This window comes from Notothenia rossii (genome assembly GCF_949606895.1).
Source record: "Notothenia rossii genome assembly, chromosome: 3".
In the NCBI taxonomy this organism is placed as follows: domain Eukaryota; kingdom Metazoa; phylum Chordata; class Actinopteri; order Perciformes; family Nototheniidae; genus Notothenia; species Notothenia rossii.
This window is the reverse complement of record NC_136901.1, coordinates 50,986,682-51,058,770: the sequence shown is the minus strand read 5'-3', so window position 1 is coordinate 51,058,770 and position 72,089 is coordinate 50,986,682. Positions and strand designations below refer to the sequence as shown.

At 41.1% G+C, this 72,089-nt stretch overlaps 4 protein-coding genes across 9 annotated transcripts; 2 read left to right on the top strand and 2 right to left on the bottom strand.

Moving 5' to 3' along the window:
* Positions 1-25,309: 25,309 nt before the first annotated feature.
* Positions 25,310-34,087, bottom strand: LOC307032637 (uncharacterized protein). Of its 4 annotated transcripts, XM_079670750.1 has the most exons (7): positions 33,954-34,087; positions 31,482-31,533; positions 30,501-30,540; positions 28,253-28,277; positions 26,586-26,744; positions 26,316-26,387; positions 25,310-25,935 (listed from the first exon to the last, which is right to left on the bottom strand). In XM_079670750.1, exons 2-7 carry the CDS (start codon positions 31,498-31,500, stop codon positions 25,486-25,488), a joined length of 765 nt encoding a protein of 254 aa, XP_079526876.1. In that variant the 5' UTR covers positions 31,501-31,533; positions 33,954-34,087; the 3' UTR covers positions 25,310-25,485. The 4 variants fall into 4 exon arrangements, 1 of the variants encoding a protein (XP_079526876.1); XR_013806330.1 differs by lacking the exon at positions 28,253-28,277 and having other exon boundaries at positions 26,291-26,387; XR_013806331.1 differs by lacking the exon at positions 28,253-28,277.
* Positions 34,088-35,090: 1,003 nt separating this feature from the next.
* On the top strand, positions 35,091-38,424 carry LOC307031477 (uncharacterized protein). The gene is made up of 4 exons (XM_079668606.1): positions 35,091-35,823; positions 35,928-36,069; positions 36,175-36,247; positions 36,464-38,424. The coding sequence occupies exons 1-4, from the start codon at positions 35,445-35,447 to the stop codon at positions 37,361-37,363; spliced, it is 1,494 nt and encodes a 497-aa protein (XP_079524732.1). The 5' UTR covers positions 35,091-35,444; the 3' UTR covers positions 37,364-38,424.
* Positions 38,425-51,597: 13,173 nt separating this feature from the next.
* LOC307033526 (putative nuclease HARBI1) lies at positions 51,598-52,700 on the top strand. Its single transcript, XM_079672040.1, has 4 exons — positions 51,598-51,731; positions 51,813-51,884; positions 52,133-52,243; positions 52,328-52,700. The coding sequence occupies exons 1-4, from the start codon at positions 51,704-51,706 to the stop codon at positions 52,696-52,698; spliced, it is 582 nt and encodes a 193-aa protein (XP_079528166.1). The 5' UTR covers positions 51,598-51,703; the 3' UTR covers positions 52,699-52,700.
* Positions 52,701-63,154: 10,454 nt separating this feature from the next.
* Positions 63,155-70,544, bottom strand: LOC307033975 (uncharacterized protein). 3 transcript variants are annotated; one of them, XM_079672606.1, is made up of 7 exons: positions 70,401-70,544; positions 67,291-67,917; positions 66,551-66,764; positions 65,889-66,175; positions 65,649-65,714; positions 63,687-63,776; positions 63,155-63,338 (listed from the first exon to the last, which is right to left on the bottom strand). In XM_079672606.1, the coding sequence occupies exons 4-7, from the start codon at positions 66,105-66,107 to the stop codon at positions 63,162-63,164; spliced, it is 552 nt and encodes a 183-aa protein (XP_079528732.1). In that variant the 5' UTR covers positions 66,108-66,175; positions 66,551-66,764; positions 67,291-67,917; positions 70,401-70,544; the 3' UTR covers positions 63,155-63,161. The 3 variants fall into 3 exon arrangements, 2 of the variants coding, with proteins under 2 accessions (XP_079528732.1, XP_079528731.1); XR_013806737.1 differs by having other exon boundaries at positions 67,301-70,544; XM_079672605.1 differs by having other exon boundaries at positions 67,291-70,544.
* Positions 70,545-72,089: the final 1,545 nt, after the last annotated feature.

Here is a 72,089-nt window from a genome sequence, read left to right as displayed (position 1 = left end):
AGCGAGGACGGGACGTCGGAGAAACTGTGCCGCTCCGTTGTACACACACACACACACAAGCAGGTTTACCAGCCTTGACAGCCCCAGGAAGGCAGTGGCTGTAACAAAAGTCATCACACGAATGCATTGTAAGGTAATAAATGGTTCGGCTGCATTAAATACATTACACATCTGTCGTAGTTCTTTATTTCTCTTTATCTACAGATCGGGCTCAGAATAGACTGGAAACTATTCTTTTACCGTTCAGTTTGAATTTCACAATAAAGTTAGTAGTAATATTTCGATATTATTGTTTTTTATTAACTACTAGACCGCTGGGTCATGTTAAGACCATCTTTTCTGTGTTGCTGTGGGTTTTTTCCATTGCTTTTGTGTTACAAATATCAAAACAATGACTAAATATATCCGTCGTAAACTAAACCAGAAACTGAAGTGTATTTTATTTTGTTAACACTGTAAACTTGACAGCTTTTTAACCCAAACCACCTGCTGGTTAAAGCACGTTATTACACGTCTAGAGTAATGCAATGCAGGTAGATTGTGTTGCTTTTTAATGACTGTTTAAAATGTATTTTTCTTAATGTCTTTTATTATTATTAACTACTTGTTACTTGTTGCTAGGGACGCTGCTATCGATATTATTTCTGTTATGTTGTGTAACTGTTTAATGGTGTTATCTTTATTGCTACCCCCTTCCCCGTCAATGTATAGTGTTGGTCCACAGCGCAAACGTATTAGTTTAACAAAATCCGCATCTAAAATTGTGGCATACGTTATTTCCCCCTGTGCAATTCTCCATTTACTCAACAATAACACATAATTATCCTTGTGTTTATTTATTTTTTGATTAATAAACACAAGTTGGAGTCCGTCAGGACCGAGGGTCGGAGCAGCTCATTTGCTTTAGAGAATATTACACCCGGAAGTAAGTATTCTCTCTGCTTCGCTTGACAAACCCTGTGATAGTCCTCAAGCTCTGTGATTGGAGAGTGTGCTCCGAGGGTTACGCCGAGCATCAAACAGCACTTGAAATGGGATGGAACCACGGCAGACTGTCCAAAACTGGATTTGAACGCTGTTTTTTTCTGCTTCGAATAGTTCTCTCTTTTTTCACCATACCTGTGTTTGCATCACTGTTTATTGATCCCAAGTTGGAAACATTTGCGTTACATCAGCATGTGTAACAGTTGTAAATATGCAGTTGTGTTTATTTGTAAATCATTTAGTATAATCACACAAATTCTTTTGTTTTATATTTAATAACTCTGTGTTCTTTATTCATTGATTGTTCAATACCTGACAAGGCCGGAGATGAAATATCTACATACATCTTATAAGAGTATAATACATATGTATAATATCAATTAAAATAAGTGCTTCAACATAGTTAACATTGCTGGAGGTATGCACAACTATTGATAGATGTCTTGTCATGCACTATTGAGGACCTGCGACCCAAGTTTTTCATTCATTGCATAACTACACCGTTTGTGAATATGATATGTCAATAAACCTTAGAAAATCTTGAAATCTTGAAAGGGATGTGCAAAATAGTCATTATATACAGTCTTTAATTAACTATTAGTAGAGTTGTAGAATTAGTAGTTAGTATTAATATCTAAAAATAACAATAATGAAATTCAATAACATGCTTTAACCACTAGGTGTCCCTTTATATCAGCTGTGCACCTTTATGGTGTACATACAGCCTATCTACCAATTGGATCAAATATAAAAGTGAGCCGAATTAGTGTTGATACTGCAAAGAGACGTATTGTGTGAAAAGAAATGTAAGATGTTGTTTAATTGCTGACATATTTATGATCCACGTCACGTTTTCAGTGTTGGCGGCAGTTCCTCATGTTTGTCTAGAAGTCTTCTCATCAGGGCTCTATAAATAGAGAACTACGGCAGATATGTAATATTTAATACAGCCGAACCGTGTATTACAATGCCGTTATGTGATGAATTTCAAAGAGAAAAGCAAGCACACTCGGAATAAAGTATTTTATGTTTTAAAAATGTTTTCGGTCTGTTTCCGGTATTTGTTAATGACGATGTGATGTGAGATGTGAGACTGGAATTGCACAGGGGAATATAACATATCTATGCCACAATTTTAGATGCGGATTCTGTTAAACTAATACGTGTGCGCTGTGGAACAACACTATACATTGACGGGGAAGGGGTAGCAATAAAGATAACACCGGCATTAAACAGTTACACAACATAACAGAAATAATGTCGATAGTAGCATCCCTAGCAACCACCTTGGTAACAATGAAAACGTTCTATGGACGCAATTTCCTGAAATATTCTTCGTAATAACTATTAAACTAAAGATCATGTACATCCACTGCACACATAATCTGAAATAACAACTCATATTTCTCGCATCAAATGACATCAAAATGCATTTCAATGGCCAAACTAACTTTAAAATAGGCTTTTTCCACCGAGAATAAAACGAAGATTGGCCATGTTTTTTTTTTCTGCAGGGAGAAATTTGAAGATCACATGACATAGACGCCAGCCATTGGAATGAATGGTGAAAAAAAAACGGGGTTTGTCAAATAGAGCACATGGTTTAGTCCTAAACGATAGCTGGGGACTCTGGGTAGTGTAGTGTCTTCTCCCATCCTTTACTCCGAAAACATATTTGTTTCTCCGAATCGAAGGGGAAAAATACAAAAGCATTGCACGCAATTTAAACCAATCAATGTTGTGTAATTAACAAGGATAATCTGGTGTTTTTTAGTCGATGAGTAGTGCAGATATCACTGTAAAATCAATCGACAGTAAGGGGAATACTTACTTCCGGGTGTACAATTCTCCGTTATCCAATGGGAATGGACGCTCACATTGCCTTTAAGGGCAGCCGACACAAACGAATGCCGTGCTTCCATGAGCGTCAAATCCCGCCGCAGATGGGAATACATTGCAATCAGTTGAAAGCTATTTGCGTTCTATGAAGCTGAAGGAGCCTAGGATAGATAGAGCTTTATTGTCTCCCTTAGGAGAAATTTGTCTTGGGCATCGAGAAAATAAACATAAAACATTCAGGTCAATCAGTCATAGATACAGAACAGAGATCACATATCACATGGCAAAGAAACAAACAAGAAACATACAGGTACAGCACTTTCCCTATTGCACATACATAATCAAATATTGCACTTTTCCCTATTGTATTATACATAAATCAAATATTGCACGTTCCCTACTGTATTCATACACAATCAATATTGCACTTTCCCTATTGCACCTATGCATAGTGTCCGTCAAATTGCACATATCCCTATTGTGTCCATACCTATTTACACATAATGCACTTCCCCTATTTAACCTTCTCGATTGCACAAACTACACTGTAAACATTGCCCTCCCAACAACTCCTAACACAGCATAATCACAATTGTTTCTGACTGTTCAGCAGCTTGATTGACAGCGGAACAAAGGAAAACTTATACCTGTTCAATCTACAGTTTGGTAATCTATACCTTCTGCCCTAATAGCTTTCAACTGGCAGCAACTCAAACTCTCTATACAGGATGTATTTGGGGTCGTATGTGATTTTACGGCCTTGCTTTCTTACCATCTCCATAAATATCTCCTGAAGAGAGGATGGTGGAAGCATGCCAATTATTTTTCCAGCCCTTTTTATCAAGCTCTGGAGTTGTGATTTAGATTTAACTGAAAAGTTACCAAACCATGTTGTGATGCCATAATGAATAATAGACTCAATTGCTGCCCTGTAGAACATTAACATCACACATGTATCCACTCCATGAACCCTGAGCCTACGCAGAAAATGCAGGCGCTGGCTTATCTTTGAGCATACCTGATCCACCTGATGGGCCCAGCCTAACTGAGCATCAAAATAAATCCCCAAATATTTAAAACTTGTGACCTGCTCAACTCCCTCCCTGTTGATAAGGACGGGGCTGTGATCACCTACTGACTTGGGGTCAAAGATCATTTCCTTAGTTTTTTTAACATTTAACACCAGGTTGTGCGCCTCACACCACTTCACGACCTCTTCAATCTCAAGTTTATAAATAGAAATGTCTGAGTCTCTAGTCAGTAGACTAAGTATGGCTGTGTCATCAGAAAACTTTATAATGTGGTTGTGTGTGTGCTGACTCCTACACGTCATAACTGCACGCCACGGGACCCTGACCAAGCGTCGCTCCTGGACGTTTATGGAGTGAGAGTGTGTTGACCTCACCGACAGACATCAGTTTATCAACATCAACAACTGCACCTCCTCCACTGCTCCTCTGTCCCAAGGCGTCCCCCAGGGTTTGGTGCTTGGCCCCCTCCTCTTCATCCTCTACCTGCTCCCCCTTGGCAAAATAATTAGTCGCCACAACCTTCAATTTCACTGCTACGCCGATGACATCCAACTTTATATCTCAACAAAAACCATCACTCCCACAACACACTCCACTCTCACCAACTGTCTCTCAGAAATAAAAGCATGGATGCAAAGAAACTATCTCTAACTGAACAGTGCAAAATCAGAAATCATCATCATCGGCCCCCCATCCCGTATCAAAGACATCCAGAATGTCACCATTGACAGCCACACTCTATCCCCCCCCCCTCACATCCGCAACCTCGGAATCATCTTCGACAGTCAGCTCAAATTTAACCACCACATCAATCACATCACCAGGACCTCCTTTTTCCACCTCAAAAACATTGCCCGTCTCCGCCCATCACTCTCCTCCTCTGCTGCTGAAACCCTGATTCATCACTTCACGACTCGACTACTGCAATACCATCCTCTATGGCATACCATCCAACCTCCTCAATAAACTCCAACATATCCAGAACTCTGCTGCCCGCCTCCTCACCCACACCCGCTCCCGTCCTCCAGTACCTCCACTGGCTCCCCGTCCGTCAAAGAACCAACTTCAAATTCCTCCTCATTACTCATAAAGCCCTCAACAATCAGGCCCCCCCCTACCTCACAGACCTGCTGCACCACCACACCCCTTCCCGCTGCCTCCACTCATCAGAAGCCAACCTCCTATCCATCCCCACCCGCACCGATCACCGGACCTGGGGGGACAGAGCCTTCTCCGTCGCTGCCCCCTCCCTCTGGAACTCACTCCCACAACCCATCAGAGACTGCACTAACCTCACCAACTTCAAAAAACTCACAAAAACCCACCTCTTCAATCTGGCTTTTAATGTGTGATTGTTTTTGTATTAGGCTACTTGACTTTAACTTTAACTATATATGTGACCTGCTCTATCGAAATCAGTCGCATTGACCCAAAGACACATTTTGAGTTGTATTCACTGCTGGAAAGAGGATATTCCTAGCTTTCTAATGATTGTTTTTGTACTCCAAATATGAAGCAAAATATGTCACATTATGTAATGACAGTCACCGAGTCATCATTTTGAGAAAAAAGCCTTCAAAGTTTTATTTTCTCTGGAATCCACCGCGGTGAATTTGGTTTTAGGTTGGATATTCGACGGACATTCAAGGACCCGCCAGCAGCATCAGTTTCCCCGGGGAGATCTTCTCCGCGAAACGGAGGGGACCATCAACAAATGACTTTTCAATACAAAAGAACATTTTTCTTTTTAATAAATCGACAGCTTCCCGATCGAGTGAATGTGAAGCAAATCACTCAAAAATAAATGCTGGGTCAAAGAACTACACTGGCTGTATAGGATACTGTACACCTCTTTTTATTGCATTTTAACCCTCTATATATTTTATATTAATATTTTTGATTGAAAAATGAGCTTATTTCTTCAATACCTTCCAGGTCATGTGACCTAAACACTCAAAATTAATGTTGGGTCAAAGAACTACACTGGCTGAATAGGACACACCTCTTTTTATTGCATTTTAATACTTAAAATATTGTTATATTAATATTTTGATTGAAAAATTAGCTTATTTCTTCAATACCTTCCTGGTCATGTGACCGATTCACTCAAAATCAATGCTGGGTCAAAGAACTACACTGGCCGAATAGGACACACCTCTTTTTATTGCATTTTAATAGTTAAAATATTTTTATATTAATATTTTGATTCGAAAATGAGCTTATTTCTTCAATACCTTCCAGGTCATGTGACCGATTCACTCAAAATCAATGTTGGGTCAAAGAACTACACTGGCTGAATAGGACACACCTCTTTTTATTGCATTTTAATACTTTAAATATTTTTATATTAATACTTTGATGTGAAATTCAGCTTATGTATTCATTACCTTACAGGTCATATGACCGATTCACTCAAAATCAATGTTGGGTCAAAGAACTACACTGGCTGAATAGGACACACCTCATTTTATTGCATTTTAATACTTACATAATATTTATATTAATATTTTGATGGAAAAATGAGCTTATGTCTTCAATACCTTCCAGGTCATGTGACCGATTCACTCAAAATTAATGCTGGGTCAAAGAACTACACTGGCTGAATAGGACACACCTCTTTTTATTGCATTTTAATAGTTAAAATATTTTTATATTAATATTTTGATTCGAAAATGAGCTTATTTCTTCAATACCTTCCAGGTCATGTGATCGATTCACTCAAAATCAATGTTGGGTCAAAGAACTACACCGGCTGAATAGGACACACCTCTTTTTATTCCATTTTAACGCTCTAAATATTTTTATATTAATATGTTTATGGAAAATGTAGCTTATTTCTTCAATACCTTCAAGGTCATGTGACCTAATCACTCAAAATCAATGTTGGGTCAAAGAACTACACGGGCTGAATAGGACACACCTCTTTTTATTGCATTTTAACCCACTAAATATTTTATATAAATATTTTGATGCAAAAATTAGCTTATTTCTTCAATACCTTCGAGGTCATGTGACCGATTCACTCAAAATCAATTTTGGGTCAAAGAACTACACGGGCTGAATAGGACACACCTCTTTTTATTTCATTTTAATACTTAAAATATTTTTATATTAATATTTTGATTGAAAAATGAGCTTATTTCTTCAATACCTTCCAGGTCATGTGACCTAATCACTCAAAATCAATGTTGGGCCAAAGAACTACACTGGCTGAATAGGACACACCTCTTTTTATTGCATTTTAACGCTCTAAATATTTTATAATAATATTTTTGATGGAAAAATGAGCTTATTGCTTCAATGTGGGACCCTGTGACCTAAGATGTTCATCGTGATAACTACACTGTATGTTCGTACGAATAAAAACCTTGAACCTTGATTAATTTATTAAAGTGCTACTTGTTGTTTTGCCAGCTGACCGGCTGGTCCTGTGGCTCGTCTTCTTTTTTTTAACTATCAGATGCTCAATCTAAGTCTGTTCTTCAAAGTCACTGTCGGACTCAGAATTCTCAGAAATATGACCCTCACATTCTGATACACCTTCCTCTTCCTCTACATCATCATCAAATGGTTCTCTCTCTTCCAAAATCATTTGCAAGGCCCTCTGAGCAGAGAATAATTTGGTCATCTTGATCAGTTGTGATAAGACACACACACACACACACACACACACACACACACACACACACACACACACACACACACACACACACACACACACACACACACACCCCCCCCCCCCCCCCCCCCCACACACACACACACACACACACACACACACACACACACACACACACACACACACACACACACACACACACACACACACACACACACACACACACACACACACACACACACACAGACACACACAGACACACACACACACGCACAATTTCCACACTTGTGTTAGCCCCGAACATCCTGTATGTAATATAAATGTGTAGGGGGGGTGTACAGTGGGTGGTCATTGAAAATGTGTTCTGATATATGTTCTTCACAGAAAATTAGCCAACACCATTGAGTGTGAGTTTGAACAAATAATGTATTATATTATTTTTCTTTAGATAAATAATGAAACACTATACAAGGGTTAATATAAATTATTTTTTGTATGGAAAATTCTGTTTATTTTTTCAATAGCTTCTCTGTCATGTGACCGAATGTCACACTCAATTTTGTTTTAACAGCTTCTCTGTCATGTGACATAGAAGCCCAGGGACGTGTGTTTGGCTGGACAGGAAGGAAAGAACGAGGGCATATGGAGTGGAGACCATCACGTTTGCCAAAGCAAGCCCATTTAGCAGTGTTCCTCCATGGCTTTTCCCAGAAGCTAAAATAGATATGAGTATCATAGAAAGGAAAAAAGAGTGGCAAATAAATGAAGTGGGAATTAAAACAAGTATGTATCTGAATGAAAAGTACTACAATTACCTACAAATGTACACAGATGCATCTAAGAACAAAGAAGAGTGTGTTGGAGTTGGTATATACATCCCAGACTTTAAAATATCAATCTCAAAAAGAGCGTCTGATCAATTATCAGTATAGCAGAAATGCTTGCTGTAATAATAGGATTACAGTGGGTTGAAGAGGTCAGACCAGATAGGGTGGTGATATGCACAGATTCATTGTCCATATTAAAAAGCATACAGTCAACAACAACTGTCAGAGAAGATATTCTCATAGAACTGAACCATAGCCTGTTAAGACTGCACAGAGGCGGTATAGATCTGCGCTTCTGTTGGGTGCCTGCACATGAGGGGGGGAAAGGGAACGAGTGTGCTGATAAATGAGCAAAAAGTGCATTACAAAAGGAAATAACATTACAGTTCAACTTGGAGAAGGAAAAGCAGTAATTAAGAAAAAAGGGATGGAGATCTGGCTGAAAAGGTGGGAGGAAGACCAGAAAGGCAAAGAGTATCACAAAGTCCAAAAGACAATTACAATTAATATTTATAAAGAAAGAAACAGAAGGGAGGAAATCATGATAGACTCAGACTAAATCCCACAGCTTTGAATGGTACTCTGTATATCATGGGGAAAAGTGACAGTGACAAGTGTGGGAACTGTGGAGTTAAATAAAATGTAGAACATATTTTTATAAATACTTTTTTAAAATTTTATATTCAATGTTACAAAACAAAAATGATCACGTTCAAGTCTTAAATTCATCCTGAGGCCTTAGTTTTGGTTTTAAATTACACAACATCATGTCTGTGTTGCTTCTTTGGGGCTTGTTTTCATAGACCTATTTCTCTCAAATCTGGCAACAGAGTGGGCAGGGCGCAGTGTCTAATTGTAGCAGTAAGCTAACGAGTACTGATAAGCTTTATTTTGTTTTGATCCAATGCTGCACAACTGAACTGATCCAATGCTGCTGTGAAAAAAAGAAGCTATATCCATGTTGGATAGAATATCCAATTTAAATAAAAAAATAACCTTAAGGGACAACTTGAATGCTTTTTTTCTTTTTTTTCTCTTAATGCATTGCATAAAGATCGGATCGGGAAAAATCGGTATGGGCAAATTGTCAAAATCAAATGATCGGAATCGGTGCGGGAGCAAAAAAAGGTGATCGGGACATCCCTAATTGTGATATCTATAAAGCTGAAAGAGAAAAACTAAAGGATGAAGTTATTGAGGCAGAGAGGGAGAGGGGTTGGTATTCTGGGAACAGAAGGAGAAGGAGAGGGAGCTACCAGAAAGGCACTGTTTACCTTCCTGAGTGAAACTGGGGTAGGGCGAATTATTATTATTAATATTAGGTCAGGAAAGATCTAGGTTTTTTGTTTTTATTTTATTTATTTAATATTTTTTGTTGATTTATTTATCTGGCCCAACATTGATTTTGAGAGATTAGGTCACATGACCAGGAAGGTATTGAAGAAATAAGCTAATTTTTGCATCAAAATATTAATATACAAATTATTTAAGTATTAAAATGCAATAAAAAGATGTGTGTCCTATTCAGCCAGTGTAGTTCTTTGACCCAACATTGATTTTGAGTGATTAGGTCACATGACCTGGAAGGTATTGAAGAAATAAGCTCATTTTTCCATCCAAATATTAATTTAAAGATATTTACAGGGTTAAAATGCAATAAAAAGAGGTGTGTCCTATTCAGCCAGTGTAGTTCTTTGGCCCAACATTGATTTTGAGTGATTAGGTCACATGACCTGGAAGGTATTGAAGAAATAAGCTCATTTTTCAATCAAAATATTAATATAAAATATTTTAAGTATTAAAATGCAATAAAAAGAGGTGTGTCCTATTCAGCCAGTGTAGTTCTTTGACCCAACATTGATTTTGAGTGAATCGGTCACATGACCAGGAAGGTATTGAAGAAATAAGCTCAATTTCACATTAAAATATTAATATAAAAATATTTTAAGTATTAAAATGCAATAAAAAGAGGTGTGTCCTATTTAGCCAGTGTAGTTCTTTGACCCAACATTGATTTGGGTGAATCGTTCACATGACCTGGAAGGTATTGAAGAAATAAGCTAATGTTTCCATCAAAATATTAATATAAAATATTTAGAGGGTTAAAATGGAATAAAAAGAGGTGTGTCCTATTCAGCCGGTGTAGTTCTTTGACCCAACATCAATTTTGAGTGAATCGGTCACATGACCTGGAAGGTATTGAAGAAATAAGCTCATTTTTCCATCAAAATATTAATATAAAATATTTAGAGGGTTAAAATGGAATAAAAAGAGGTGTGTCCTATTCAGCCGGTGTAGTTCTTTGACCCAACATTGATTTTGAGTGAATCGGTCACATGACCTTGAAGTTATTGAAGAAATAAGCTCATTTTCCATCAAAATATTAATATAAAAATATTTAGAGGGTTAAAATGGAATAAAAAGAGGTGTGTCCTATTCAGCCGGTGTAGTTCTTTGACCCAACATTGATTTTGAGTGAATCGGTCACATGACCAGGAAGGTATTGAAGAAATAAGCTAATTTTTGCATCCAAATATTAATATAAACATTATTTAACTATTAAAATGCAACAAAAAGAGTTGTATCCTATTCAGCCAGTGTAGTTCTTTGACCAAACATTGATTTTGAGTGAATCGGTCACATGACCTTGAAGGTATTGAAGAAATAAGCTCATTTTCCATCAAAATATTAATATAAAAATATTTACAGGGTTAAAATGCAATAAAAAGAGGTGTGTCCTATTCAGCCGGTGTAGTTCCTTGACCCAACATTGATTTTGAGTGAATCGGTCACATGACCTGGAAGGTATTGAAGAAATAAGCTCATTTTTGCATCAAAAATATTAATATAAAACTTATTTAACTATTAAAATGCAATAAAAAGAGGTATGTCCTATTCAGCCAGTGTAGTTCTTTGACCCAACATTGATTTTGAGTGAATCGGTCACATGACCAGGAAGGTATTGAAGAAATAAGCTCATTTTTCCATCAAAATATTAATATAAAATATTTAGAGGGTTAAAATGGAATAAAAAGAGTTGGTCCTATTCAGCCGGTGTAGTTCTTTGACCCAACATTGATTTTGAGGGAATCGGTCACATGACCTGGAAGGTATTGAAGAAATAAGCTCATTTTTCCATCAAAATATTAATATAAAAATATTTAGAGGGTTAAAATGGAATAAAAAGAGTTGGTCCTATTCAGCCGGTGTAGTTCTTTGACCCAACATTGATTTTGAGTGAATCGGTCACATGACCAGGAAGGTATTGAAGAAATAAGCTCATTTTCGCATTAAAATATTAATATAAAAATATTTTAAGTATTAAAATGCAATAAAAAGAGGTGTGTCCTATTTAGCCAGTTTAGTTCCTTGACCCAACATTGATTTTTGAGTGATTAGGTCACATGACCTGGAAGTTATTGAAGAAATAAGCAAATGTTTCCATCAAAATATTAATAAAACGTATTTAAAGTATTAAAATGTGTGTTCAATAAATCTATGCTCTGGAGTGAATTTGCTTCACATTTGCATCATGATCGAGAAGCTGTCGATTTATTAAAAAGAACATTTTTCTTGTGTAATTGTAAAAGTCATTTGTTGATGGTCCCTAAGTGAAAGCCTCGTTTCGCGGAGAAGATCTCTCCGTTAAACTGACGCTGCTGGCGGTTCCACGAATGTCCGTCGAATATCCAACCTAAAACCAAATTCACCGCGGTCTGGAATCCATCGATCTGATTGATTATTAGCGGAGCAAATGATCAAAATACTACGGAGGGAAGATATTTTCGTTTGGATTGCTGGTCTGGGGGAAGCTCGCGAGTGTGTGTGTGTTTGTGTCTTTTAGCATTTGTGTGTATTGCGTTTGTTTCACGGGGAAAACCCTCACGAGAAACACCGGCTGTTGTTGTGCCTGCTGTGACATTACATTACTCCGTTCTCCGCTTGTAATTATGCCGTTACAAGCTTCAAAGTTGTATTTATCATCTGAATTTGCCGAAACAAGTTTAATATTCTGAAAGCCAAGACTTTGTTTAATTTAAATCAGAGGAAAACAAACTGTAACGGACCCTGCCGTGTTATTTATGATTACTCTACACTTACATTCATAATGTCAGCCGGAGGGAGGGGGGGCGGCGCTGCGGAAGAGCAGATTGCCTGTCATCTTCCCTTTACAAGCTTAAAGAATGTATTTATCGTGTGAGTTTGGAAATAAAAGTTTCATATTCTGAAAGCCAAGACTTTGTTTGTTTCAAATCAAACAAAAAATAGTTTTTTACGCAAATCCATGTTTATTTTGAAATGAGCCGTTGCGACTGATTTCGATAGAGCGGGTCACATATTTATTTGTTGTTCCTTTATTTTCTCTTCACTATATCTGTAAAGCGTCTTTGAGCACCTGTAAAAGCGCAAACAAATTAAATCTATTATTATTATTAGATTTTCAAAAAAATATACAGAAATATACACGACAGTGACATCTGGCGTCGTTTTTGTAAGACATTTTTACTTCCGCATAAAAAAACCTCCCCACGTGACCTCCCGCGTGTGACATAACATGGGGGAGAGCGGCCGGTCTAACGTATGAATAAACATGGATCACAATGCTAGTTTTGACACAGAAGAGGTTGAAATATATATTTGAATGCATATGATTATAATTATGAGCCTGCTAGGCGTCCAAGAGACCAGGGGCAGCAAAGGATTAGAAGAAATAACGGCCATCGGCGAGAAATGGAGCTGTGGTGTGAGGAGAACCAGTGGAGAACAGGGCAGCTGTCTTGGTGAGTGACCGGCGTAAGCTACAGTTAATGTTAGCTAACGTCAGTCACATCACAACATTGTAAAGTTAGCAATCATATATCAGGCTATAACTAAAGTAGTATTGATAATATCGTAACGTTACTGGCAGGACTGTTGATACTGATTCATAACAGAAACTAATGCGCAAGTGTCATCTCGCGTTACCTAATGCAACTCCACACTACGTCTTACGGTGCTGTACCGGAGGGGAGAGAGAGAGACCAGAACCAGAGCCATACAAGCAAGACAGGCCAGCACCACTCCAATAAACTCAAGGCCCATACCAGGATATCAGCCCTGCCCCCCCTCTCAGCAACCAGCTCAGAAAAGCTACACCACTGCAATGAAGACCCCACCAAATATCGGCAGAAACGGAGCCGACCTGGGAGAGATCACACACCTCCTTTGCCTTATATGCACCAGACTGATGAGTCAGGTTGTATGAGACTTAACTTAACAAACACACACACACACACACACACACACACACACACACACACACACACACACACACACACACACACACACACACACACACACACACACACACACACACACACACACCTGTTTCTCATTTTTTAAATGTATTTGTATTCTTCACATTGACACCATTCTCCATCTCTATGTGGAACATAGTATACATTCTTCTTTGTTTGGAAAGAAAGATAGAACAGATGAATTTAAAGAGAACGCACAACATGTAGACATTATTATCCTCCAAGAGACCTGGGGCCGTATTCACAAAGCATTTTATCTTACCGCTAGGAGTGCTCCTAACTGAAGTATTATTTGAATTATTTGAAGGATTAAAGTAACGTGTTATGGCAGGAAAGTTCAATCTGGTATATTCATTTTAATGTCACCTTATATAGAATGTGTGTTAAACTTGTGATTTCTGCATTGAGTGACTTCTGCCTAGCAGATACCAAGAAGAGGCCCCTAGGGTCTCTCTGTTAATTATCAATAGTCCTTGCAATTAACAGGGGAATTCCCAGATACATTTTCAGATATAAGGCAGTTAAAGTCTTGTAGAATTAATGATTTATCTCCTGCAGACCCCAAAAGAGGCCTTGAGACTTGGGTCACCCAGCAGTAAACGAGATAAAGGTCCTTTTGAGCTTATCAATACAATGTATTCATTCCTAGTAAGTTGACTTCAAGGTGAAAGGAAGTTCACAGAAGCCATTAAGCGACAAGAACAATTAACTTCTGTTAAAGATACATGATAGGATGTTTGTGTGTGTTGAAGATGTTTAGGGGGAATGAGTATGTGTCCTGTCAAAGAGTCCTCTGTCATGACTCCGAATCATTGATTGGGGGATCTGCCTAAGGGCAGAGGGACAAACACACACACACACATACACTGTGAAGCAACAGATGGAATCAACAACTGCGGACTTACTACCTGGGGTCCCGCCAGTGGTGTAGTCTACTTTTTTGTAGTGGGTATACTGTAATAATTGTATTCATCCTGTCTCGAAGCAACACCTCATGAACACCATCACACTTAGTAATGCATAGACTAGTCTTGAGACTGGTTATGTGTTATCAACATGTCAATGTATTATAAGCATTTTTATGTGACTTTTAACTGCCAGAGACATTAACAATAAAAAAATAAAAGAATGAACAATGATGGAAAAAGCCCACTTATCTTCTAGGGTTGAACAATTAATCGACATTTTTATCAAAATCTCAATATGGCCTACTGCAAACACTGTCTCTAACACAGCTCTCACCAAATTTCCAACCAAATCCTGTCCACCCTTCTCCGTGAGCTCCTGGGCTATTTTGTGTGCTCTGGACGTCTCATGTCGTCTAATCTTGTTTCTCAGAGAGGCCAGAGATGTTGATCTGCTTGAATCTGAGGACTGGATCTTAAAGTGCACCCACTCCTCAGACATAGACACTCGTTGTTCTTTGAGGACACCTGTTGATTTTGTAGCGCTGCAAAGAGCACAACCTGGAAATAAACAAAACCATGACTAATTAGCATAATACAAGTTTTTACCAATAATATCTGCAGAAAAGAGCCAAGATTTACTCAAAAGTATTTAATAAACTGCTTACAATATTTACATCATGGCTAACAAATGCATGAAAAGCAGATAAAAGGAAAAAATCTTCCACTTTTTCAATAGCTAATTATTTGACAACTACTGATAACTAACATATCGTAATATAATGGTGCAAATGTTTTAAATGCACTTTTAACATGACCATGAATTAACTCTCATTTGCATAGTCATTGACTTTATGAATTTCTGTTGTTTAGATCAGCTTTCCTTTGCATGTGTTAATAACATTTACCTAACTTTCTGTCCCTCCACTCTAACCAAGGATGCCTGTTCTTACATTCCAGCTACTGTTACGTTAATGATAACCATGCTAATTCCACTTACCGGGTAAATTTGCGGTAACGCCGGGCTCGTTCTCTGTCACCTTTAGGACAGCCGCCTGACCTGGCTCTTCTTCTGTAGTGGTAATAGGGGAAAACTTCGGAAAACATTAAAATATTTTCGTCTGTTTTCGTTTCATGTTTGCTTCCTGTTTAGCGCTCCGCGAACTTGAATGATGGAAGGATCAAATTCTGATAACGTTAGAGAAACGTGGGGTTTGTCAGAGCCGAACAAAGTGTGTTGCTGTTGCTTAGCAACAGGCCAAAAGCGACGGAAGCCCCAGACGTCCAAAAGTATTAACACAGAAGGGGGCGAAAGCGTGAAAGCGAAGTCACAAAATGATGTTGTTATGTATCATCGCTCATTTTTAAGAGGGCATACGGAAATCACTGGCATTTTATAGTGGGTATACGGCGTATACCAGCGTATCACGTAGACTACACCACTGGGTCCCGCCCAGAAGGGAAACCGACCAATGGAACACTGCCAACTCACTGGCTAGGTCACTTATCTTACCGCTAGGAGTGCTCCTAACTCGCGCTAAAACATTTTACGTAGGAGTTTTTTCTTAAAAGTTATTCACAAAGCCGCTGAGCAGGGCCGGTCTTTGGCATAGGCGACATAGGCGGTCGCCTAGGGCGCCAGATCTGGGGGGGGCGCTGCGCTGGTAGTTCTGGGAGGGGAAAAAAGCATTTTTTACTGTTTGGCTCATCCTAATTTTCAGCCTTGATGTAATAACATTCATAATTAAATCAAGGTAACACCCTTTCACCCCGGCTACACTTTTAATTTGCCCTGTGCGATGGGCGCTGTAAGTGATGAAAGTGGGGGATGTTGACTTATCAGGCGCCCGCAGCTCACAGCCAAAGTGCGAGCGAGCCTGCGAGCGAGCAAGAGAGAGAGAGGGCGCGCATCGGTACCGCGGATTGTTGTTGGATTGAGGCTGATAACTACAGCTCAGTGAGGTAAAGGACTCTGAGTGTTTAGATAGTTCACTTTAGTCTAAGTTAAATCAGTGGGTCTCAAATGGTTTGGTCGCTATTTATGTAAACAAATGTTTCCAAGGCACACCTTTACAATTATTAGGATACATAAAAACAGGTTTGAAATAATTCCAATGTATACTATAGGACAGTAAACCAAAACTAGAGAATGCAATTCCTGAAGAAATTGCTAGTGGGAATGCTTTATGCTGAAAAGCTCACGCTGAATTGCTATGCTGAAATATTATGTGTAAGAAGAAAGTGAAGAATGTTGATTATAATGATACATGAACACTGGGGGCTTGAATGCGTGATAAGAGAAGAAAATAAAGTAAAAAGGCTTGGAAAAGTAGCAGAATATTTGAACTGCAAACTATTGAACTAACTTGATGGTGAATTATCTGTCGCCATGGCAACGGTATTTGATGACACCCCATAATACGCTTAGATATGTTGATGGCTGCATCGTTACCAAACCTGTTTAGTTTTGGAACATCGACAACACATTCAAAGCATGAAGCATGTCAAGGAACTTGAGCATCTGAAGTATATCTTTTGTGAATCTGTGTACTTTCGGGTTAATAATGTGGCCTTTTTGGCAGATTAACTAAAGGTGTGCGGCTGCTGTGGTGGGGAAAGATGAGGCTGAATTTACAATGGGCTTTAATGGAGACATGATGAACGTTTTTGTGACTTAAGGCCCTCAAGAGGCATTTTGTTTAATTATTTTGCTTATTTTTCAAGCTACGAGATGTTTTCCTATGTTTCTCATGAAAGATTATGTCTCAGGAGTGTCGGGTTTGGGAATTATGGCAGGTTTAAAAGAAAATATGAAGGCAACATTTAATCTGTTACTCTAGCTGTGACATCACACACTCTAAAATCTGAAGAAGGCCTCTTTACCAAGGTCTGAACAATGTTTAATATCTCTAAAAGTATGAATCAGATTTAAAAGTGTGTTACACGAATAATGTCAGAAAGATGTGTAACATTTTAAAGTTGGAATGAGGTTTCTGAGTGAAAGTATGAAGGAATAGTTACAGTTGAAGTCGCATGAAGATTGTTCAAGTCTGAAGAGTTTCTCCATTGACTTCCATGTTAAAAATGTGATGAATTATGGGATGTATCTCTGGAATTATGAACGTTATGAATGAGAAAAGTAATAGCCATCGATTCCCGACCGAGCTGAACGTTTTGATGTTTGAACGGAGTTTCTGCGATGTGGAATGTGGGAGAAGAAGAGGTGCAAAATAACCCGGCGTAATAATAAAGAATTTTGTGCGTAGCATAACAGATAGTTGGGATGCTGTATCAGCAGTCCCACTAAAATATCATTTAAAAATGGAGATATTAAAAAAAATACATGAATAAATAAATGTTGAATTGGTAAAATAAGATGTAAATGAACAACAAAAATAAAATATGTTTACTTTAAAATCTTAAAACAAATCTTTCCGGGGGGGCATACCCCCGGACCGCCCTAGAGAATGTGACGTCCACCCGCCAATTAAAACATGTTCATACAATAATGAATACATTTGAAATCTTCTTTATGTATAACAATATGTCAATATGTTTCAGTTTTTGTAGTGTATTGGTCTTTTGTAGAGATGTTTCATTTATTCTTTATATGTTCTATTGCTTGGAGGGGGGAGGCACCAAATCATAATCTCGCCTAGGGGACCAAAATGTCTAGGACCGGCCCTGCCGCTGAGACCTACTCATACTAAGGATAAATCACTAAGAGTGAACTAAGAGTGACGTGCCGTTGCTATGGATTACGTCGATTCTCGTGCATGAGTTTAGAAGCGGTCAGTACGGTGATTGGTTGTTCAGAGCAGGAGGTCTCGGTGAAACTCATCCGCAACATCCCACAAACGAGCCCACTAAATCACAGAAAAACAAGGAAATAGCCTAGGCTAGAAATGTATTCCTATCAAATAGTTATGGACAGTGCAGTTAGCAGAATACACGCATGATGACAAGTTTGTGCAGACCACGCTAATGACGTTGTATATGCACGTTAAAGAGAGAGAGCAAACAATACAAATACGTAAATTTCATAAAATCAAGGAGGCAATTAAAAGCACCCTGCAAACTATTATCCAATGAGCATATTTCCAGCACTTAAACACTTTCAATAACAGCCCATACCGCCGTTCAAGTCCCCCTATCATGATGAATGAAAACAATCTGCGTGTTGATGGAATGTACTTTCTTTATATTGACGAAAACGTCCTCATCTTTTGATGGCGCAATTATTTGTATGTGCGTCCCGTCAATAGCACCGACCACACCGGGCATACCTGCAATTGCCATGAAGTTGGCTTTGATCCTGTGTAGTTGTTGATTGTCCAAAGGAAACTGGATAAACTGTTGGATGATATGTGGTCTAGAGAGCGCGCTGATGGTTTGGTTTATGGCACTGATGGTTGCGATATTCCTAAATCGTCGGCATTGCAAAGTTGCATTTTCCCTGTTGCTAAATATCGTAGTGTTGCCAAACATTTTATTTCCGGACTAATAGGATTATTCCTGTTAGTCGGGGATGTTATTGCATCCCGCACTAATTCCACAACAAGTTTGATACCCTCACGATTTAGCCTATATCTCTTGATCAATTCACAGTCTTCCATTGTCTCCAAAACATTTCGTCTCGCAGCCATTTTCAGATTCTTTGTGAATAGGTCTTACTGAGTTAGGAGTTCTTTCGAGGACTTTTAAGCTCTCCTAAACGTAGGTGCTACTTTTAGGCCTAAAATACTTTGTGAATTGCTCTTAGTGAATATAATTAGGAGTCCTAAATGTAAGACTGACACGCCCATTATGTTTAGGAGTTTCTCCTAAATTCGCCAGTTAGGAGCTACTTTTAGCCCTAAGATCCTTTATGAATACGGCCCCTGGTGTGGATCTGATTCCAACATCCACTATCCCCCAAATTACAAACAAATGATTCTGCCCTCGATCAAAAACCCAGCAATTAAAAAAGGGAGAGACTTAGGAGGCATTATAATTTGGCACAAATTTGAACTCTCAAAATATATAACAATAATAAAATCCGAGCCCTCCCACATCTGGATTAAACTATCCAAAAGCATGTACAGAAAACTATTTGTTTTTATGTACAATATGTTCCTCCGAGTGACTCCTTAGTACAGCGAGGAAATATTCCCACACCTCCACACCCAAATCTGCAGATTTCAGGCCCAAGGAAAAGTGTTGATCTGTGGAGACCTCAACGCACGTACTGGAACCCATCCAGACTCATACTCAGAGAGTGGTAACAAACATATATCTTCCTCCACAAATCACCACAAATCTTCCTCGCCATATTTCTGACCCTCAGATAAACAAGAATGGGAGGGACCTGCTCCAACTCTGTCAAAGCCTCGGTCTGTACATTGTTAACGGTAGGTTTAGAGGTGACTCGTTGGGAAGACCCACCTTCTGCTCATCTCTTGGCACGAGTACCGTAGATTACATGATAACTGATTTGGACCCGCTCTCTCTCAGTTCATTTATAGTCAAACCTCTAACACCTCTATTGGATCACAGCCAAATTACTGTGTTCATGAAAAGAACAGAAACTAACAGTCCACAATCTGAGCCCAATAATCTGTTTAACATTAAAAGAAAATAGAAATGGGCTCTAGACAGTGCACAAGAGTTCCAGAAAGCTATCGGAAATGAACAAATTCAAAGACTCTTAGACAACTCTATGGACACCACATATGACCACAATAAAGAAGGCATAGACCTGGCAGTGAGAACAATTAACCACATCTTCATGAGAACAGCTCATACATCCCAACTGAAGAAATGCAGCAACAAGCCCCCAAAACAAAAATAAATCAACTGGTTTGATGAAGAATGCCAACAAAAAAGAAAAGAACTTAGGAAAATATCGAACTAAAAACATAGAGATCCTAGCAACGCAGACGTACTCCTCCTTTACTGCGACATGTTCAAACAATACAAACGTACAATCAAAATCAAGAAGGCTCAGTACACACAAAAACAACTAACAATAATCGAGGAGTCTTTAAACACAAACAGATTCTGGGAAAATTGGAAAAATCTAAATTAAAGTAAACACGATGACCCAGTTATACAGAATGGAGACATCTTGACCAATCTCTTCAAACATCTGTATGGTAACATTCATCTCAATTGACCTTTCGCAAAGCCACGCCCCTAAATGCCCGTTGTCCAATCATATTCGATCACGTGCGCGGCTCCCTGTGGAAGTCCGACAAGCTTAGCGTTCAAATTCATTGCGAAAATGCTGAAGCGTTGTGCTTATGGTCTTTGCAAATCGGATAGCAGATATCCCATAAGCTTAGAGGGGGGGGTGATATTTTACCCGTTTCCTAAACCCAAAACCCGAGAGGAGAGATGCCGCCAGTGGATAAAGAAATGCGGCAGGCCCCATGCCCAGCTGAATATGGCGAATATCAACAAACACAAATACGTTTGCTCCAAGGTAAATACGTGCTAACGTAGCTAGCTAGCTAGCAAAGATTACATTCACAAATTAACTAACTAATTTAATTAACTAATTTCACTAACTAACGTTAGCTAAAGTCACACGACTACAGCTGTAAGCTGTGTGCTTCTAGGTCGTTTTGACCATGTATATCACTTGATGCATAATAATGTCTGAACAGCTGAGCTCCGTTATTAGTCTACCTGTGGTCAAAGTACAAACAAGAAAGCCAACAGGCAATCATTCATTTATATTTTTGCTTTAATCTTTGTAGCATTTTGTTAATGGAAAGCCTACTGCCGACGTCCCTAATCCTGCTGCACAAGTGGGCACCCCGACCCCCACAAAGGAACAACAAGGTGGATGAAAATAACACAAATTATGGTTGTAAAGACTCATGAAAATGTTGCAAGATGCATCCACCTCCAGCACCATTGAAACCCCGGAAGAGACTCTGTGTTGGATTTTCAATGGTGAGTAATGAACCATAGCTTTTTTTCCACATTTCAAGTTCAAGTTTCAAGTTGTTATATACATATATACAATACAGAGTGAATGAGATTCAAGAGGTTTATTTGTCACATACATACCAACTAAATAACAAACAAAATGACAAAGCAAGTCATTGTAACAAAACAAGTAGCCGAGAACTGTACTGTATAGTTAAGGTGCAAATAGGTATGAATGTAGTGCAAATCTCTTTAATAATAGATACATATAAAGTGTTTAAAGTGAGTGATAAGGTAAGTGTTTGTTTAAAGTGAGTGTGTACATGTGGATGTGTGTGCAGTGAGTGTAGATGATGGGTTAATACATAGTGTCATTTACATTTTACCCTGGATTGTAAAAATCTAAGTAAAAAGCATCAAGCTTGCTCTTCATCTGCTCCCATTTTGCTACATTAAAGTATATTCTTTGTAGGAGGTAGTCTTCTGCACAGTGAACATAGAAATCACACCATGACATACCAGTGAGCCCGAGCTGCCCTGTTATCTGGTAGTGATAATTGTGACACTCTTTTAGCTTGTAGCTGCCATCTGCCTGCTTTAACGATGGACACTTAATTTCTAAAAGCTGTTAGAAATTAAAATCAATGTTGATATGGCGTAATTTGAATTAAATACACTATTTGATTTAAATCAGTTTTATTCTGAAAAACCGGAAGTTCTCACTATTAGCCTAACACTTTTATTCTGAAAATTAGTCACTTCCGGTTAGCATTTAGCATCTGGCGGAATCATACGATTTCAAACCTTGAACCAAGGTGAAATGACATATGATGTTGTACACTGAGCACACTGGGATTAGCACTCATTTATTGACGCTGAATAATGTGTAGCAGGGAATGTTTAAATAACCACAGACACCAGAATGATGCAATTTAGCTACAGAAAAAGGCAGGAATTTAATTGGACCCGCCCCCCGACGACGCCGGCCAATAGGAGAAGACCTCAGATGACAACAGGAAGAGCAGGCCAAAATTGATCTCTTCTACCCCCTGACCTGTACTGACCGGTCGTCGGATGTGGAGAGCGCCTCCACTCGCACATTTCATTTTGTACACCACCGCATCTTTTGTGTAACTAAATGCTGTTAACTTTTATAAGCTTCCCTTGACTCTTTTCAGTCTCTCCTGCTTTCAGGGTGCTAGAATTGCTTTCAAAGCCCATAGCTTGGACTTTCACTCTCTCCTATTTCTAAGACCTTACGGTCAGGTGATGTACCGAGGTGTGGTGCCTGCGGATTCATAACAAAACCACATGGATACACTTGGTTTCCTGTTAGCTTTGTGTATTGTGTTGCTGCTACGGGCTCTAGTTCTGTACCCCTTTTCATGGCCTTGGTTTGTACTGATCCTTTATACTTGAGGCTTACAGCAAGTGTGTCATGGTCTGCTCTCCTGGAGCAGATTATTTTAAAGGTGCTTGATGTCAAGCGATCAGATATTGCATTAAACCAAAGGTTGTTTGTGTTTTGTTGTCTGGTGTCACATTTTAGCGCTATAGATTTGGGTAGGGAAATGGTCACTCTGTTGTAACTATGCGTGCCATTTTCATCCAGGACTGTGCATAAACTTGTCGGTTGGGATGGTAGAGGAAAGCTGGGGAAGTCATCTGGTTGACAGACAGGCGGCGCTTCAGCATCAGCAGAAGGGGCTCCCTTGTTTAATAGGGGAAGCTGTAAAAAAGAAAAGATGGGATCAAAATGATATCATTAACATGTAAATATGTGTCTTTCCAGAGACTGTGGAGCCACCCCTCCTTTCTGAACAAGGTCAACTGGAAGGGGGACGAGAAGAGGAGCAGTCCACAGAAAAAGAGAAGAAATTAGAATTAGAAAATGGTAACCTGAAAGAGATGCTGGCTTTAAAGGAAACAGAGGTAGAAAGGCTGAAAGCAGACATTGGCACACTTAGAAAAGGAACTCTCACACCCGAACTCCTCCAAAACAGTGCCATCTCCCAAATGTTTGCATATAGTACTGGGTTCACATATGAACAATTCAACCACCTGTGCACAATATTTGGCATTCAAAATGATCCATGTGCCACTCAAATAAATGTCCCCTTAAAATACCAGCGGAATGATTGGCAAGTTGTTGAGATGCCCTTGCGTAGCCAGCTGTTATTTGTTTTAATGAAACTACGCAACAATGAAGACTTGAAAAACCTTGCCTTTAGATTCAGCATAACCGTGCAAAGTGCAAGTAATCTTTTAAACTCCTGGATTCATTATATGTTCGACGTATTGGGTGCAATACCAATTTGGCCTCACAGAGATGTCATTATGGAAAATATGCCAGACACCTACAAAACGGATTATCCATCAACATTTGCAATATTGGATTGCACTGAACTAAAAATGGAACGGCCTACCTCACTGGTGTTGCAAAGTCAGAGCTATTCGAGTTACAAAAGCACAAACACTCTGAAATCGTTAGTTGCCTGTGACCCCCTTGCTGCTGTGATCTTCTCTTCTGCACTTTTCACAGGCTCTATGTCTGACAAGGAGATAGTCAGAGAGAGTGGTCTCATCCAACTACTGGAGAAACAGATAGAAATTGGCTATCTGCAAAGGTGATGGCCTAATGGCCGATAAGGGCTTTTTGATAGAGGACGATATCAAGTCTGTCGGACTGCAGTTAAACCTGCCAACCTTTGCGAGGTCTAAGAGGCAAATGCCATCTGGAGATGTGCTCACAACTAAGCGCATCGCAAAGCACTGTGTTCATGTTGAAAGGGCCATCGCTAAGATAAAGAAAATTCAAAATGGTGTCAGACCGAATTCCCAATACTACTAGGTTGGGTAATATAAGTCAGATCTGGTATGTGGTGAGCGTGCTCTCAAACTTCCAGCCACACATTCTCAAACAGTGAGGGCACCGGACTCTATAAATCTTTGTATATCTTCCTGTACATTTTACTGTATATTTTAGAATGTATGTAAATCAAAGTGACTAGTAACTGCAGGGTTCAGATAAATGTAATGGGTTAAAAAGTACAATATTTCCTTTGAAATGTAGTGCAAGTAAGTTCTCTAAAAATGGAAATACTGAAGTAAAGTACAACATTGCATCTATTGAACAAAGCTAAAGATAGATGTTATCAAATGTTTGGCTTGGTGACATTTGTGTTTAGTGGGACATGTTTAATATGACAGTCATTAATATGCTGTAATTGTAATCCAGTTTTTTTTTTATAGTACTTCTATTCTGTATTTAATTTGTTTACCACCAAAATGTAATAAAGTACACTGTAAAACTTAATAAGTTGTGGTAACTTAGAAAAAGTATGCAAACTCGTTGCCTCACAATAAGTAAGTTAAGTTACTTATTGTGAGTACGAACAACTTGTGTATTCTAGGTGTGCTTCAATTGATTTTGAGAAGTACAGTTGACAAAAACCTTTTAAGTTATGTCAACTTATGTAAACTAAGTTGTGTAAACGTATGTAAACTAAATTGTGTAAACTTATGTAAACTAAGTTATATAAACTTATATAAACTAAGTTGTGTAAACTTATGTAAACTAAATTGAGTAAACATATGTAAACTAAGTTATGTCAACTTATGTAAACTAAGTTATGTAAACTTAAAAGGCATGCTTTGTATTAACCTATTTTTTTGTATTTGTGTGAACTCAATGAACAAATTAAACTTAAATATACAAATCACCAGAACTTAACCCTTTTAAATTTGACTAACTCGTAATTTCTAAGGTTTACTATTAAATTAAACAAACTAATTCCTGCTAACTAAGATAATTGTACTACAACAAATCTCTAAACACGTTGTGTAAGCTCCCAACAATCTCCAAAAAGAATGCATTAAAAACACAAATTGATTCAGTTGCAATATAACATTTATTTTCAAGTGCCAACAAACAGTGCTTTTTAAGTACTAAAAACCCTTATCTTAATAAAAACAGCAGTGCACAACACACCAATTGTAAACTTTTAAAATCTATAATGACCACTATGAAGAAGAGTACTTTAAAAAAACAAACATTGTACTTTGCTCTCAACAATTAACAGAGTTATAACAGTGTCCCCATAGTAACAAACTTTTGTCATAATATTTAACAGTGCAACTTTTCGAAGTGCCAAGTTCTATCTGATAGCTGATGACTATCTTGATTAAGGTATAATCCAATAGAGCATTTCGTAGCGTTAATAGCTTAGGTGAGAGGGTTTTGGTTCCCAGTCCAAGCATCACTCTTTGAAGGAACATCAGAGTATTTGCCATGCGTTTTGGGTAATCTAAATGCAAAGCATGTATCAGGCCAAATAACAGGCAAACAGCCTGTGGAAAGTTTTTGATATTTTCCATCACAATAACTCCCTCAAGCACAATGTCAGTGGAGATGGGCTCGAGTTGCATTGAGCTTGGACCCTCCTGAGGACTGTCTTCGCTGAAAACAGTCAGCACACCAACGGTGACGGATGATAGGGCCTCATCTCTCGTTGTATCCTGCAAAGAAAAACACGTTATTTAGAATATCATCGCTACCTATTAGAGTGGGTCTTCCTATGAAAACATTCATGTTGCATTTGCTTTGAAGTATTTGCTAAAAATGTAGCTCAAGTACACACTCAAACGGCGTTGTAACATTATATCCAAGAAGGTTCTGTAAATTTGGTATGAGGAAACTAATGCTATGGATGCATATACAGCTAGGAACGTACATTTATTTTACACCTCATTTCTAATCTAGACTCCTGGTCATGGAATTTAGTGTACAGTATTTTGAACACACCAATTAAATATTTTGGTTGCAAGTTTGTGTAAATAGGGGATATAACTTTTCAATAAATGCAAACCAAACCGTTTTTTTGTTTTCAAGTGCTTACAAAGCATGTCTTGAAAAAATCCCTGGAGTCGTCGCCAAGTACAATTGGAATGCCTTTGAGGACAACAGACCGCTGTTCAGTCACGTCCGGTGTATAATGATAGAGATAAAGAAGATACAGATGAGATTAAATGACAAACTCACAAGATGAAACATTTTGGCCATTTCCATCTTTTTGAGGGGTTGTTTTAATTATTTTCGAAGGCTTTTTAAGTAGTACCATATCGTCATCAATGTATGTGACAAAAAGTTGCTAAGTTATATTACTTACCGGCCAGTTGATGCTCTGCATCAACTCTGTCAGTTTCTGTCCAACCGATCCTTTTCTTGACTTGAACAGTTGGATGAAACCTGGGGTGTGCTGGTCCAGAGCCTCAAAGAAGTCTGCCTCGAGGTTCCGACTGGTAATCCGATTAAATTCGGCAAATACCTGAAAAAGTAGAGAAGGGGGTGGGGTAGGAGATGGAAAACCAGCACATTAGGAAGACATTAGTTTAAATCATAACAATTGTGCAAGCAGACAATCACTATTGCTTATATAGAAAGGCAGGGTACACTTATAGCCCACAACAATATAATATTAACATTAACATATATAACAATAATATTTGCCAAATGTTATGATAATGAATGTGGTAAGTAATTTTTCATGAAAAGATTTTGGTAAAATTCTTCCTATCAATCAAAAATAAATTTGACATCATATTAAAGTCAATATATTTAGATGTTGAACTTACACAACAAAACATTTAAAAACATCACCTTTTATAGACCATATCTTTAATCAATTACAGAATAATTGGATGAATGATCGATAATGAAAATAATTATTAGTTGCAGCCTTATTTTGATTGGCATTATATTAGTGGTTGGGAAGTTGGTAAAGTGAAATGCTGACATGGAGGAAAGTCAACCTTAAAGGCATTATTCAGTACAACCTAAAAGTAACCTCCTGTCTCTCTGTGAAAAGGGCCGGCCATCGTTCAACCATGTTCTGTACAGCAGGCTCCTTTTTCACAATCTCTCGTCTGCGTAGTGGGAATGTTTGGTCCATCATTTGTGAGATGAGAGTGCCATTAGGTGTTTTTTTCTTCATTTCCTCCGTGAGAATCTTTCTGGCATTTTCGAGGCTTGTCTCATCATGTCCTTCAGGTAAATTAGGCAGATAATTTGCTTCACCTCTTTTTGGTCGTTTTATATTCTTTATTTGACGATTCACCCTGTGGGTTGACTTTACTTCTTTTTCCTCCGTTGATTGCTACATCCTCACATCCAGCTTTTCGAAGTTTTTTGCGATAGTTGGCCATTTTAAATTTCAGGCTATTCTTCCAGCCATACCATCCAGGCTGAGAACCAGGCCCGGTAAGGCAGGGATGTTTGCTAATAACGGATTTTGCAACACTGCTGAAGTCATCATCATCAGGATAAGCCTTGAAACTGTACACTGTTTCAGCAAGCTTTTGTAATATGTCATGCTTCATATCTCTTGATGGAGTCAGTCGTGTTCCATCATTCATATAGGCAAGATCTCCCTGTCTAAGTCTGTAGTTCACATCAACTGAGAAATTTGGTGTGTTAAAGAACTCTGGCCATTGTTGATGTCTTAGCAATGTTGAGGTTCCTGCAGTCGACAGGATCTCAGTGTCTGCTCTGCTGCACTCACTCGTTTCTGATCTTGTTGAGGGTGATGAAATGGTAGTTAAATGGAGAGTCACGATAGGGATGATTTTCAGCGTAACTCTTTCAGGCAAATCTGATATTTCCGTCAAATTGCAGAGGGCGTTATTGAAGTCTTGGTCTTCATACTGAAGTTTAAATTCATACTGCAGAGATAATTTATCCCTGAGTTGAGCAATCAATTCTTCGACGGAATCCGGTCTCTTATTTAAAGTTAACTTCATAATAGAATCTTCGGTGATGAAAACTCTCAGCAATAACCGTTGGTCCATGTTGAGGTCTTATCCTGGGGAAAAGGAAGACATTTGTGAGATTGCCACAATGCTGAATTCACATCGCTCAGCATAATATGTACCGTTTAAGGGTAACAAGCTGTTTGCCTCCAACTCTGTAGAGTGACAGGGGGAAAACATCGTTCAGTTAACACAACTGTGTGACTGAAAAGGTGGACAAATGGCTTCTAGACAGCTCATATGCTCGCAGATGCTCATCATACCAGGAAGTCATAAGTCTGCAGACAAAAAATATGTCGGTATTGATTACCACAATTTTAGTTATTTGTCTGAAATCCGGGAGCCCTGAGCAACATCCAACTGAAATGACCATATCAGCACTGTACTTAATGCCATCTATGCAGACAGATGATGCTACAAGGACTGTGTTCTGCTGGGCATTCCTGTGATGAAGAAAGTTCTGCACATTTTCAGAAAATTGATTTCAACAGATGGCTTGAAAAGGGAGGTGGAAGCTAAATGAAATGCTATCATTTTTTGGTGTCTGAGAGCTAAAGTGAGGGCTATATTCTTGAAATTGTGAGAATGCCTCACAACTTTTTTGAAAAACTTGTGTTTTCCTTCAAAACGCATTGTCCACACGTCACATAATGGACCAAACTTTTGAATCGATTGAGGGTAGTGCTCAATGTAGTGGTGCTTTGGGCGCATTCTTTGATTTGGGAAAACTTTCTGAAACAAATCTTGCATTCAAGAAAGTGCAACGACTCCTCTGTGAAGCTTGAGGACACTGACAATAGCACATCTTTTAGGTTCATTAAAACCTCCCATGTTTCATCCTCCTCAGGAATGTGATGACCAACCAGTAGTGGCAGAAGTCGGAGTAGTGTCCAATTTTAATGACCATTTCCTCCAATTGTTCCCTTTGAGGAAAAGGTCTTCGTGATGAGCTGGGGTTGATTTGTTCTGTCTGAAAATGTATACGGAAACTTCTTAATGGCCCCATTCAGGAATTCAAGGGAGAAGTATTTCTTTGATATCAGTGCCTTCAAACACAAGGCCAATTCAGTTGGAACGATACCCTCCAGAAGATCATGCAAAAGGTCTGGTGGGAAACCATCGACAACATGAAAATGTTCCAAGCTTTCACTAAGTGGACAGCTTCCTTTGACACCATATTGTTGAGCCATTGTAGAATCATGCAACACATCTTGCACCTGTCTGTCATGATTTTCTTTTGTTCTTAGTTGGAATGAGCCTGTCCGAACTTCCTTGTGTTGTATTTCCTCCCGCGTTGCCATACAGAATAGTTTTCACGTGACATGGCCTTGTCCAAAATGTCTCCATTGCTTAGCAAAGTCTGCAGCATTTCCAGTATGGGGACATACACCACTGACTGCTTGTCGTTTTTTAGGATAAATTCAACAGGCTTTACCACAGAGAATTCTCTTGTAATGTATGATGTCTTTTAGCAGTTGACAATGATCCCCCAGCAGAAGTGAATTTCAGGAAAACATTATTCTCAGTGACTACTCTGGCTATCTCGCTCACTAAAGAGTTATCAGCTTCTTCACAATATTGATTTAGTATTTTTCGAATTGAGGAATGTAACAAGGGCTTCGACAGCAAATACATTTGGTTGACCTGCTCTATAACCTCTTGCATTGCACTTTCAGAGATGTGAAGAATTGATGACATCTTCAGAAAAAGAGCAGCAACATTATGTTCCAACTGACTCTCCAAATCTTCCACATCTTCACCGAAATCAACATCATCAGCTTCAGGGACACTATCCTCAGCTTCAGGGACACTATCCTCAGGTGGATCATTCAGATTAGGGGGAAGATCTTCAAGTATATTCTCTGAAAAAATGTCAGGTTTGAATGCTGACCTATCCTGCATCTGATGTTCTTTGCTTTTGTGTTAATTAAAGGTGGAATAAACATTGCTCTGAAAGTTACAGCCTTGATATGGACAAGTCACCTTTTGCTTCAACTTCAAATGTCTTCGCAAATGTGTGAAAAAATCTGCTTGACTGCAAGGCTCTATAAAGTCGCATAGCTGACAATGGAACGCTGTTTCACTCCCTTTCTCGATATCCTTACCAGTGTGCCATGTTGATAAGTGAACCTCGAGTGCATTAAAAGATTTAAATGTGCAAAGGCATTCCTTATGGAGGCAAGGGAGTGGTGATGTCCTAGTATGGCAGCCATGTTTGAGGCGGTAATGCTTAAGTAAAAAGCCTCTTTTTACAGAGCAAAATGAGCAGAACTTACAGGTCCACTGCATCGGAGGTTTTCGATCTGCTTGGGAAATCTGAAAATCAAGAACGACAAACCAACAAAAATAATCAAACATCACCGACACAACCATTTAGAAACTATAGTGTTGTATTTACCTGATTTAGAATGCAAAACGTGTATTATGAAATATGTGAAAGTGAGAAGAGGACTAAATTGCATCCATGCTATTGTTGTGATCAAATTCTAGTGATGTTAAAGGTCCCATGTCATAATTCCATTGTTGAGGTAGACTAAAATAGATTTATATTGTGCTATTTTCCCAAATCACATTGGTTTCTCATACAGCATCTTTGTATAGTATGTGTATTCACTGAATTTCACTCTCTGTCGTAAACGCCTTGTTGGAGCTCCCCCCCCCCCCCCCCCTCCCTGTGAGCCCAGTGTGCTCTGATTGGTCGGGACGTTGAGAAGCTCCCAGCTGCAGTCTGAGCTGCAGTGTGTGCTCCATGGCGGTGTGGTTTCCTGATTGGCGAAACACACCTAAACACACCTAAACACAGCCAAACTCATCCTGAGCACACACAAACAATCACAACCGAAGTAAAAACAATAAGTGTGGCTTAATATTGAGTAAGAAAAAGGTTTATAAACGCTGTGAGATCCCAACTCGTCTGTCAGCGCTCACAGAGCTCTATGCACGTCAAGGCTCTGGGTGGGGCAACTGGGTGTTCACACATCATAACGGCCAGGAAGAAAAAATTGGAAAATGAGAATCTCCAACGAGGCGTTTTGGGGAGGTATTTTCTGTGTTAGAGTTTTACTCGCTACAGGGTGAACTTCGAGGGTTTGTGACTCTGCAGACCATTTACATGCAGAAAAACCTTCATAATACACAAGGGGATGGGTAATAACCGGAAAAGCATGACATGGGCCCTTTAACATAAAGCTCTTACGCCGCTGCTCATAGAAAAAATACAAACGATCAGAGAGGAATTGTGTAGTGTGTAAAAATACCTTTTACTGCTGTGATCATGGAATGTGTGGAGTTGCCACTATCTGTTAAATCCTGAATGGGGGAAAAAAAAACATTGAAAGCAGATATTTCTAACAAAAACATAGACATTTAATCGATTATAGCAAAGATTGCAAACATGACAAATCCTCACCACATTTTTTTAAATATGGCATAGCCTTTAAATCACAAAGACCTGGATATTATAACCATCAAATACATATTATTCAACTGAGTATGCCAGCCAACATCTTCACTATTATAACAGATTATGGTTGCATTGAATGTAAACACTATACTCTTTTTAAATGTAGACTAATATCAGTTAGCTTTTATGCTATGCTAATTTAAATCAAGTTTCACCAAATGCACTTTAAACATATGCAGGAGTGAAACAACCATTTCAGTTGGTACCTCCATATGATTATTGTAAAATAAATTATTAAAAGGTAATAGCCTACTATTACTGTATAATACATGATTCAACTGTCACACATTGTTTGGGATTTTTTGTTTTTGTTGAACATTTCAGGAGATATATTTCCATCCATCCATCTTCTCCCGCTTATCCGTGGTCGGGTCGCGGAGGTAGCAGTTCCAGCAGAGAGCCCCAAACTTTCTTTTCCCTGGCCACATCAACCAGCTCTGACTGGGGGATCCCAAGGCGCTCCCAGGCCAGAGAAGAGATATAATCCCTCCATCTGGTTCTAGGTCTACCCCTTGGTCTCTTCCCAGCTGGACGTGCCTGGAACACCTCCCTAGGGAGGCGCCCAGGTGGCATCCTAACTAGGTGCCCGAACCACCTCAACTGGCTCCTTTCGACGCGAAGGAGGAGCGGTTCAACTCCGAGTCCCTCCCGGATGACCGAACTTCTCACCTTATCCCTAAGGGAGACACCAGCCACCCTGCGGAGAAAACCCATCTCGGCCGCTTGTACCCGCGATCTCGTTCTTTCGGTCATGACCCATCCTTCATGACCATAGGTGAGGGTAGGAACGAAAATGGCCCGGTAGACAGAGAGCTTTGCCTTTTGGCTCAGCTCCCTTTTCGTCACAACGGTGCGGTAAAGAGACTGCAGTACCGCTCCCGCTGCTCCGATTCTCCGACCCATCTCACGCTCCATTGTTCCCTCACTCGAGAACAAGACCCCGAGATACTTGAACTCCTTCACTTGGGGTAAGGACTCATTCCCTACTTGGAGTGGACAGTCCATCGGTTTCCTGCTGAGAACCATGGCCTCAGATTTGGAGGTGCTGATCCTCATCCCAGCCGCTTCACACTCGGTTGCGAACCGATCCAGTGAGTGCTGAAGGTCGCAGACCGATGAAGCCATCAGAACCACATCATCTGCAAAAAGCAGTGGTGCAATCCTTAGTCCACCGAACTGCAGACCCCCTCCCCCACGACTACGCCTCGAAATCCGATCCATGTATATTACAAACAGGATTGGTGACAAAGCGCAGCCCTGGCGGAGGCCAACCCTCACCTGAAATGGGTCCGACTTACTGCCGAGGACCCGGACACAGCTCTCGCTTTGGGAGTACAGAGATTGGATGGCCCTGAGTAGAGACCCCCTCACCCCATACATAGATATATTTTATATTTGAAAATTGAAATCCATTAATCTGATGCACTTTGTTAATTAAACAATTAAAATAGAAAGAAACTGATTGTATAATTATCAACAGTGACTTCAGACGGCAAGAACGTTACATCTACACCTCACGTGGGAACCTGACGACCCCCGCCACTCCCCGTTGCGGCGAATTGTAATGCCCACAGACGCCAGACACATTTAAAAAAGAGCGAGTCGCGGTGAAGTAATGCCCGCTACATGGCCAAGCCAGCCCCTGAGCTTGCACCCGCAGTCTCCACCCAGGCACGGCCTCCCATAGCGGTAGGGTCTCTCCGCAGCTCTGCAGTGACGGCTTGCAGCACCGCGGAGCTGGCGGAGGGACCCGCAGTCTGCACCCATGAACGGCCGCCCGTAGCGGGAGAGTCCCTCCTCAAGCTCCCGGTCCCGCACCGCAACCCGCTTGGAGTATATACTGATTGGCGCTCACACGTTGTGAAGTGTAACTTTATACTTTGTTGTATAGGCTAATATATAAAACTGAAAACAGCCACAAGTCACGGCATTAGGCTAACACACTGACGTTAATAATGAAGTTACTCACGTGCTAGTCTTTGTTCAATGCCTTCTAAACAGAACCTCAACTCATACAAAAAGTACTTAAAAACGTTTATGCAGATAAATCAAGTCAGCCCTCGTCTATCTCCATATATTAAATGTTTTAAGACTATCTCCTGGGCCAAGCTGCAACACGATTTTGCCACATTATGTCTGCAAAAGTTAGCATTAGCTACCATTAGCTAACGTTAGCTAATGTTATCTTAACTAGCAAGCATATAAACCTTGAGATTAAATACAACAACAAGACAGCAAAACGGTTGGGATGTTAATATGTACTCACCAAAGCAGTGTGCTAAGCACAAGATTCACTGTAATGTGACAATGATAATGACCATAGCGGCTAGCCGTTGGGGAGACGTCCATCCGCTGCAGGGCATGCTCGTAAATGTTCCAGAAAGTAACTTTGAGCGCGAAGTGGTCAAGGAGTGATCTGCTCATGTCCTAATGTTGAAAAAAAAAAAACCATTTCCACTAACTTAGTTTTTCGTAAATTAGCTCACATCAATTACATTGAGTTAGTTAGGTTTTTCGACCCTGTATTACAGCTTAATTATTTAAACTGAGTTTTAATAACAAGTTAATAAAAAATAAGTAAGGCTTACTTATTCATTCTTATTTAACACAATGTTAGGTTTTACAGTGTACTTCTATTCTGTATTCAACTAATGTCAAACTGTCTAATTTGCATCATCAATATAACCAATAGGGCAAACAGAACCTCACACTTGTTTACACTGTTGATTTCTCTCATATTGTTAGATCAGGGTGTCCGCGGGGTCTTAAAAAGTATTAAAAGTTGATAAATCAATTTAGAGAAAATTAAGGGTATTAAAAAGTATTAAACTGCATTTTCCAAGGTATTAAGAAGGTTCACAGCAACGACAACATGAAACACCCTTTCATTTACTGAAACGACATGTCGGGAAACCCCACAAGGCGGCCCCATGCATAGCGCGCCGTAAAATGCTGCTTATTATTTTAAGTTTCGTTGCCTTGCTCCGCTCTGTGTGGGGGGGGGGGGAACTAAACGACTACGGAAACGGGTCCCAAGGTGGGTAGACCGGCATACGCAACGCTCTGGGGGTCCAACGGCTCCGTGTGTGCCCTATATGATCATTTTCTGATAACGATGAAATAGCCCGCCTCCCTCTCCCCACGTCTCCTGCTGCTGCTGGGCTGTCAGAAGAGGGGGAGGAAAGGAGAGGCAGTCACCGTTTATTAAATCTTATTATATTATTATAGGGGAGAGCGGGGTAATGTGGGACACCGGGTAATGTGAGACACCCGCTGTAACTAGGCAAAGAAACAAATTTGCGGTCATGTGACCATAATGTTTTCAACCCCTTCCCACCCCCCACTTGTCATGAAGGAGAACTTGGTGCTGGTTCTGTGGTAAGTATTTTTTTTCACAAAAATGTGTTTGTTACATGTAAAAGTAAATTTTCTTACTGCGAACGTAATCAACTGTAGTATCAAAGCAAATTGATTCAGGTTGAAAAACTTATATCATACATGTTGATGAACTTCCAACATATAAAACCATGTGATTGATGCTAGTTAAAGATTAGCCTGAATTGCCTAGAGATGTTGTTTTTTCTAAAATGGTGGCTGTGGGGTAAAGTGAGACAGATGCTGTGGGGTAAAGTGAGACGCTGACTCACTTTACCCCGACATGAAGCACAAGTTAAGTTTAGTCTTATATATATTTTAGTCTAATATTACAATACATATGTTTTAATTTTAATGTCATAAACATTGTAGAAAAGTCATCATGCCAAGACGATACATCAGGACGACATCTTGGGGCCAAATACCCCTCACAGAGATGGAGAGTGCAGCTGCAGAGGTCATGCAAGGAAAGAAGTCCTTAAGACAAGCAGGAAAGGAACGAAATATCGACAAGACAACCCTCCAAAGATTCATTAAGAAAATAGAGAAAGGGAGAGTTAAATCAGTAGCCTGGGGTGCAGTAGCTGAGGCAAAAAGAATACTGACAGATGAGATGGAGGAGGAGCTTGCCCAACATTTAAAACAACTGGCTGACCAGTTCCATGGCCTTGCTCCAGTTAAGTGCCGTGAACTGGCATTTGAATATGCAGACAAAAACCATATCCCTGTCCCTGCCAATTGGATGGAGAAACAATGTGCAGGTAGGCTAGGGTGCGCAAGAGATCACATGATTCTGTAGGTCAACTTAGGCCAACTGATCTTGCCACAAAGCTTATCTTATAATAACGAATTGTCCACTCTTTAGGAGTAGAGTGGTTTGGCAGCTTTCTAGCCCGTCGCCATCTCTCTGTCCGAACTCCGGAGGCAACATCCCTGGGAAGGGCTACAGCCTTCAATAAGACTACAGTGGGGGAGTTCTTTACAAATCTGGCTGTAGTGATGGACAGGTGACAGAATTAATTCTTTAGTTGCAAATGTTTTATGGAGGCTTTACCTGTAAGATTTGGTTTTGATTCTGATAAGGTTCTTCCCTTGCCTCTCTTCTTTAACAGACACACATTTCCTCCACACATGATTTACAATGTGGATGAAACAGGCGTCTTTACAGTACAAAAGCCACGGCAGGTAAGCTACTAGAGAGCAGCAGACTGATACTGATTGGCTTGTGATAATGACCAGCTAGCTATTGGCAGAATGCTGAAACTAATGCTATTAGTAATGTTGTGAGCCTGTGAACTAGAAAAAAATGAATGGACTGCAACAAAATAAAATGTACCTTTAGACCAATAGTAGCCTACTGATTGCACATGCCATTGATTCTAAACTTTCTACTTGATTCAGGTTGTGACAGAGAAAGGGAAAAAGCAAGTTGGTTCTATCACATCAGCTGAGAGAGGAGAACTGGTGACTGTGGTGTGTGCAGTGAATGCTGCTGGGAATGCCATACCTCCCATGTTTGTCTTCCCCAGAGTTAGGTTTAAGGACGACTTCATGATAGGAGCACCTCCAGGAGCCAAAGGTGCCTCCACCAGAACAGGATGGATGAACGAAGACACCTGGCCTGAGTTCCTCGATCACTTGATAAAGCACACTAAGTGCACTCCTGACCATCCCATGCTGTTAATCCTGGATAATCTGAGAGCTCACATCTCACTCAAGGCAGTGGAGAAAGCAAAGAGTAATGGTATTGTTCTGCTCACCCTCCCACCCCACACATCCCATCGCTTGCAGCCTCTCGACGTGACGGTGTATGGCCCGTTCAAGACCCTATACAGCCGAGCTCTTGATGGGTGGATGAGATCTAACCCTGGCAAAACAGTCTCCATCTATCAGATTGCAGGATTTGTGAACGAGGCCTTCTTGTCAGCAGTGACACACGCAATATCACCTCTGGCTTCAAGTCCACTGGGATCTTCCCATATAACAGAGATATTTTCCCTGAGGAGGCGTTTGCACCATCCATGGTGTCAGACCGGCCAAACCCTGAGCTGCGGCCTGCATCCACTGGTCCATCCACTTCAGATGATCCGGATGGTCCACGGCCTGCAGATTATCCACCCCCTGCAGATGAACCACCTGCTGCAGATGCTATTCCACTCGCTGATGCTATTCCATCCACTTTGCATGGTCCACATGGATGTGCCTCGCCAGCTGTCTCACGATCTGGATATGTGTCTCCTCAGGAAATCATACCACTTCCAAAATGTCCCCCCAGAGGACAAACAAAACGAAAGTGTGTGAAGACAGCCATCTTAACAGATACTCCAGAGAAGCAAATCATAGAACAGGCTTATGAAGAGAGACAAAAGAAACTGGCAGGGAAAAAGCAAAATAGCAAAGAAAAGGGAAAACCGAAAAAGAAGGCACCCAAGAAGAAAATCATAGATAGCAGCTCGGAGGAGAGTGATGACCCTGTCCCATTTGAGGATGATTTTGAGAGCTCTGAAGATGAGAGGAGTGACCCCGGAAACAAAGATCTGTCCGTGGGTGACTTCGTCCTCGTCAACTTTGCCACAAAACACCGAAGTATACGTTATGTTGGCATGGTTGAGAAGGTTGAGGGGGACGAAATACTAACCCAATTCCTCAGAAAAACCCAGGGAAACAACAGAGAGTGGGAGAGACCCACGTTTGCTATGAAAGAAAAGGATGTGGCACATGTTCCTAAAGGTGATGTGGTGAAGAAGCTGCCTCAACCTAATAGGCCTCGAGGAACAACACGGAGAGAGCAACTCTTCACCTTTCCCTGTAACCTTCAGGGCTGGAATGTAGAGTAGGCCTTGTTTAAATATGCGGCTGATGTTCATATCATATCGTGTTCTAATCTAACTGGTTAAATGGTTAATTGAATGTTTATTAAAGCACTTTGAAATATATTATGTTGTATTTGACTTTGTTTGGAGTTACTTTGTTTAAAAAATGTGCTAAATTGACCAATCCCCATGATTATGTTGCGCATCCGACATTAGTTTTGGAATGTGTGGTTGTCAATCTATCTGTCAGGATTCTAACTGTTACAACATGTGTTGTTTTGGTAGTTTAAAAGTGGAAAAGGTAAGTGGTTCACTTTACCCCCTTGATTTCTCTAGTCTGTCTCAGTTCACCCCTTAGCTGGGGTAAAGTGAGACACAAGACCACTTTTTAAAAAACAATCATATTTTCACTGCCCTTTGTCCTGAAGACATTCTGATCATTTCCAGTGCTAGGAAACATCCTGAATTAATGGGAAATGTGTAAATTTTACTGATATATCATTTTAGCTCGCCTACAGGAGAGCAAATGTAAAAAATGTCTCACATTACCCCGCTCTCCAGAGAACAGAGTCGTTATCAATTTGTTTTAAAACTCAATAAATAACAAAGAAGACCACGGTAACGGGTCCCAAGGTGGGTAGACCGGCATACGCAACGCTCTGGGGGTCCAACGGGTCCGTGTGTGCCCTATATGATAATTTTCTGATAACGATGAAATAGCCCGCCTCCCTCTCCCCACGTCTCCTGCTGCTGCTGGGCTGTCAGAAGAGGGGGAGGAAAGGAGAGGCAGTCACTGTTTATTAAATATTATTATATTATTATACAGAGAACAGAGTCGTTATCAATTTGTTTTAAAGCTCAATAAATAACAAAGAAGACCTCTGACCGGCACTTTTCTAATTTTGGACGGAAGATTTAAACTTTAACAGACATGTTGACCGGTGGAACATTTTTTTTACGGAAACTGCCGCACGGTCCTCTCGTTCCTTGGAAGAGACGGAGAGGTGGGTGTTTTTCATCTGCTGGTGGACTACCTGAGAGATACAGCAGGAGAACACGCCGTCCACCATCGCAGCTTTTGGTGTATTTCGGGCAGCAGCAGTGCCACTTACAGGCCTGACATATGTACTACATCGTTTCCAGCATTTCCAGCAGTCTAGTGTGAACGGACACGTTAATGAATCGAATGCGTGTGAACGGAAGCCTTTTTTGCGCTTGCGTATGCGTTTTACCGTATGCCTCCTCGTGGGGCCGGGGTCTAAGCCAAACTATATCCGGTCACAGAGATCTGCTATTTTAAAGTAAAGTCAACACATATAGACCCTAAATATAGTCTATATTAAGAACGAGAAAAGTCTTAACATATATATCCTTTTTTGTAAACATATGACAAATGTGTGAGGGTGATGACGTCAGAGCATCGTCCTATGTGCCAGGGCTTAGCCCCGGACAGCCCCAGCCCAATTTAACCCCTGGGTATTTGTGAGGGAGCTCCTATATGGCATTACCCCACTGAAGCTCACCAAAGTTTAACATATTTCATAGTTCAAAGTTTTGTCAATTGTTTTGTTTTTTGGTCAAATACTGGTTTCTAATGGTTTCTGAGGAGTTTTACTGGAATGAAAGAGCACAGAGTATAGAAGCAACAAAGCAGCATACTGCATTAAACCTGACCTTTACAGAGAGGTTGAAGTTCATGTGGAAAGGAGGCTTCAGTAGTCTGTCTGCACTCTGTTTAGTTTTGCTATCTTACAATCAATATAGTAAATGTGAGGTAAAGTGTGTTGCCAATGTAACCGGTTAGAACTCAAAGTTGCGATGAGGTCTTAAAATGTATGGAAAGTGTCTTAAAAAAGGTCTTAAAAGGTATTACATTTGACTTCAGGATTCCTGCATATACCCTGTAGATTCAAATGCCTATATTTATATATTTCTACTATTACCCTCTTACTAGTTATGCTGTAGTACTTTAATTACTTTTATTAATTTGTATATTTGTACCCAGTTTAACCACCTGTACATTGTATTTATATACAATGTACAGGTGGTTAAACTGGGTACAAAATATACAAATTAATAGTGTAGTTTTAATCAGATGTATGTGTACAGAGCTGTATTATATAGGGGGGGTCTTATCATATTCCATAATTATATACGTTTCTCACCTGGTGGCTTAGGCCACTTCCCACAGCATATGTCCTGCCGCAAACTTCTACCTCAGGTGTGTCTTCTGCTGCAAGGTAGCTTATAGGCGCATCTGTCATCTCTTTCATGAGCTTGTATGTATTTGTTCTTAGTGTTTGCCTAGACACAGAAATAGCATTATTAGCAAGAGCATGACTGATGGTAAATATGGTAAGTATGGTAATATGCAGTACACAGAATGGAATAACTTACTTGTTGTGGGTATAGTTGGATGTTATAGGCTTCCGCTTACGGTTGACTTTGGCCTTGGCTACCACCACATTGAAAATAGCTTGGCCAGTTATTTTTTTCCCTCTGGCTTTGTGCCATTGTTGAGGTTGGCTTGTGGAGGAGATCTGTTCTGTTTTTGCACGCCAAATGTCCAGTGTGTGCATCAAGCCCACAGTATGTGAACAGTAACCTGGCATACTGTAAATTATTTTAAAAGATCAGCTTGGTGGCATGTTTATTTCATGTTTCATTCGACTCATTTATTGTACAGCTACACTTGCAAACATTAGCTAGCTTGATAGGATGATCAACATCGACGTTAACTTTAGCCCTAAAAAATAACTAGATGTACGATTTCAATAGCAATGACAACTCGATATTACAAAAGCAGAACATACCCAGCAGTACACGAACAAGCCTGGACCACAATATTGTGCTCGTCGAATTTGACATACAGCTCATGTGGTTTTTCACTCTTGCACTGCGACCTGTATGCAAGTGCCTCTATTGATGTTGTGCCTCCCTCTTTTCTAATGTTTATACTGTGGATATAACCCTACATAGCGTATTGTAGCCCCTTTTGTCGGGACCTGGAGGATATTGCTGCGTTATTGCTCCAAAATGAGTCTTTTAAGGCGAATCCGACGTTACGGAGACCCTCCATTATGGCTTTGTTTAACGCATCTGGCTCTCAGCTTGTCAGACGAGCAACAGTAACCAAGGGCTTTGCGAAAGGTCAATTCTGACTCAGAAAAGCTCAACAAATTAGAATTGGTCATCAAGGACTCCCAGCACCCTTTGGACTTTCTAATTACTGAACAGGAACTGGACAAAAAGTTGATTAACCTAAAACCAAAAAAAGCAAGTGGGCTTGACGGCATATTGAACGAGATGCTAAAACACTCAAGTAAAAAGATCAGATTGGCTATACTCAAACTATTCAATTTGATCCTGATTGTAGGTTACTTTCCTGACAGCTGGAATCGTGGTCTCATAACACCCATTTTTAAAAACGGCGATAAATCTGACCCTAATAACTACAGTCAGAGGCATTTGTGTGAACAGTAACCTGGGGAAGGTCTTTTGTAGTATTATAGATTCCCAGCTTATAGACTTCCTTACGAAACACAATGTCCTGAGCAAAAGCCAAATTGGTTTCTTACCAAATCACCGCACATCAGACCACATTTACACCCTAATTGACAAATATGTTAATCAAAATAAAAGCAAAATATTTGCCTGTTTCATTGATTTCCAAAAAGCATTTGACCCGATTTGAAATGTTGGTCTATTCAACAAACTACAATGAGAGAGAGAGAGAGAGAGAGAGATAGAGAGAGAGAGAGAGAGAGAGAGAGAGAGAGAGAGAGAGAGAACGAACTAAAAATACTTCTCGGGGAATATAAAGACAGCTGCATTGTGGCAGGACAGTTTGTCTCTGCCTGCCATAGTCTGAGGGAACCGGAATGAGCAGATACACCAGGTCTCACATCTTATGTATATATATCATATTCTATTTTGTATTAATGTATTATATGAATGAAATGAATCTGTAAAAAAAAAAACTATACATAGCTTTGGCAATACTGTATGTAAATATGGTCATGCTAATAAAGCTTTTGAATTTAATTGAGAGAGGAGCGAAGGGGGAGAGAGAGAGATGTAATACGGTTTCCTGATAAACGTTTTGTTTGTTTTTCCTTCAGCTGTGGAGAGTATGTGCTGCAGGGAGGTGGATGCACCTCACACCCAGGAACGAAAGCTAGCTCCGGTCCTTTTCTTGTTAGGGAAACTGTGGACTCGATGTCCTGACACGCTGGAGTTTGTGCAACCTGCACAAACACAAGCTCACCATGATTAAAAATGGTGAAATGCAATGTAAAATTACCGCAAAAATACCAGCTCACTAAATCACAACCGCTCAAACCAACTACAAACTACTACCGCGGATAGGGCAGAGAAGGAGTCCGAGAAAGTTGCTCCCCCATGTGACATAATATAACGTGTTTGACGTATGACGTTAAAAAAGCAGTTTTTAATAGCAGAGCTCAAAACGGCTCCTTTCCCTCTGAATTCCTGCCCTTATGTCTTGTAAACATATCAAATCATGCATTAACTTTTTTATTTTAATTTTCAGGCAAGGTTAAGCATAAATGTAGAAAAAAAAACACCTGCAAGTTGCTCTTTAAAAACAATGTACAGCTGCACTTCAACTATATGAAAGTATGAATGTCTACAAACGCTTATATACTGTATTTAACTGAGTGAAGGATGCTATTGGTAGAATATTGATCTGGTGTAGTCAGACAGAAGCTCAAGAAATGCTTGGCATTTAAACCAAGCAAGCCATTTAGAACGAGCAGTTAAGGGACTTGGATGCGTCCCCTCACTCTACGAGAGACTGCTTATAATTAAGCCAATTAGCAGACAGAAACAACAGTAAAATACCTCAGGGGGGGATAAGGACTAGGACACCTTTAAAAACATCAAAAATATGCACACACTGAAACACATCACTGCTACTTGTATTGTCTGGGGAGGCCCACAGATGGTACAGGTGCATTTGTGTGGACGCTAAGCAGTTTGATGGTTTTAACACGTCCGGCTAATTAGTAGCTATTCAGGAGGTTCTGCAAGGCGGACAATTCAATATGCACATGGGATGTTTTAAGGTGGCAGCGTATTATGCATATTATTATATCCTATAGTAAGCAACCGACAAGAAGCGTTACAGTATTTACATTTCTAAACAGACTTGGCAGCATTTAGCTTTGCTATCTCCAAAAAATAGTTTAGGTTTACGCTTTGTCTGTTTGTCAGCAGGATAAGTCCTAAACGACTTTTTATGGAACTTCGTGGAAGGGTGTAGAATGAGCCAAAAGAAAAGCCATTACATATTGTTGCAGATCCAAATCACAAGGACGATAAACACATTGTTTCCTGTCAGGTTAACATTGTAGGAAATGGTATGTGTGGTGCATTCATGTGGTGTTGGAATACAAATTTAAATGTGTTCCTGATTGGGAAAATCAACGTAAAGCATTCAGGATTGGGAGTGTCAGGACAGAACCACATCTTGGATCAAGCTAGGATAGAGCAATAACTTAAAAAAAACAGCTTGTTGATTCTAAATAAAGACTGACCTGTAAATATCACCAACGAACTTTAATCGTAATACCGAATTCCTAACTCCGGAAATGGGACCATGCTCATATCTAATATTGCTGAATGTAAAAATAGTCCACTGTTTGCTTGATGCAAGATGAAATCATTTTGTCTCAAGTCAAGTTTTTACACAATTTACTAGATCAAGTGGATTTCTAACCTAGGACCATATAAGCAGGGCTGCACATAACTGGTGCGCATGCGCACCTCCGCCAAAAAAAGAGCACCGGGTCATTTGAAAAAAGGCGCATTTGCGTACCAACATTGAGAGAGAGAGAGGGAGAGAGAGAAGGGAGAAGAGAAAAGAGAGGAGAGAGAAGAGAGGAGAGAGAGAAGAGATGAGAGAGAGGAGAGAGAGAGAAAGATATTTGCAAGTTGCATATGAAATCAGGGCTGGCCTGTAGCACTGGCGTTATAACTTTTCGCCTAGGGCGCCAGATCTGGGGAGGCGCTGCGCTGGCAGTTCTGGGAGGGAAAACACATTTTTGGACATTGGTGCTCATCCTAATTTTCGGCCTTGATGTAACAATGTTCATAATTAAGTAAATGTAACACCCTTTTCAACCCGGCTACACGTTTCATTTGCCCTGTACGATGGGCGCTGTAAGTGATGAAAATGGGGGATGTTGGCTTATCTGGCGCCCGCAGCTCACAGCCAAAGTGCGAGGGAGCGAGGGAGCGAATGAGGGAGAGAGGGAGGATGCACCGGTACCGGCGCTGTTGTTATTAGAATCTGCTGCTAGCTGCTCTAACGGATATAAGAAGATGTGTCTACAATAATGTGGAGGGAGAGTCCTCTCCAGTCAGACTGAGAGGCTGATATCTACAGCTCAGTGAGGTAAGGACTCTTGAGTGTTTAGATAGTTAACTTTAGTCTAAGTTCAAACAGTTCGGTCACAATTTATGTAAACACATATTTCCAAGGCACTCCTTTATAATTATTGGTGTTAAGCTTGGGTGCACATGAATCGCGTATGAACAATAAGTAAATCAGACTCGGTATTCTCTTCAGCATGTCTCCGGTAAGTTTATTCACAGACTGACAACAGTCAACGTAGTGACGTCACATTAGGACGTACCTTCATACAAGAACAGAATAACAGTGCGACTGCTACCGTAGTACACAGACTAAGGGCGTCATCAAATAATAATACTTAACACCCCCACTCGCTCTTAGCTTACTGGGTTACCTGAGAACAAAACAAAATAAGGCTTCTTTTTCTTTTACCTTAACTATGTTAACTCTTTGCCCTTCTAGGTGCCAAACATATCCTGAGCAAACCTCTTTAGCTTTATTTTGGTGGCTGGTTTTGTCATCACATCAGCGATCATTTGCTCAGTAGGACAGTATTCCAAAATTACCTTTCCACTATTTACAGTCTCCCTTATGAAATGGTACTTAATATCAATGTGCTTGCACCTTTGCCTGTTTACTGGGTTTCTGGCTAGTGCTATAGTACCTTGGTTGTCTTCGTACACCTTTGTTTGTGCATATTTGTATTTGTCTATACCTCTGAGTAATTGTTCTAAGTAGATGTATTCCTGTATGGCTGATGCTAAGGCCATGTACTCTGCCTCGCAGGTAGATAGTGCAACCGTAGGTTGTTTCCTTGCCTTCCATGAGATCAAGGAGCTTCCTTCACTGAGACTGGCACAATATCCTGATGTACTACGTCTGTCTGTTACGTCTGATGCCCGATCAGCATCACTGTACACTCTCAGACCTAGTCTATCTGTGTCATTTCTCTTAAAGCATAACCCCTGTTCTGCTGTACCTTTAAGGTATCTGAACACATGTTTTACTGTGTTCCAGTGCTCTTCAGTTGGTTCAGCAAAGTGCTGAGATAGTTTACTGACCACAAAACATATATCTGGTCGAGTGCATGTGGACAAGTAGATTAAACTTCCTACTGCCTCCCTGTACTTTCTTGGCTCTTTAATGTTTTCAGCGTCTGCTGTGTATTCTAGTTTTGGCTCACATGGTGTGTCTCTGGACTTGCAATCCTGCATTTCAAATCTCTCCAGTATTTTGCTCACATATCTCTTTTGAGACATTTTGACTTGACCTTCTGTTTGCTCAAAATCTATACCTAAGAAATATTTCAACTTTCCCAGGTTTTTCATTCTGAACCTTTCAGTGAGCATCCCCTTTACACTTTCCAATACACCCTCGTTGCTGGCTGCTATAATGAGATCGTCAACCCATATTATTAGGATTACCTTTTCGCTGTGCTTTTCTCTTGTATACACACAGTGATCAGCGGGGTTTTGTACAAAACCATTTTCAGTCAAACATGTATGTAACATAGCATTCCAGTTTCTGCCTGACTGCTTTAAACCATTGAGAGATTTGTGCAACTTGCATACTAACTCTTCACCTGTTTTTGACTGTTTCTCATAACCTTCTGTCATATATATTTCACAATCAATGGGTGCATGTAAATAGGCTGTTTTAACATCCATTTGGTGTAAGATTAAGTTCTCCTGTGCTGCCTTTTGCATGAGTACTCTTAAACTTGTCATATCAGCTGTGGGTGAGAATGTCTCATCATAGTCGATTCCTGGTTTCTGACTGTAGCCTTTAGCTACAAATCGCGCCTTGTACTTGTCTGACCCATCAATGTCACTCTTGAGTGCGTAGACCCATCTACCCCCCACTGCCCGTTTGCCTGGTGGCAATTGGGTGAGGTTGAAGGTCTCGTTCTCCTCCAGTGATCTCATCTCCTCGTTCATGGCATTTTTCCACTGCCTTGATTTGGGTGACGCTATGGCGTCCTGGAAGGTTTGAGGAATGTCGCATACTGCTCTGTAACAAAAATCCATGCATGTTTGCAGTTTGTCCTCCGTATCGTCAGTCTCAAACTCCTGTAGGTGAGCTGGTCTCCTCCTGGTTCTGGGTGGGTTTTTTCTGTTTGGAGTCTCGGTGACTTTACCCGGCTGTGTACGTTCAGTCTGTTCAGGTAAAGTCCCAGAAGCACCACTTTGAGTATCTTGACCTGGCACATTTCCCACATCACATTCATCAACAACATTTTCATCGCTGTCCTTGACCCTGGGATGTACATCACTATCACCATATTCATTGTATGACTCTGGTGTTTGTGTTTCCTTTTCTTTATCCCCCTTTGTTGTGAATTTTACCAATCTGTGCTTTTGGACCCTCTCTGTGTCTGGATAATACACCAGGTAAGCTGGGCTATTTTTATCATAGCCTATGAAAACACCTTGCTCACACCTAGGGTCGAGCTTTCCCTTCTCTTGTTTGTAAGCAAAACACACTGACCCACATTTCTGAAGTTTGGATATATTTGGTTCTTTGCCTGTGAACAGCTCGTATGGCGTTTTCTTTGTGCGCCTACTGTAACACCTGTTCCTTACATAAGCTGCTGTCTGTATGGCGTAGTTCCATAGTTTATTTGGTAACTTGCTTTCTATCAGTAAGCATCTGCCCATATCATAGAGAGTTCGCCAACCTCTCTCTGCTGTACCATTTTGGTGGGGTGAATAGGGTGCAGACGTCTCGTGTCTAATCCTATTTTTGGTTAACAGTGCCTGGAAGTCTCGGCTTGTAAACTCAGTGCCGTTATCTGAACGGATACACTTAACTTCTCCGTAAGGTGCTATGTCTGCTAAGAACCTTTCTGTGGCCTGCACTGTATCACTCTTGGACCTTAGAAAATACACAAAAATAGTACCAGAGTAGTCGTCTGTAAAAGACTGTGTATATCTGTGCCCTTCTATGCTTGGTGTTGACATGGGACCGGCTAAGTCTGTGTGGACTAGTTCTAAGGGCATCTTAGCCTTTTTGTCTGGCTCCCTATTTCTCGTTTGGGTGAACTTGCCCTGTGTACACACTTCACACAACTGAGCTGGTTTGACTGCACTTCCTCTTATCTCCATGCCTTTCACTACACCTTGTAAATTTTGTACATCTTCGTAATTGCAATGACCCAAAATTTCATGCCAAGTTTTCATGTCGTGACACCCTTTACATTGGTCAACATTCCCCTCAACAGTTGGTAAGTAATACAAATTTACACTTTCATGGATGTCAAACCTGCTGCCGTCTTTGGTAACCATGTGACTGTCCCCTTTCTTGAAGGTGATTGTCGCCCCTCCGTTTGTTGCTCTTGCCACCGAAAAGATGTCATGTGGGTATGAGGGCATGTACAGTGCATCCCGTAGCTGTGCTCTGTGTTGTCGTCCGGCGTCGTCTAATAGACATATCACCGCCGTTCCTCTTCTCTGTGCTGTTCCATTGCACTTGGTCCCGTCAGCTAACTCCACTGAATGAGACTCGGGCTGGAATGAATCGTCGAAGCTTTTAAACTTTCCGATGTCGTTCACGATGTGGGATGTCGCTCCTGCATCCACCATGATGCCTTTCATCTTCACGTTGTCTGGTGGTTTCCCGCTCTTTGTGTGCTTGGCCTTGAAGAGATGGTCTTGGTCGCCATTCTGTTCCTCTGCGACTTTTCTGGCACCATCTTCTCCCCCCTTTTTCTTACAGAGTGATTCATCGTGTGTATTCCTTTTGCAGTAACCGCACCACACTTTTCGAAAACATTTTCTTGATATGTGTCCTTTTATTCCACACTTGTAGCACGTCACATTGGCATCTTCATCTCTTCTGTTGCTAGCGTGCGTCTTGGTGCCTCGGCCTTGCCTTGCACATGTTTTCATCACATTATCTGTGGATTCTGCTGTGTTCATTTTCTCCGACTCTTCATAGACCCTTAATCTTCTTCTAAAGTCTGTGAACGTAACGTTATCTTCGTTCTGTGTTACATGGACGGCGAATGGCTTGAAGGAGTCTGGTAACCCATTTAGTATCATGGCTATGGTCAGTCCATCACTCATGGTCTCGCCTGCATCTCTCAGGGCTGTAATCACGTTCTCTGCCCTTATCATGTAGTCGGTAACACTCTCGTTGTCTGCCATGTGCAGCCTCGTTAACGACGTGTATAAGTTTATTATCCTCGGCTTGCTTTTCCCTGAATAATGTTCTTTCAGTATTTTCAGAGCCTTCCTGCCGTCATCTGCGGCCTCATGTCTTATTAGCGACAGGCTCTTATCATCTATCAGCCTTATTAGCTCAGCATAGCAATCAGCATTCTTCCTTCTATCTGCATCTAGCTGTTCTTGATCAGCACCGGTGGGCTCATGTAAGATAGTCTCTTTTAGCCTCAGAGTATGTAAGCAGCCTAGGAATCTTGTTTCCCAAAGGTCATACTTATCTTCACATCCTTTGAATAAGAGCTGCGGTGCCAGGAGACCTGTTGCTCTGCTTGCCATTTTTGCGCGCCAACTTTACCGCGAGGGCTACTAGCTTGCTAATATACTTCACTTGCTAAGCTAGCTTGTTAGCTTAATTGGCTAACGCGTAATACGTCGCGTAACACTTCTTCCGATAATCTAACTCACTTATCTCCAAGTCGGTTTGTGTCCAACTCTGCCTGGGCCCATAACCTGTTAAGCTTGGGTGCACATGAATCGCGTATGAACAATAAGTAAATCAGACTCGGTATTCTCTTCAGCATGTCTCCGGTAAGTTTATTCACAGACTGACAACAGTCAACGTAGTGACGTCACATTAGGACGTACCTTCATACAAGAACAGAATAACAGTGCGACTGCTACCGTAGTACACAGACTAAGGGCGTCATCAAATAATAATACTTAACAATTGGGATAAACAGGTTTGAAATCATTCCAATGTATACTATAGGACAGTAACCACAAATATCCTTTAAAACTGGAGAGATACAAAAAAAATACATAAATAAATAAATGTTAAGGTAAAATAAGATATGAATGAACAACCCAAATAAAATAAGGTAGGCTACATTAATTTGTTATTGGCTATGGTAGGTTATTGGTTATGTTCACTGCATGTGTGTTCTGTGTTCACCTCTGTGTGTTCAGTGCCGTGTGTCTGGCAAATAAAGTCAAGACCCCCTCAAAAGTTACGGTTTATTTCATTTTAAGGATGAGCACCAAGCAACATCTCCAGGTGCTCCTTTGAGAACCAGGGCAAAAAAGTTATGTGCACCCCTGCATATAAGAGCCTCATGCATGTACATTTTGGTGGGCAGTAATAATTAACCTTTGAAATATAAATTCAATGTTACACTTGGAAAGCGAATGAGAGTCACAGCGCACCGCACAGACCGAGCGGTCCACCCATAAGCAGTGTAAACAGCAGAAGCTCCGGTAAGGATTCTTAACCTCTTAGGCCCCACCGGGTCCGAAATCGCGTCATTTGCAGGAAAGAACGTCTAAGGAACCTTAATATTTAACCCTTTGGAGTCAACAGTCACGCTGGCGTGATCAGATCACATGACCCGTTCAAGCCGGTGCCGCATACAAACAACAGTCCGGACAACATTGACGTGTGTTTTTGTCGAAAGTACGGGCTTCAAACTATATCCCAGTCTTTGTTTCATGCAAAAAGACCCAATAAACACGGAGAAACGATGATATAAAGTTAATACAAATATATTTCAAAAGTATGAATAATGGAAGCACATATTTTAATATTTTCGCCATATTTTATCATTTTACGAAACGGAAAATACTGGAAACTGTAGATTCTGCTCAACAGGATGTTTTTACCAGGGAGGGGGTGAGGTAATCAGGTAAACGGATTGATATGAAGCGAGACGAAAAGAGACGAAGAGCTTTAAGCTTTTAAAGGTGTTGTTGTGCCTACTGTGTCACTGTTGACAGAACTTGAGAAATTAGGAAAAAAAGCCTATGGATACACCTGTTATTTGTTCACAACATTTGTATATAGGTTCATGCTACCTCAATCAAACTTTCACATTATCATAGTGACATCCCATGTATATATTTCTAGCTTTCAAATGGTTTCGTTGTGTATGTTTGTGTTACCTATATGAAAAATAATATCATTTTCAAAATCTGTTTTTAAGTTTTTTTGTGATTTTGGGTCCAAAATGTTCATACAGTATCTCAAAATGGAAGAAATAACTATCAGGTTATATAGGCAAGGTTGTCCTTAAAAAGATACCAAACATTGACATGCCAAACATTTCTTAATGGGGTTTAGTAGGCTAAGACAAATCAAAAGTATGTGAAAACTGCCAAATTAGCCCAGGACTCCAAAGGGTTAATAAACTATGAATATGTTATATCCATATAACGGGAAAAAAGTCATTTAACTGATCGTTTTCATTTTTCTTTTAAAAAAAAACACACAATGCTAAAAGTGAGCCTCTGAATTAGCCCCGAGCGAAAAATGCTAACCTATTACTGCACCGAAAATCACTCCTAGCTCCCTTATTACTTATCCTAGCTGCACATCCAACACATCGTTTATGATCGTAAAGACAAAGAATCTAACGGTGCCCACCTCAACACTGAAAGATACACACTCGCGACGTTATCAACAAAAACGTACATCAAAACAAGTAGCGCTAGGTAGCCCACAACGCTAACATGGCTTAACTTCGTCTTTGTCTGGTCTAAACTGGTCTTCAATGGCATTAAAACGATAACAACGATGATGTAGTTAATCCATAGGTTAATATCCAATGTGGCTGTGTCCACTTTGAAATGTTCTGATAATCTATAAGCAATAAAACAGCAATTCCGTTTTAAAAAAGTAGAGCAGGGGGTATACTACGAAGCAGGATTTTCGCTTAGCCGGCTAACTTCAGGGAAAATTCTGGGTTTCCGGTCCTACGAAGCTGGTTCTCTTTTTAGCAGGCTAGATCTCCATGGTAACTTATACTGTGCGGCTAACCTGGTCGGGACCAGGTTAGGTTGCAGGCTAAGAGATAAGTCTATAAAATCTCTGCCTATCGACCAATGGAATCTCTGTGAAAATGACGTCGCCATTTGAGTATGACACTGTGGAGCTCGGAGTGTGAGAGGCGCTCTCAGGCGGGAGAGGATATTTAGGGAAAGAGTAAACCCTTTGGCTTTCCCTGAAGAGTATTTGTATGAAAGCTACAGGTTTTCGTCAGAAGGGCTGACTTATCTGTGTCAGCTCCTCGAGCCATATATTGCTAATGCCACAAATCAGAGTTGTGCCCTTACAGTGCCGCAGACTATATGTATTGCTTTGCGATACTTTTCAAGCGGCAGTTTTCTGTATGCTGTGGGAGATACAGAGAATCTAAGCAAGAATACAGTCTGCAGTGCTATACATAAGGTAGCACATGTTCTGACAGGGCTCGCAGAGTCCTTTATTGTGTTTCCTGGCACATGTCCCACGCAGACAATGAAAGAGGGATTTTACAGCATGGCAGGTATGTGATTATATATCTACAGTGAATGTTGTTCCTATGACATACACTGTTGTATAATAAATGCAGCCTACTATTTCATAGGGTTTCCCAGGGTGCTTGGCTGTATCGACTGCACACACGTACCGATCTCTGCTTCCCTGGGAGATAATGAAGGTGACTATGTAAATCGCAAATCCATCCACAGCCTCAACATTCAGGTACATCTTGCACATTCACGAACACACATTGAAGTCTGGGTGATTAAAGGAACTCACACATTTAAATATTCACACAGTACATTTTTCACACTTGGACTATCTGTATCTATAACATGGGCTCATTGCAAATGAACATTGATGCTACACTGACTATGATGCTCTTATTGTGGAAGCAGGCTTGTTAACCCCAAATGTTTTTGCAAGCCACATCTGACCACAGGTGTGTCATCACCAGCCTCGAGGCAAAGTGGCCTGGGTCAGTTCATGACTCAAGGATCTTCGCAGAGTCTTCACTGTCTCACAAACTCAAGCAGGGTATGGCAACTGTACATTCTTATTGTTTTGTGCTTCTTAAACTGCCTTTTGTGTATACTTATGGAAATGTTCCTTTATCTTCAGGGCTCTTCAGTGGAGTGCTGCTCGGGGACAGGGGTTATGCCTGCCAGCCATTCCTTATGACCCCGTATCCTGACCCTGGTGAAGGGCCACAAACAAGTTTCAATGTGCCCCATGCCAAAACCAGGGTCAGGATCGAAATGACCTTCGGAATACTGAAGGCCAGATTCACCTGCCTGCGGGGGCTCAGAGTGGCCCCTGAAAGAGCGTGCCGCATCGTAACGGCCTGTGTTGTGCTGCACAACATCGCCACCATCAGAAAGGAGAGGGCCCCTCCTGCAAACCCCCAACCTCCTGATGTGGTAGACCCCATCACCCTGGACTACCCTACTGGCAGGGCTGTTAGAGATGCAATCGCATTATCATTTGCATAATAAAAAAAATAACACAGAGAGAGGCCTTGGGTGATTAATGTTGGTTTTTATTTTCTCAGCCATTCCTGAAGGAAAAAGAGAAAAAAACATAATTTTGGTTAAGTTTTTCTGTAAAGAAAAAAGGGATTTCTCTTTTAGGTATCCTAAAAGATAAAGGTCACCTTATGCAACTTTCATTTGACTTGAAAATAAATGACCGAATGTTACACAATTACTTTTCTTTCTCTTTCCAATTTCTCCACCTCCAACTTCGCTTTTTTGATGAGTAGGGCATTTAGTTGTATCGTTTGGGCATTTATTTCTATATTTTGGACTAGGGTCCTTTGTAAAGGGCCCTCACAGAGTCTGTTTTAGCCTGAAACACATATATGTTGCTTTAACATTCAAGCATGGCTCACAGCAAGAAAGCTGACCATTTTAAACGTAACTATACTTTTACATTTAGTTTAATTAATTACTTGTCGTGATGAGGGCCTGGATGTGGAGGCCCTAGATGTGGAGGGCCCAGGCTGCGGGGGAGGAAGAGTTCCTTCCTGCAAATTGAGCCAAGCAAAGATCTTTTCAATAGAGAGTTGTTATTTGTCCCATGTCCCACCCACCATGTGCAAGTAATCAGAAAAAATAAATTAAAGTAACGTGTCCACACCCTCTCTGTCTGTGTTAGGGCAAATTGAAAACTTCATATCATTAGTAACAAAATACTAAAGTGTACCGCCAGAGCGCTCTCCGAGTACACAGACAGCATCTCATCATCATCCAGGCACGCCTGAAAAAAATAAGAAATGTAAATGGTCTATGTTAGCCATATTCAGCGACCATATAGGGCGACATACCAAAGGTTACATTACCTCTGTATTCGGTAGTGGGTGATTTGGGGGGGGCAGCAACACCACGTTCTCCCCATCATCTGCAGAACAATAAAATAGACCAACATGTTACTTACTCCCAAACAAATAGATATATAATTGTGTTTTATAGCATCCCGGCTGTTTACAGCTCCCTGACTCTTACCCTGTATAAATAGGTGGTTGGAGCTGCTGCCACCAGGGTCTGTAGAGACCCCCCCCTTCAACCCCTACCATCAAGGGCCGACCCACATTTTTGCTGAGGGCCAGCTCCTCGGCAGGGGTGAAATCTGCTGGAGGAGGGCCCCCTCCTGTCTTCCTCTGCTCATTTCTTTTCCTGTTGGCTGCAAGAAGTGTGAAAAAATGTGACCGCTTTCCACAGACTAATTGAAGCAATACAAAACGTGTAGTTCTATTTTTTAATATCTCAAAAGAGGGACATTTACCAGATTGAATGATGTTTTTGTATTTCACTCTTATTTGCTCCCAAGTCCTTTTAGACCCGCCGGGGTTACATCTGAAAAACGAAAAAAAAAAGTAATGTACAGCTTGAATTAAAAATAAGTTCTATAAATTAAAAGGATTACAAAAATATTAGGCTTAAAGTCCACTTGTGACCCTCGGTCGATGATATTATAATGGGAAAAAGGCTGCCACTCAATGATCAATTTGGTATTTTAATGTCTATTTATCCAGTAAACTAGAAAATTAATCTGGAAGCGCCGGATTTATTTTTGTACATGAGTGCCGTGCATCCAATACACTTTTTAAAGCTACGCAGCTGCACAGCTGCACGCTGTTGCATATATATATATATATATATATATATATATATATATATGCGTATTTTACTTACGCATTCACGGAGTCTGCAATCTCCTGCCAACATTCTTGGCGACGTTTGGCAGCCACAAGTGTACTGCTTTTGGCTTTTATGATGTGCTTCACATCTTCGTAGCGGCTCATGATAATTGTTTGCTCCTCGGCCGTCAAATAAGTCGCTCGAGGTTTCTCCGTGACTCCGATTGGTTGAAAGCTCCAAATACCACCCCTTTCATGTGAACGCGCACCTAACTAGATAGGAGACAACTGGCTTGAGCGATCCACTTGATAACCCGTGTCGTAGTACAGCTTAGCGAGAGCGCTTATGTTTTGGATTAGGCCAACCGGCTAACTCAAACACATCCAGGTTAGGTTAAACCAGCGTCGTAGTATACCCCCCAGGTGTTGGGTTCAGAATTCCAGAAAAGACAGACAACTTCTAAATTTAAATATTTATTGTAAAGAGAGCAAAATATATATATTACTTGGCCAAGGACTCATCACGTCTTTGGGAATCACAGGCAGCAAAGCTGTAATCTGTAACCACCAAATCCGTCAAGAGCCTCGAACCTCGTGCAACAATACATTTTATTACACCCGTACATTTATGATTGCTCAAGACTAGCTGAAGAGATACCATGGTTTAGACTTGGTTCTCTTTGGTTCGTGCGCATACTCAGATAGAGTCTCTTGGCAACACGATCCTCCAATCAGCATTCGGCCGGCCTGTGGAAGTCCCTCCCTACTCTGGCACCATCATACTAATTTGTTTTCTCTAACGTTTCTTCAGATATAGTGGGAAACCATAATGTTGCTTCCTAGCTTTGCGGGGGAGCGCGGCTCCCATACAAAGTGAAGGCCGGTGCGATGTGCTGTTCTGACTACCTCTTTGTGTTCTCTCAGTCTCTGCACTCGACCTTGCTACTTTCAATATTGCAAGCTAAACACTTTCTCATGTGACTTTTCCCTTTGTTCCTGGTCCACCCCATCAAAACGTGGGGGGGGGGGGGGGGGGGTGATTGGGTCCATTTATTCCAAAGTCACAGCACACACAATGAGCACAATAAGCAAATAATGTAATAATAAGAATCAGTCTTGTAATGTTATATAAAAATAGACTCCACACAGGCCATTCCTAGGCTCTGTAGCTTCATTGAATGCGCGAAGACGCCATCTTTTTCTTTAACATGAGTGTGAATTTTCCCTTCGATTCTATTGGCTCTAACGATCAGAAAGAGATGTCACATGTCAAAATTGAAGAAGGGGAGCCAGTGATATGGAAAATCCCCCCAAATGGCCCCAGAAGAGGTTTTTTTTGCTAAATCTGTCTAAAAAGGTCAAATATAACTTGTTTTGCATCAATCTTGATACAGGGTACTTATTATATGTTGTACTTTGGATTCCTAAAGCTGTTAGTCTATTAACCCATCATCCAAGGTTAGTTTTCACTACAAGTACAACATATCTTTTGGACGGACACTATCATTTACAGTTTTTTACCATGTTCAATCTGAATTTTCTTTAAAATAAAAAACATCTATATTGATTCTGACTTTTCTACATCCAACTCACAGGTTTATTATTACTTTGAGAACAAATATTATGAATATAACCCTTTTAGAAGGGAAGATATGGTCATTTGTTCTGGGAATTTTCGAGCCTGAAACCTGAAAAACAGGCTTGGGGCTTAAGAGGTTAATGTGTGTGTGAACAAGCAGCGAGGACACACATGGAGCAATTAGTTCTAGTTTATATAATTCATATCTGAATATAGCAATCCAATAAATACTACACAGCAAACAGAAACACTAACAAATATACACGTTGGCAAAAATACCTCTGCACACTACGCCCTCACCATTAAATTAAAGCTTGAATTTATCGTTTTCTGAGGTCAGAATGATCATAAATGAAAGGTCTATTTATGTTGTAAAAAATTGCTTGAATATACTTTTGATCTCTGTTTTTAGTGTAACATTAATATGTAACACTTACTTAGAACTAGGGATGGTTACCGAGCCCCGGTATTAAACAGGCCCCGGGCTGAATTATTAAAGGTCGTGGTACCGTTAAGCTCCGACGTTATCCGTCTTTTTATCGGTACTCAAGGGAGGCGCCAGGATTTCTTTACTGAAGTAGCTTAGTAGTTGCTATATGACAGCACGGCGTTGCTAGTTAATTTAAAAAATAAATAAACAAACAATACCAGTCGGCCAAGCACGAGCCTGTTCATATTGTAGCATTCACCGCTATTCAAGATCACAGATCACTCGTGCCTTCAATGTAGAAAACGTTCTCTTTATTTTCTGGTATTGACGGCCACAGCCACACCTTACAGAACCAATCAATAGTATAACACTCATTATGACTTTTCCCCACACTCGAACACAACTCCTACCGTCTCGTACTCCCTCCACACACACACACACACACACACACACACACACACACACACACACACACACACACACACACACACACACACACACACACACACACACACACACACACACACACACACACACACACACACACACACACACACACACACACACACACCGGAAAGCGCACACACACAGCACACACACAACACACACACACACACACACACACACACACACACACACACACACACACACACACACACACACACACACACTGAAGTATTATTTGAATTATTTGAAGGATTAAAGTAACGTGTTATGGCAGGAAAGTTCAATCTGGTATATTCATTTTAATGTCACCTTATATAGAATGTGTGTTAAACTTGTGATTTCTGCATTGAGTGACTTCTGCCAAGGGTCTCTCTGTTAATTATCAATAGTCCTTGCAATTAACAGGGGAATTCCCAGATATATTTTCAGATATAAGGCAGTTAAAGTCTTGTAGAATTAATGATTTATCTACTACAGACCCCAAAAGAGGCCTTGAGACTTGGGTCACCCAGCAGTAAACGAGATAAAGGTCATTTTGAGCTTATCAATAAAATGTATTTATTCCTAGGAAGCTGACTTTGGGGTGAAGGGAAGTTCAGGGAAGCCATTAAGCCATGAGAACAATTAAATTATGTTGGTTGACTGATTCGGTGACTGTCATGGGACGATGGCGTTTGGATATTTACAAATATGGCTTTCATAGAGAAAAACAGGTGGCTGTTGTGTGATAAGATACATGATAGGATGTGTGTGTGTTGAAGATTTTTAGGGGGAATGAGTATGTGTCCTGTCAAAGAGTCCTCTGTCATGACTCCAAATCATTGATTGTGGGATCTGCCTAAGGGCAGAGGGACAAAGACACACACACACACACACACACACACACACACACACACACACACACACACACACACACACACACACACACACACACACACACACACACACACACACACACACACACACACACACACACACACACACACACGCACAGAAGCAACAGATGGAATCAACAACTGCAGACTTACTGCCTGGGGTCCCGCCCAGAAGTGAAACCGACCAATGGAACGCTGCCAACTCACTGGCTAGCTCGCTCAGAAGTGAACTCGCCAATAACAAATAGCTAGGGAAGAGCAAGCGATAAAACTCCTCCCCACCTGTGTATAAATGTTGTGATCATTTTGAAGATCGGCGCTCTTGTTTTTGACTTGCCGTTCCTGAGACGTGTCTCACACGGTGGTAGAACCTGAGCCCGGAGTACTCTGCAGAGTGCTTCGTGATTAGGTGATGTGTTGTATGTTTTTGCCATTAAAGCAGATTATTGTTTAACCCTTATCCTGGCTGCTTTGAATTTTTCCTTCTTTTGAGAACCCGCTCATATAGGAACGGCGCGGAGCAGAGATTCTGCCCCAACAACACACACACACACACACACACACACACACACACACACACACACACACACACACACACACACACACACCTGTAAGGGGCAGTATCTCCCTAACTCCCAACAACAACATGTCCCTAAATAACTTTACAACTGTACTAAATACTATCATTATAAACACAAGTACACCCTAAGCGTACAAGTACACAATAGCGATCGTTCACTGTTTCAACTGGCATGCTGTGGCATTTAACCTCCACACCGCAAAAAGACACACACGCACACAGAAGCAATGCGTGGTTCAAGTCAAAAGCATCTATGATCTCCTGCTCATCAAGGGCTCTTGCAAGTTATGCAAAGCCAAATTGCTATTCCTTAAGTCCCTGCTGTTTCTCCTCATGTCGTTTTTGACACGCCGTAAACAAGAAAAGCTGCATTCGCAGGTTGCAGGCGTGACAGGCAGTGTGACCTATATACACAAAAGTCTGTGCAAATCAATAAATGCATCCTTGTATGGCCGGAGAAGGGAGAGAAATGTGTGCTTGGTGTTCACAGTTTGTCACTGCTGCTGCTTTTTTCGGTCAAGGACATCATAATAATGGGTGAGGTGTTCCATCTCAAGGAATGACATGTGTTGGGTTTAAAGAGCATCTTGCAGGTTTTTATTTTTCTACATTTATTCTTAAACTTGCTTGAAAATTACAATTAAAAAAGTGAATGCAGGATTTGATATGTTTTACAAGACATAAGGGCAGGAATTCAGAGGGAAAGGAGCCGTTTTAAGCTCTGCTACTAAAAACTGCTTTTTTTTTAAACGTGAAACGCGTCACATTACGTCACATGGGGGAGCAACTTTCTCGGACTCCTTCTCTGCCCAATCCGCGGTAGTAGTTTGTTGTTGGTTTGAGCGGTTGTGATTTAGTGAGCTGGTATTTTTTCAGTAATTTTACATTGCATTTCACCATTTATAATCATGGTGAGCTTGTGTTTGTGCAGGTTGCACAAACTCCAGCCTGTCAGGACATCAAGTCCACAGTTTCCCTAACAGGAAAAGGACCGGAGCTAGCTTTCGTTCCTGGTTGCGAGGTGCATCCACCTCCCTGCAGCACATACTCTCCACAGCTGAGGCATATCAAGAAAAACGTTTATCAGGAAACCGTATTACATCTCTCTCCCCCCCTTCACTGCTCTCTCTCTCTCCCCTCCGGTACACGGCACCGTAAGACGTAGTGTGGAGTTGCATTAGGTAACGCTGTGGTGGCTGTACTGCTCCAGCCGTCTCCTTTGTGTTTGTTTGTTTGTTTGTTTCAAGCCATTTACAACGACATATCAACGGAGGCTCCACAACCTTTCTCCGCCAGATCGTCAAGTATCAGCCGTATCTCGCGTCTCCCTTCCGGTACACAGCGCCGTAAGGCGTAGTGTGGAGTTGCATTAGGTAACGCGAGATACGGCTGATACTTGCACATTAGTTTCTGTTATGGGTCAGTATCAACAGTCCTGCCAGTAATGTTACCATCAATACCACTTTAGTTATAGCCTGATATATGATTGCTAACTGTACAATGTTGTGATGTGACTGACGTTAGCTAACATTAACTGTAGCTAACGCCGGTCACTCACCAAGACAGCTGCCCTGTTCTCCACTGGTTCTCCTCACACCACAGCTCCATTTCTCGCCGATGGCCGTTATTTATTCTAATCCTTTGCTGCTCCTGGTCTCTTGGACGCCTAGCAGGCTTATAATTATAATCATATGCATTCGAATATATATTTTCAACCTCTTCTGTGTCAAAACTAGCATTGTGATCCATATTTATTCATACGTTAGCAGGGCCGTGGGAAGTAGGGGTGCTGAGGGTGCTGCAGCACCCCCTGGTGAAGGACAGGGGATCTGCACTTCCACAAGATATAATACAAAAAAAAACGAATTTTCAGCCTTGATGTAACAACATTCATAATTAAGTAAAGATAACACCCTTTTTTCAACCCAGTTACATTTTCCATTTGCCCTGTATGATGGACGCTGTAGGGATGAAAGTGAGGGATGTTGGCTTAGCAGGCGCCCGCAACTCACAGCCAAAGTGAGAGAGATAGAGAGAGGGGATACCGCGGGGATACGTTATCTCAGTGGGTCTCAAACGTTTTGATCACAATTTATGTAAACAAATATTTCCAAGGCACACCTTTATAATTATTAGGATAAATAAAAACAGGTTTGAAATCATTCCAATGTATAGCCTACTATAGGACAGTAAACCAAAAATATCGTTTAAAACTGGAGATTTAAAAATATGCATAAATAAATAAATGTTAACTGGTAAAATAAGATATGAATGAACAACACAAATAAAATAAGTTACATTTATTTGTTATTGGCTATGGTAGGTTATTGGAAATGTTCACATACTTATTTGATTAATAAAATGCAAACCGATCTGTTGTACCCTCTAGATCAGTCGAGTAGATTGGGCGCTCAAAGTGCACCAGATTGAAGCATTTGACTTTAAAATGTTAAAAAAATCTTCCCGAGAGGGCCCCCCGGATCCCCCTAGAGCAGGGATGGGCAACTGGCGGCCCGCGGGCCGCATGTGGCCACCGCCCTCACTTTGTGCGGCCCGCGAGTCAATTTACAAAAATATATTGGTTTCACAGTTGTAAACAAGCAAATCATTTGAACCAGACCCCACTTGTAATGAATAATATTCACCGCTAGAGGGCGCTCCCCCCAAATTGAGGCCTGCAGCCAAGTGTATATTGTCTTCTGTTTACCTCGAGGCTTTCCTCCGTTAGCGGGAAAAGAAACATGAGCGCCCAAAAAAGAAAACTGAACCTAGAAAACCGTCTCTTTCAGCCAAAATGGGAAATAGATTATCTGTTTACAGAATTCAAAGGCAAACCTATGTGTTTGGTGTGTCTTGAAACTCAATCGGCAATGAAGGACTACAATTTAAGTCGCCACTACAACAGCACCCATAAAGACAAATATGAAAAGCACACAGGAGCTGCCAGAGTCGCCATCGTTGCTGACCTGAAAGGGAAAATATGCCAGCAGCAGACCTTTTTTACCGGGGCCACGACTACACAGCAATCGTCTCTCACGGCGTCTTATGCCGTTTCCTTTGAGCTTGCTAAAGCTAAGAAGCCCCTGTCTGACAGCGAAATGGTGAAGAGTTGTGCAGTGCAGATGGCTAAAGCATTCAGAGATGACAACATGGCTAAAAACTTTGAAACCGTCTCTTTGTCCCGTCGGACAGTGACACAAAGAATATTTGATATATAAAATCATGTCGAACAAAAGGTAAAACAAGTCATGCATGACTGTGCATACTTTTCCTTAGCGTTGGACGAGAGCACTGATGTGACTGATGTGAGCCAGCTTCTCATCTACACACGGGCCATTAACAGTTCATTTGAAGTGCACGAGGAGTTATTGAAACTGGCTTCTTTGCATGGCACTACCAAAGGACAAGATATTTTCGCCGCTGTTGAAAATGTTGTAAGTGCGCACGGAGGATTTCACAAGCTCTCAGCTGTTTTTACCGATGGTGCGCCAGCAATGCAAGGAAAGCGCACTGGATTCGCCGGCCTCCTCCGCCAGAGTGGCGTTGACTGTCCAATACTGCACTGCATCATACATCAGGTGGGTAACATTATTGTTAGCTATTCTAATGGTTTTGAATGTGGGCATTCTTTGTAAAAAAAAATTAGCCTAAATCAAATTTCGTTTTGATATTGCAGGAGGCTCTGTGTGCCAAATCAATTAACTTTAGCCATGTCATGGATTTAGTTACCAAGACTACTAATCTCATTCGAGGAGGGAACCGGTCTCTCAATCACAGGAAGTTTATAGCCTTTTTGGATGAAGTGAACGCCGCGTACGGTGATTTACAGATGCACACAGAGATAAGGTGGATGAGCCGTGGAAAATGCTTGGAGAGGTTTTTTGCGCTACGCGCAGAAATCCCTGTGTTCTTGGAGGACACCATCCAATGTGATACAAGTGCGTACTGCGCAAAACTCAGGAATACAGATTTTCTTCTCGACATGGCTTTCCTTGCGGACATTACCTCGCATCTTAATCACCTGAATATGCGGTTACAGGGAAGATGCCAAACCGTGTCGGATCTATATGCGCACATAAACGCATGTGTTACTAAACTGACTCTGTTTAAAGACGGATTTTCAGCCGACCGTCCTAATCTGGCGCACTTCCCGTCATGTGAAGAGATGCGGAAAGATGCCCCCGAATGTGAGAAAACATTACCCAAGTACAGAGCCGACATAGAAACACTGCAGCAGCAGTTTAAGAAGCGCTTTCAAGATTTCCACACCATGCAGCCACGCATCGAGTTATTCACTAACCCCCTCTCGGCTGCAATCATCGAGCAGCCCCCTGAGTTGCAGCTTGAAATGTGCGAACTACAGTCAGACCCCTTTCTAGCAAAGCGCCAGGAGAGGGGAATTTCCTTTTGGAGACTGCTACCCGAGTCCCGCTTTCCACTCCTCAGGGATTTTGCGCTCTCAATGGCCAGCATGTTTGGCAGCACTTACATCTGCGAGAGCAACTTCTCTATGATGAAGCACATCAAGTCAAGGGAGAGAAACAGACTGACAGATGAGACAATGTTCCATCTCATGCAAATCGGATGTACAAATGTTGAGATTGACATTCAGTCTATTGTGCAGCAGCAGGAGAGGCCACAAGTATCTCATTAAGATGTATAGCTTACTGATCCAGCTGTGGGTGAAGTTCAGAAAAATGCATATGTTCTTGGTTTTATGTATGGAATGTGAGGGAAGCATAGAAACACAATACAAAGATGAATATTCATTGTTAAACTCAGTGTTGGTGTTTGGTACAATAAACATTTATTGCCTGTATATATTTAGTTATTTTCATTAAATTAGCAGCTAAAGTTGGCTATTTAAATGTTGTGGATATAGTATCCTGCCGATGGAAGTGAATGGTCACGAAGTGGCCCTCTGGTAGTGAGGACATTTCTTTTTGGCCCTCACTATCCTCAAAGTTGCCCATCCCTGCTCTAGGATGTCCTTCTTGCGGTCCGCCTTAATGGGCCCAGAGTACCCACAGGCTATGATGTGGTCAGTGAGAGCCATTAGGCTGTCTTCTTCTGCATCTTGAACCTGATGAGGCATTGACAAAGAAGGAAAACTTATTCTGATACATTTAAATTCAAGAGAGGGAAAAGGTATGTGTATTTGAAAATGTTTCAATATCTCAGTGACCAAGTTCTCCATATCTACTGATGCTGTTCCTGCTTTCACAACATCCTTGTCCAGCTGCCCATGGCAGAGATAATGGTAGGTGTGATGGGTTAGAAAATGTGGTGCCGGCCCCCCCTGCACCACACTAGCAGCAAAAATCTCTCCACAGTACATTTTGATATTGATGGAAAAACATATATATTTGTTGAAATATTATGCGTAATTTAAAAATACAATGACTACCATACAATACATAGTGCTACCTACCTGAAAGTGTTGTCCTGATATGCTGACACATTGTACTTTGGGTTTTTTCCCCGTTCGTCCCCCTTCTTGACTCAATTGCCCGGACCATTTCTGTAAAGAGGAAAGAAGAAATTCAAGATTATTCACATTGGCAACATAGGACATTTGCACTTAACGAATGGTGTCAGCCTTAACGGGGACCCCATACCAGTGAGGAATTCTTTCCTCAGAGCCCCCTGATCAATACCATTTTCTCCAATGAAGGAGACGATGATGGTGTTCTGGGGTGAGGCCTGTTTCTGCCTCGCCCACTGTTTCAGGCCCCTCTGAAGTAGATCTTCCCTTGTGACATTTATTTTAAACATTTTTGAGTTGTCTATTTTCCCCTTGAGGTTGTCCAGGAGGTCTGACGAGCTACATCAAAGAAAAACAATATTTTAAAACATTCAGCTCTGGTGGTAAACAAGAGTTCTTCACACACCGGACAAGCAACCTGTGACATAAGGGAAAAACATTTACAAAAAAAAGAAGAAGATCGCACATGTAATACAAAGCACAGGAAAAATTGTTTCCATTAAGACACAAATGGCAAAAAAAGAAATATATTTTAAAAAGTATTTAAAAAGTATATACTAAAAAGAAAGGCCTGTATTGTAGCACTGTAGTCTCCTCACCTTATGATGATGTTGCCTTATCAGTGGACACTAGAGATGCTAAGATTCACCGATTCGCATCGGTGCCCCGGCATAAACGTTCAAGATGCGAGATCACCGGTTCAAAGAGTGCACATCGGCTACAGTTTGGGTTGAACTCGCGATGCATCGATTGTAGCGTCTTTGCATTGGTAAAAAAACGAATCATTCATATAATATCCCCTCATCCTGTCAGCACTCAGCAGAGACGATCTTTGATCTTTGCTTCGCACTACGGAGGCCGAGAGTCTCAGTTATCAACACACACGGAAGTCGAGGAGAAAGAGAAACACAGCGCACCGAACAATACCTACAAATCAAACGTTTGGCAACACTTTGGATTTTTCAAGAAAGACGGTCAACTGGAAAAATTGCTCTCAAATTGAAAACGATGCCGAGCCGCTTTAAAGTACACAAGTAGTACGAGGAACTTAGCGACGCACATAAAGAAGCGACATGGGGTCTGCGGCTGCAAAGAGAAACCTGAAAGTTAGACATATGAGTGAAATCACTCAGTGAGGTGTTCTGTCAGAGAGAGTGGTGTTTAGTTTACAGCAACCTGTGACTGCCAATAACAGTTTAAATGTCTTCCTTGCTGTAAGCAGTTATGATAGAGCTGTTTGTGAAAGGTTATTTTCTTTATTGTTCAGATAGAAACCACTGCTTTCTGCTCACTGGTGAGTCAGCCTATGGATGAGTGTGAAGCACATCAGGCTGGCAGCTGTATGGGCATTGCATTATGGTAGCTGTTATTTGCACATTGTTAATCATGGGCAATGCATCCTTACATTGTTTAACTGTGAGGTGTTATTGTACTGTACTCTGGAGAGTCTTTTAAGGTAAAAAAGGTAAAAAATAAACAGCATGATAGGATGTGCAGTACTAGAAGAGAGAACCAAATATGTAAAGCACTTTTTTGTTAATGTATGATTTGCTGCATATAAGGAATAAAACCAAATCCTCTGTCGTACCATATTGAAGTATCATTATTTTGCATCGTGTTGAATCGCATCGTATAGCCCCGAATTGCATAGTGTTGAATCAAATCGTATCGAACTGTATCGCAACAGGGCTGAATCGTATCGTATCGCCTGGTGTTTCAAAGGTATCGTTAATGTATCGTATCGTGGCAACGTATCGAGATGCGCATTGCATCGCGTCAGTGATGGAGATGCACATCCCTAGTGGACACCTGTAAAATGTCATTGTTACTAATTCACATCATGCGTTTGGATGCTCAAATGCATGAAATAATACTAAAAAGGATGAAACCGAAGTGTTGATTGCTTACTTGATTGTCATAGTCCTCTGTGGTGTTGAGAAACTTGACATCATCATTAGACTCATCTGTGTGGGTCTATAAGAGCAAACATCAAACAATAACAGGAGTTATAAAGATATACAGTTACGAAAAAAACAATGTTATTACAAAGTATGGGATAGGCTGATGAGAACTGTGCTGACATATTTTAAACACCTGTACATCATACAGGCAGAAAATACCATTTATGTTTCATTCAGCATGCCTTACCTCAAAAGGGACATCAAGCTCTGGGCCAGATATCTGCTCCGGCCTACAACTCTGTACATGCATTGTAAGCAGCTGCAAAGGCACAACCTTATAACACCTCATACACCGTGCCTTTGTCATTCTCTCAAATTCTGGTGCTTTGAGGGCCAAGGGAGAAGTGTCCAAAGTGTGTTGGACGGGCATTATGTAGAGGCAACCCTTGCCTCCCCAGGCCTTCATGAGACTGGCCCCTGAGTAGCCCTCCTCCTCCGGGGATATTACACACAACTTTATTTGACCAGATCCTCCTGTTGGGGTTGAAACATATATTTCTCTTATACGGTTTGTTGGAAGGATCATACATTTCAAATCAATTACTTTTATTACAAACATTCTTAAATCAGCTTGTAATAAATAAAATACAAATTGAATCTCAGCCATCTTGGGGTAGACCTCACAAAGGATATTTGTAATCTATTGATTAAAAGAATGCAAATAGGGGTTAACAAAATGTTCTTTAATTGTATTACAGACAGTTTGCATGCCTGTTGGATGCCCATTACTCATTATGATATCAATCTTAACACTAAAATATGTAACTTTCTGATAAAGTGATTGTGAGAACACACTTTCTTTTCCAATTTCATTTTGTTGCTCTTATAAAACCAAAGAGTCATATTTACCTCCTTATGGTCAGCATCCACCGGGACATGTGCAGACCTTCTTCCCAGCCCGGCTTGCAAGAGAATAAGCTCCTCAGAGGGCTTAGGGGTTTTCTCTGAGGAAGAGGCGAGGAAGAAGAATGGAACACGAACAGTTTTAGGGCCTGTTCTTTTCTTTGCACTTTTGGGAAAGGATCTGACGTTTTTGTTTGACCGGAATAGTCCAGGAAAAGACCTGAAAGACAGGGTGTAGATGACATTTGAAGTAATATAAAAGCGGCAAAACTGTGGAACGAACTTTAACAGAACTATTTAAGAAATAATTGTATATTTCCCTGGCTGGAATCCTTTCAAAAGAAGGTAATAAATAATGACTATCTAATTTCAATAAGAATAACAGAAATAACAGGTCCAGGCTAACATGGGAATTGTATATATAACAACATTCAAACCTGGTCATTTGGTCCTGAACAGAACTCCCTGCACCAACACGGTCTGCTTTCCCCTGACTGTCCCTGGTCTTCAGTTTTCATTAAACAAGATGTAGGTTACATGATGTCAAAAACGTAACATTTATGGGCTATATTCATAGGTTATACACAAATACCAAACATGTTTGTTACCTCAGGTAGAATCCTTTGAGTTAACATTTACATCTCTGCTTTTATACACAGGCTAACATATAAAGTTACCAAGCTGCCTATGTCCTCCAGTATCCAAGTCAAAATAAATACAATATATAAAAAATATATAAAACATACCGCCACTCACTTCTGCCTTCAGTATGGCCAACAGATCCTGTGCCGCCTTGCACATTTTAGTCGAGTTGTCACGGCTTGGCTCTCAGCCATAACAAACGCAGCGATGAGACGACGACGTGAGTACGGAAAAAAGAGGAGTTTATTCACACTCCCCAAAACAACCGACCACCAAACAGGGTTAACAAGCTCTATGCAGGAGGATAGCTGTTCCGGGCTGCTCTTCCTCCTACGTTCCCCGGGCAGAGAGAGAGCCACTGCAGCCTACTTAGATCCTTTATGGAGGCGCTGATCAGATTGGGAGCACCTGGAGAGAGGCTGCACCTGGATACAATCAGGGAGAGAGAAGCACACACACCCACACACAAAGGCACACCCACACCAGCATAGGCAGTGAAGCAGGGGTCGTCACACCCCCCCCCTTAAAGTTGGTGTCCCCAGGGCCACCGGCACCACCAACCAACCCCATCCCAAACCAAAGCAAAAGGTCATGGAAAACAAAACCCCACATATGGAACTCCCTCAGGTCCCTATTGAAAAAAAACAACAAAAAAAAACACCACCTTCACACAGCAATCCTCTCCTTCAACGCCCAGCCACACCTTTAGCAACACCAGTATCTGAGAAGCACTATTTAAAAAGAATGGGCAGAGCAAGAAAGATTTATCACAGTATGACAGTCAATATATATACATTAAGGTAAGACCTAACCATACTTAGTGCCATGGGGCTCGTGACAGCGCGTCAGCAATAACATTGTCAGACCCCCTAATGTGCCTAACATCAAGGTTGTAAGCCTGAAGAAACAAAGACCACCTCGTCAGTCTTTGGTTAGGACACTTCATTGAATGCAAAAAGGTCAGGGGATTGTGATCTGTGTAAACCAAAATTGGTCCTCCTGCTCCCACATATACAGTGAAATGCTGCAACGCCCAAATGAGTGCTAACGCTTCCTTCTCAATCACCGAATAATTCCTTTGGTAACTGTTAAGTTTCTTTGAAAAGAAACTGACGGGTCTCTCCACCCCCCCCTTGTCAAGCTGGAGCAGAACCGCACCGACTCCCACCTGGCTTGCATCTACTTGGAGACTAAAAGGACGATCAAAACATGGAGCCGCTAACGCCTGAGAGGAACACAACAGAGACTTAACCCTATCAAACGCTCACTGACAGTCGACCGACCAAGTATATTTTACCTTAGCCCTAAGAAGTTCAGTCAAAGGAAACACTGTAGTGGAAAAATGTTCACAGAACCTCCTGTAGTAACCCACCATACCCAAAAATCTCTGGAGTTCCTTTTTGGTTGTGGGTTGTGGGTATTCAGATATTGCTCTGACCTTGGCCAGAACTGGAGCCACACAACCCTGACCCACCACATGGCCAAGATATGTCACTGTTGCCTTTGCGAAGGCACATTTGGCCAAATTAATAGTCAGATGTGCCTCCGTCAACCGTTCAAACAACCTCTCGATGCGCTGAACATGAGCAGTCCAAGTGTCACTGCAAATTACCAAATCGTCTAGATACACCGTACAACCCTCTAAACCCGACACCACGCGATTCATCAAACGTTGGAATGTAGCAGGAGCATTTTTTAACCCAAACGGCATTACCTTATATGAATAAAGTCCAGATGGTGTGATAAATGCTGCTATTTCCTGTGCCCGCTTGGACAAGGGGATCTGCCAATAACCTTTAAGCAAATCAAATTTGCTAACATACTTTGCGGACCCCACCTGATCTATACAGTCATCCATCCGTGGCAAAGGAAAAGAGTCAGATTTTGTCACCGCATTCACTTTTCTTAGATCAGTACAGAATCTAGGTGTCCCATCCTGCTTTGGCACCAAAATACATGGAGACGCCCAACTAGATGCTGATGGGACAGCAATTTTGTTCTCCAACATGTAATTAATCTCTGCATCCAGCCGATTGCGCTTAACTGGTGGCATGCGATAAAAATGTTGCTTAATCGGCTGAGCGTCCCCAACATCAATATCATGCTCAGCCCAGTCAGTTTGCGACGGAGTGTCTCCAAACAGACACAGATATTTGTGTACCAATGCTGAGAGTTCCTCACGTCTTGATTCCGCCAAATGAGACAACAACCCGTCTAAATTATCTAGCGATTCCGAATTTCTCAAATGACCACAGAGCAAACTATCATCAGGTTCAGGCACTACATCTCCCTCATGCATCAAACCATGTGTCACCGCAACAGCCGGCTGCACCTCATCCTTCTCCACCTCTGTGTCCGTGTTAACCTCCCGCTTGTGGTAGGGTTTCAGAAGATTTACATGACAGAGGCATTTAGTCTTCCTTCGTTCTGGTGTTGCCACAACATAATTTAAATCAGAAGTTTTCTCAATGATAGTGTACGGACCTGAATATTTAGCCTGAAATGGGGAACCAACAATAGGCATAAGTGATAGAACCTGGTCACCTGGATTAAACTCCTGTCGTGCCGAACGACGGTCATACAACTCCTTCATTTTACTTTGAGACACTGACAACTTTTCCCGTGCCATACTTAAAGCAACAATCAAACGACGTCTGAAGCCATTCACATAATCCACCAAGCTCCGTGGTGGCTCAGTGTCCACACAACCCTCTTTCAGCACTGCCAAGGGGCCCCGTACAGCATGTCCGAAAACCAACTCATTAGGGCTAAACCCCGTACCTTCATGTACCGCCTCCCTTGCAGCCAACATCAACCAAGGAACACCTTCCTCCCAGTCTCCATCTAGCTCAGTACAGTAAGCACGTAACAAGGATTTCAATGTCTGGTGAAACCTTTCCAAAGCACCCTGACTTTGGGCGTGGTAAGCTGTTGACTGGTTCTTCTTAATCTTCAAAAGCTTCAACACCTGAGCAAACATGTGAGACGAAAAATTGGAGCCTTGATCACTCTGAACGACCTTAGGAATACCAAATATTGAGATAAACTGCAACAAGGCCCTAACCACCGCCTTAGTTGTAATCGACCTCAAAGGATAAGCCGCTGGATACATAGTGGTTTGACACATCACAGTCAGCAGATATTTGCAACCAGACTTTGAACATGGTAAAGGGCCCACACAATCCACAATGAGATGTGTAAATGGTTCACTTACCACTTGTATCGGCTGTAGTGGTGCTGGTTTGATCTTCTGGTTCGGTTTCCCTGTCAGCTGACACACATGACATGTTCTAATATACTGCGACACATCTGTCTTAAGACGTGGCCAGAAGTAGTGTTTCAGGATGTTCCAATATGTTTTCCGAAGCCCAAAGTGTCCACACTCATCATGTGCGACTTTCAGGACAAGAGGACGAAGCTTAGTTGGCACCACCAGCTGGAAAACCTCAGTCCCTGCCCCATCAACAGCCCTCCATCTCCTAAACAACAAGTCATTACGCAACATGTATCCACTTGAAGCGTTTTCCCTCTCTGCCACTGGCACAGCACAGTCAAAAAGGCCTTTCAGCGAAGCATCCTGACGTTGCTCCTCTCCCACCTCATGGTGTGTAAGTAACACCGAAAACTCAGACAAAGATGGAACCTCCACTGTGTCAGTTGACTTCCCATGTGATAGCAAGTCCTGATCCCTTTTGGCCCTAGCCCTTGTGATCACACACGCGGCCGTAACGTCTGGCACCACTGTAGAGCGCTTCTCAGATGCTGACTCAATCAGACCACCAGTGACTAACAACACAGAAGGGCCATCAGCCCAGACTTTACCACCTGCCAAATCGTTACCCAGAATGAAATGTATCCCCTCGATTGGAAAAGCTGGACGTACCCCAATAGCTACATCCCCTTTAACAAGGTCACAGTCGAGATACATCCTATGGACAGGAACAGGAAAAACCGTTAATCCCATCCCCCGAGTCTGAACCGTGTCACCAGTGTCACTTTCCTCAGACAAAGGCAGAACCGAGTCAACAATAAAGGAGTCAAATGCACCTGTATCCCTCCAAATTTTTATTGGAACTTTGACATTGCTACCCACCAATGACACCAAGCCGTCTCTTATAAAAGGAGCATAGGACGCCAGAACCTCAGGTCCACATAAGTGGTCCGTAAGCACCTCGTCAACACAGCAGCTACTCACAGGAGCAGCAAACGCAACCGGTTTACCCACAAATCTTCCTTTCTTGGATTTTGCTCTAAGCACCGGACAGTCTGGTTTCCAATGGCCTTTCTCACGACAATAGTTACAAGTATCCTCAGATTTCTCCCAAGCCACTTTCTTTAGATCCATCCCCAATGACCCGACATCAACAGACCTTCCACTTCCCCCAAACACAGGTAGATCTCCAGCACGCCCTCCGAACCTGCCCTTATGCAGTAACACAAACTCATCCGCTGCTACTGCAGCCTCGGATGCCGAAGTTACCCTGTGTTCTATTATATAGGTTGCAATGCTGTCAGGAAGGATGTTTTTGAACTGTTCCAAAATCATGAGTTCACCCAATTTGTCAAAGGAAGTGATGTCCATAGCAGCTAACAGGACAAATAATATATATATTTAGTTTTACATTCATTTACATTAATTCATTGCTTTAAAATATGAGAATCACCCAGCTAATGTTTGCTAGCTAAATAGCTAACTAGCACACTGACAGGGTAATCATAAAACGGCCTCTAGGTAAACTTGTATTCTACATGTTAACACTGTGGACCTTCATTTTCTTATGTCATCCTGTCAGTCACTAACAGAGGATGGAAGTAGTACTGTAAAATGATTCTATACATGGGCACAGCATAGCTGTTAAGGATCAGAAATCCATTTTACAAAGACTGAAACAGCACCCCTCTT

Bases quoted from the DNA above. Each gene is read 5' to 3' on its own strand.
- LOC307032637 (XM_079670750.1), bottom strand. The intron at 26,388-26,585 runs GTAAGTAATATA...GTGACTGAACAG, and splicing joins TGCAGAGCATCAACTGGCCG to CGGTCTGTTGTCCTCAAAGG. The intron at 25,936-26,315 runs GTAAGCACTTGA...TTTTCTTTGCAG, and splicing joins ATTTTTTCAAGACATGCTTT to GATACAACGAGAGATGAGGC.
- LOC307031477 (XM_079668606.1), top strand. From the start codon at position 35,445: ATGCCAAGACGATACATCAGGACGACATCTTGGGGCCAAATACCCCTC. The intron at 36,070-36,174 runs GTGACAGAATTA...CTTCTTTAACAG, and splicing joins CTGGCTGTAGTGATGGACAG to ACACACATTTCCTCCACACA. The intron at 36,248-36,463 runs GTAAGCTACTAG...TACTTGATTCAG, and splicing joins CAGTACAAAAGCCACGGCAG to GTTGTGACAGAGAAAGGGAA.
- LOC307033526 (XM_079672040.1), top strand. From the start codon at position 51,704: ATGAAAGAGGGATTTTACAGCATGGCAG. The intron at 51,732-51,812 runs GTATGTGATTAT...ACTATTTCATAG, and splicing joins GGGATTTTACAGCATGGCAG to GGTTTCCCAGGGTGCTTGGC. The intron at 52,244-52,327 runs GTATGGCAACTG...CTTTATCTTCAG, and splicing joins GTCTCACAAACTCAAGCAGG to GGCTCTTCAGTGGAGTGCTG.
- LOC307033975 (XM_079672605.1), bottom strand. From the start codon at position 66,107: ATGAAGGCCTGGGGAGGCAAGGGTTGCCTCTACATAATGCCCGTCCAA. The intron at 65,715-65,888 runs GTAAGGCATGCT...TTGCTCTTATAG, and splicing joins AGCTTGATGTCCCTTTTGAG to ACCCACACAGATGAGTCTAA. The intron at 63,777-65,648 runs GTAAGCAATCAA...TCCTCTTTACAG, and splicing joins CAGAGGACTATGACAATCAA to AAATGGTCCGGGCAATTGAG.